At 47.3% G+C, this 71,213-nt stretch overlaps 1 protein-coding gene, 8 non-coding genes and 2 pseudogenes across 9 annotated transcripts; 10 read left to right on the top strand and 1 right to left on the bottom strand.

The window, feature by feature from the left end:
* Nucleotides 1-16,611: 16,611 nt before the first annotated feature.
* Nucleotides 16,612-23,633, bottom strand: LOC149349861 (Krueppel-like factor 1). The gene is made up of 2 exons (XM_089576831.1): nucleotides 23,321-23,633; nucleotides 16,612-16,847 (listed from the first exon to the last, which is right to left on the bottom strand). The coding sequence occupies exons 1-2, from the start codon at nucleotides 23,631-23,633 to the stop codon at nucleotides 16,612-16,614; spliced, it is 549 nt and encodes a 182-aa protein (XP_089432957.1).
* An 8,317-nt stretch (nucleotides 23,634-31,950) lies between these two features.
* Nucleotides 31,951-32,024, top strand: TRNAN-GUU (transfer RNA asparagine (anticodon GUU)). Its single transcript has one exon. It is a non-coding gene; the product is annotated as a tRNA-Asn (tRNA).
* A 1,554-nt stretch (nucleotides 32,025-33,578) lies between these two features.
* Nucleotides 33,579-33,652, top strand: TRNAN-GUU (transfer RNA asparagine (anticodon GUU)). The gene has a single exon. It is a non-coding gene; the product is annotated as a tRNA-Asn (tRNA).
* Nucleotides 33,653-33,912: 260 nt separating this feature from the next.
* On the top strand, nucleotides 33,913-33,986 carry TRNAN-GUU (transfer RNA asparagine (anticodon GUU)). Its single transcript has one exon. It is a non-coding gene; the product is annotated as a tRNA-Asn (tRNA).
* Nucleotides 33,987-39,877: 5,891 nt separating this feature from the next.
* TRNAN-GUU (transfer RNA asparagine (anticodon GUU)) lies at nucleotides 39,878-39,951 on the top strand. The gene has a single exon. It is a non-coding gene; the product is annotated as a tRNA-Asn (tRNA).
* Nucleotides 39,952-40,263: 312 nt separating this feature from the next.
* LOC149349856 (uncharacterized) lies at nucleotides 40,264-41,209 on the top strand (annotated as a pseudogene).
* Nucleotides 41,210-41,295: 86 nt separating this feature from the next.
* Nucleotides 41,296-41,369, top strand: TRNAN-GUU (transfer RNA asparagine (anticodon GUU)). The gene has a single exon. It is a non-coding gene; the product is annotated as a tRNA-Asn (tRNA).
* Nucleotides 41,370-43,049: 1,680 nt separating this feature from the next.
* TRNAN-GUU (transfer RNA asparagine (anticodon GUU)) lies at nucleotides 43,050-43,123 on the top strand. The gene has a single exon. It is a non-coding gene; the product is annotated as a tRNA-Asn (tRNA).
* A 12,918-nt stretch (nucleotides 43,124-56,041) lies between these two features.
* Nucleotides 56,042-56,115, top strand: TRNAN-GUU (transfer RNA asparagine (anticodon GUU)). The gene has a single exon. It is a non-coding gene; the product is annotated as a tRNA-Asn (tRNA).
* Nucleotides 56,116-66,401: 10,286 nt separating this feature from the next.
* LOC149349852 (uncharacterized) lies at nucleotides 66,402-67,256 on the top strand (annotated as a pseudogene).
* Nucleotides 67,257-70,228: 2,972 nt separating this feature from the next.
* Nucleotides 70,229-70,302, top strand: TRNAN-GUU (transfer RNA asparagine (anticodon GUU)). Its single transcript has one exon. It is a non-coding gene; the product is annotated as a tRNA-Asn (tRNA).
* Nucleotides 70,303-71,213: the final 911 nt, after the last annotated feature.

Raw genomic sequence — 71,213 nt, 5'->3', positions numbered from 1 at the left:
GGAAGCTCCGCCCACATTCAGGACTGCTGAACGGACGAAAGTGTCGGCCCAAGGATGTTGATGTATCTGGCTTGTTTGATGCAGCCAAACAATGAAAAGCTGATTTTATTCACAGCTGTAATTGGTAAGTTAAATAGCACAAGACGCCGCGGACTGTGGCCAGTGCTACTAACTGCTGTTTTTTTTTTAATTGTGTCCTTAAAGATCAGCGCGAAATAAACACACATACCGCATTTATGCGTGTAAGGGCCGCACTCATGTAGGCACCAAATATAGCTCAGACGGTCTGGGCCATTACAGTAGCTACTTCAGACAATAGCTTAAAACTTAACTGTAGAATTTCGCTTTCGGATTAGCGCCGAAAACAACCAAATTGCGAATAACAGTCGGGTCCTTACTCGCGTATAGATGGTAATCGCAGCACAGAAACGTGCCGAAAGAAGAAAAAAAAAGTGAGAGCGCGAAAAAATTAGTTCAAAGTGTTTGTCCCACTTTACTGTGCAGAGTTTGGTTCATGTGTCAACGCCGACGAAGTTTTTGCGGAACTTGCGAACTAGCAATTCCATGCTCATATGAAAATTTATTTCTAGCCTGTAATGCTCCCAAACACAAGCAGGAGCTTTTATTATTGTCTGAAAATGTCTTACGGCTGCTTACCTAGGCGCTAAACCTCGCACGAAAACGCCACAACGTCAAGAAGGCGCTTTGCTTCTACTATGCGCACGCCATGTCAGCGGCGCGATCACCGCCTCGTCCGCCATGTCGTACTGCCGCCGCGCCACCTATAGGAGCTGGAATGGTCGAATCCCGCGACCTCGGCGTCAGCAGCCGAACGTGGTAAGCACTGAGCCACCGCGGCTGGTCGGACTGTACCATGCGGCGGCAATTGAAACCCTTTCATGGAAGGGGTAGTTTCATACTAGAGGTGTGTTTTGAAACAAAGAAACAGCACGGACAGGACGAATGCAAGGACAAACAAAAAGCTTTGACTTAAAGATTTTGTTGCAAGTGACGTAATACTGCTTAGGGAAAGAAGGTACTGCACGGCTTTCCGTCCTTTCTTGCCGTATATTGCGTTCACTTCAACAAAGAATAGAAAAACAAATGCGTGTAATACATCATGCTGTGTCACGAAGTTAACATGGGCGTCATAAACAACTAAAACAACGAAAGCAAATTAACTGTGAGAGGTGGTATAGCGCAAAGTAAAGCCTTGGCGTAAGGGGTAAGACAGCGAAAGTTGTAGGGTCGCCACAGAAAGAGCCTGAACTCTACTTCCCTCCTCCGCTTTCCATCCCGCCTCAGGAAGGCGCCCGCACCAGTGTCCACCTGTATCGCGTTACCGCACAATACACATTTCCGTGAGCGCGCACCTCCCAGCCTCTCTCGACGACTTTCCATCTCATTAACAGGCAGTGTCACGGGCTAGTTTTGGACGATCGACGGAAGGTGGTGGTGGTGGAAGTGGTTTATTTTTAAAAATAAAAAGTTGAAGCAAAAGAGTGTTGCCGGCTGCGGCAATTGCTATCTAATATATTAAGCACTCGATGAGAGTATAGAGGGGAGCGATAGCAAGAAAGGATAGGGGAGAGCTTTATATACACTATTTACAAAATACAAAAGTAATCAAGTTCGCGCCACTCGCGCGCTCATGTCCAATCATTGTCCAATCGACGGAAGCGCTGCGGTTTGGGTCCGCAGTGCTTCCGTGGATTTATAGCGGTCGCTATAAATGGTGACAATATTCATGACAAACCTGCAAGTAAGCTATGAGTGCCATAATGAGGCCTTAATTACCTATATGCGCTCCACCATGCCATGTCTGAACCTTCGACGTACAGTCATGTCCTAAAGTGGCGTATATAATAGTCGCGGTTGCATGACTCGTTGTCCTTGCGGCGCCTTTCTGAGTTTACGTCAAGCTAGAGCCCCGCGCGTCGAAACGAGTGAAATGACGTGCCTCTGGGCGAAAACGGTCACCGCCTCGTCTGCCTGGACAGTAGGCGCCGCTGGAAAGCGGCGCGGCAGTCAAATATGACCGAAGCGTTAGTGTTATACATCACTTTTGCTCCCGACAGTGCGTTGCTACCGCGTTAATTCAAAATTTTCACGCCTGCATTACGCAATTACAGAAACAAAAATGATGAGGCGACCATCGAAGAAGATGCGCATTTTGAGCGCTAGCCGGTTGCTGAACCCGGCCTCCCTGAGATGCTTCTGATCAATGAGAAGTGGCGGCGCTGGTAGTGGTACGCACAGAGGACCCCATGCCGCTGAATGGACCCATTAACGCGATCGCGTCTTACTCTTAAGCTAAGGTAAGAGCTTAAGTGTCCCGTCAAGTTTTTTTTTTCCGTGTCCCTTTTTTTTCTGGACTAATAAAGACGTTTGCAACAACAACCGCTCAAAACGCCGAATTTGAAAGTTTGCGCACTACTCGTAATTTCTTCTTGCCTCTTCAGCTTATGCACCCTTCTGACAATACTCAAGTGGGGTCGGTCGAACTCGTGTAGATAATAACTACATTCTAGCAACAATGTCACCGCATACGCGCAAGAACTTGTCTTGTGAGTGTACGTTAACGATGGAGGCAAATATGGTGGCAGTTGCGTAAGACTCGCCACAAAATTGAGTCGTACTGCTAAAAATGCCCTGCAGGAACGGCAGCTTTCTGTTGTCATTGTCAGCGCACATGGGGTTTTAGACAGTGTTATAAAACTTTATGTAACCTCTTTGAGGCTCACGGAACACTCAGTACGCGCGAAAGCACCGCAGAACGCATAATGCGCGCGCTCGTAACGGTAACGTCGTAAATCACAAAGCTTCGGCGCCATCGCATTTGAAGGAGGCACGTCGGATGAGGAAGAAGCGCGGCATGCCTCGACGAGAGGAAGAGCGCGACACTTTATGTTTTCGAATGGAACTTGATTGTCCACGCAAGAGTTCAATGGCCGAAGCAGGGTCGGCACGCAGCGGGGTTTATAACAGCGGCTCCTCGGCTCGCGAACGCTGTCAAGCCGCCCGATTTCGTCGCTTCTCGGGACGCGTAAAAACGGCGCCCAGCGGGCAGTCACTTGCGGTTGCATCTCTCTATCTTGGGAGAATGAGTTTTGACGACCGCGGCTGTGAAAAAGAGCGGCGGACTGCGCCGCGTAGTCGATGTCCTTACGTTAGCCCGCTGCCCCGATGTGAGGCATACTCCAAGTGCGCTCTTGGGCGCCCATTGAAGGAAGGCAACTGCGCCGGTGCACGTTTATTGCCCTTCAATCGGACCGCCGCTTGGCGGGAGAGAGACGTCTCGCAGAGCCGGCGAAGGGGGCGGTCGCGAGGTGCCCACTGCGTCGGCGGCGACCTTCAAAGTGGTCCTCTGGGCGTAACCTCATGCATCACTCTGTCAGCGACGGCCGCTGCGCGACACCTCGGCCAGCGCAGCCGTAATCAAGAGCCGCCGCGGCAGTCCTTCGAGGGAGGCGGACTCACAGCGGGCTTCGCAATGGAAACAATGGCGCGCGATCTCAGCCCCCAACCAGCGACACCCTCAGAAGAGACGCGGCGCCTTTGTAGCTACGGGGGAGCTGGCAACTTTGTGCGCCCACTGCGGCGGCGGCGGCCAGGGTCCGTTTGTCCAAGCGCCCCGAAGGAGCGGAAGGCGCGCGCGCTCTCGCTCGCTGGGGCTCGTTGCGCCCGTATTGTTGCCGCTGAAGAAGTGCGTGCCGCCTTGTTGGGGGCGGGCGGAAACCTCATCTCTCTTTTCCTTGCAGTCTCCATTTCGCGCTCGGTTCGCGCGCACGTCGGATGCACGGATGCGAGAGAGAAAGAGCCGCCACGCAGAGTCCGTTCCCTTTCGCTGCGCACTGACTGGTCTGTCAGGGTATTCCTGACGCTGGATTCAGATTCACAGAGGGTAACTCAGTATGTAATGGCGACGTCTGTGTCAGCATTACAGCGCAAGCGAAAGTGAGCGATGTCCATAAACAGGGCTTCTTTCGGCGTCGTCAGCGCTGCCTCTGAACTAGCAAGGGAGCTCGGCAGAAAAACAGCTCACCTCATTGTATGCTGCAACTGCTTAGAATGAGGTTAATATCCCGATTATGGTCAATGACTTGTGCAGTTGTGCACAAAAAACACGATGAAAAAATTACCATTACCATCCACCTTGGCACAGGCAAAGGACTCCTGGTGCGGTCCAGCTGGACGCCTTTGTCTGCGTACAGCGCCGGCGTAAATCACGGCTTCGGGTTCTTGGGTGGGAGTCATCGCCTGAGGAAAGCCTAATGCTTGCTGATCTTTTTCACCGATGAGGCCTGTGAACGACGACACCTGAGGTGATGTTGACGATAGGAGGAGTCGGCGCAGTTCTTCGCGGACGACTTCACGTATAATCTCCCGCAAGTTCTCGCTGCTCGAAGGCGTCGTATACGCGTATGTTTCGCAAATAATTGTGCTTGGTGGTTGTGTTGGCTTGCTCGGGCATCAAGGGTCGTTTCTGTGGTAGACGTATCTTGGATGAATTCGAACACACTTTTTGGAAGGGTTGCATTCGAGGCCAGCAAAGAGTTGCTCCTTGACATCTCTCATCAGCAGCCTTACTTTCTTTTTCTCTGCCATCTCAGGGTCGGCGCGCAGGAAGATTTCTTCGCTGTGCATTTTGACGGACTCATTTGGTTGTTGAATGCGACAGTGGGCAGTAGCTACGCATCGAGTACGGCACTCCTCTAAGTCTTCGTAGCTCCCGCTTGGATGCGTCCCAGGTCGCAAGACAGTGCTCCCGATGTTCATACCACACCCTTGCAGATCCCTCCACAGAAATGGAGACGTACTGAAGTTTCATGGTGCCCTACCAGTTGGTGAAGGTGGCCACCCAGTCGAAATAATCGAACCATTCTCCTGCTTCGGAGCCAGTCGAAAGATGGAGGAACCCGAGGCTACTGCATGGATAATTACTGCGGCAGGCTGCGTCCTGGTTGACGCTTCCCTTTACAGTCGATACCATTAAACACGGGTTAATTACATCCTAGTCAAAATTAAGAAGAAGAAATTGGCTTGGGCAGGGCATGCAATGCGAAGGCAAGGTAACCGCTAGTCCTTAAGGGTAACGGAGTGGATTCCAAGAGAAGGCAAGCGTAGCAGGGTGCGGCACAAAGTTAAGTGGGTGATTTAGATTAAAACGTTATCAGGGATACGGTGGCAGCAGCTGGAAAAGAACAGGGTTAATTGGAGAGGCATGGGAGAGGCCTTTGCCCTGAAGTAGACGTAGTCAGGCTGGTGGTGATGATGATGATGCAGTCCGGTAGCAGTCCGTGCTCAGGGGTCAGTCCCAGGAGACGACGGGTGCTTCGAATTTGGTGTTCGGTTCGGTCGGCTTCACTAGCTTTGCCAGCACCTGTCCCTGGCATACCTCATACATCCACCAGATGTCACGTGGGGATGACAGCAGTCCGCCAGTCATTAATGCAGCGAAAGTATTCCCAGATCAAACCCTTTATTGGGGCTGACTAGTGTCCACGAACAAGTGATCAACTCGTCGGGAGCGGTAGCGACAACTGTGCTCGGTAGTCGTCGGAGAATGGAACCACAGCCGCTTTCGGCCGCTCTCACTTTGAAGCTGGAGAGAAACTTTCGATATAAGGCGCGAAAACTATCTAGGATCATCTCGAGCAACGTAGAAGCATGGCGCGTGGCTGCGATCCTTCGAGATAAATCTAGCCTCATCTTGTGTCACAAACGAGGTGATAAAGCAGCTTGCAGGCAGCTCAATGCAGTGTTAAGATCTTCGCGCCAGTGTTAAGATAAAAGTTTCATAATAATTTTCGGTACAGTGCAATAGATATTTCCCGCAATCACTGCTTTTAGTACCCGATGGTACTTTCTTTGTTTTCCATAATGACACTTCTCTGCAGTGCTTTCGTGTGAAAGGTGAAAGATGCCGCAAGAACCCAAGTGGGCTCGTAAAGCGAAGCAGTGTATTCTCATGCGGAAAAAAAAAAAAAAAAAAAACGTAGTTTAAGCTATTTCTGGCATCTACGCCCGTGTTAAACGTAGGATTATAGTCTGCAGTGATTGATTTGAGGATTATAATGCAAGCTCTAAGCCTCGAGTCACTATGCCTGTTCATACGAAAAACAGAACGGTCGGTTGGCGTAACAACCAAAGAAGCTGGACACCACGTTAGTAGGATAGAATGCTGTCCACGGGACCTGGACATTCGTGTGAATGATGAAACCTGAGGTGTTCTTGCTTTGAATAATATAGACACCATTCTCAAAATTCGTTCTGCTGCAACCCCCAAACCACAGAAAAAAAGATTTGTTTTTTCGAACTGCAGACATAAATCGCATCCTGACGCTTTGGCTGAAGTATTGCCCATATTACTAATATTTTGACGTATTTATGAGAAGCAAGTTACAAAGCGGTTTGTATAGGGTGTCTTGTAATGATCAGTAGCATTTCACGGTCGTTCATGTTCGCGAAACGGCTATCGTCGACAGTACCAATCCGTGGACATAGGTTTTGTCACAGCCACGGAGAGGTTAGAGGCTGACCAAAATTAAAAAGAAAGCCCTTATTCAGTAACTGTGTTTAGTTAAAAACAACCACAGCTTTTTCTCTCTCAAACCTCAATGATTAGTCTGCGATGAGTGTTGCGCAATGCATCCCGAGCCTTCTACTGCAGCACATATGACAACTTGTTTCAAAGCACCCTCAGCCTCACGCAGCTCCCGTTTCACTCTTGCCGGTTCTCGAAAGCCGTGACTTACACATTGTATGATGGTGCTTCAATGAATGCCGCGTTGTAGCTTTCTAGAACAGTTAAAGGAGTGACATATTATGCTCCTTAGAACAGGACAAAAGCGGCGCGGACGCTGAATATCCGACAACACGCAACAATTAAGTGAGGGCCCTTCCGAGTAAGGGCGTACGAACTTTCTTTCAGGTGTCCCTCAATTTGATACGCTCCCAAAAGCGCCAGATGGACTCGGTCTGGATAATTTGTTATGTGATGAATCGCAAAGCAGGCCCCGCGCGCATAATTTATGCAACCGCGCCGCAGCCGCCACTGGCTTTTTGTGCGGGAGCTCGAAGCACGCGGAGCGAGCGTCGAACGCGCGAACGGGCCGCTGGCTTCAATGGCGGCGGCCCACAAAGACGCACCCTACCTGCGTGTGTAGGCAGCGGCAACGCGCAGCGATGCGCGCCGCCTCTGGTCTCGTTCCCAAAAAATGAAGACGACCGCACCCCGGACTATGTGCGCCGATTGCAGTAAGAATCGGCGGCCTCGGGTCTTTGAGGGCCACAGAAGCGCGAGCGTATGTCGCCATGTTTTCGCTGGTTTCACAACATCATGGCACCGAGGTGAGAGAGAAATGAAAAGAGAGGAAAAAAAAGGGGGAATGGAAAGGGGGTGGGGGTTACAAGAAAGCCAAGCGGTAGCCGTCACAATCCCTGCTTCCCTTTTGCCCCGACTTTGGCTCAGCGCCTCCGAAACGCGCTCGCGCTTACAAATGAGCGAAGTCGCCCATTGTGTCCGGAAGCGTTTAGTGAAGTGGTTCCCGAGGCACGTCAGTCGGTCACGCCGGCGCTTCAGGCAGGCTCGTCGTCGCAGGCAACAACGCCTCGGCTAGAGGGAACGGAGCATGAAAAGAGAAGCCCTAGCGATGCCTTTTTAACAAAGTGCCGCTTTTTCTCGTCAAAGAACGGCGCCGGATCGCGCATGCGCACACACAAACACGCGCACAGAACTCATGTTGGACGCTGCCCCTGGGGGTCGGGTTTCCACGCGCGCTCTTGAAACCGTTTAAGAAGCGCGCGATGAAAGCGTGATGCTAAACGATTTGCGCTGGTCCTCTAGAAATTCTGCTCGTACCCCTCCCCTCTTCCCCTTTCCTCCTTTTATTTTTTTTCCTCACGCGACGAAGTTAGGCTTCTGTACAAACGGGGAACAACCGAACGTTGCGCACCAACGCGCTTCTCCCGTAGTAGCTAAGGTACGCTTTCCGTACTGTATGTTCGGATCGCGTTTAACCGTGAAGAACCACCGGCAGCTCCTAAAGAGGAATTCCTTTGCCGGCTTGTGAGGCACCGTCGCGGGAAGGCGCCTCAGTGCTCACGCTGCGGGCGGGCGGTTAGTCACGGCCGTCGCGGGCGCCAGGGCGCTCTCAATCTTGCCGGTCCCAGGCGGAAAACGCCCGGCCGTGGCCGATGGGCCCAACAACGGCCCCTCGTCGTCAGCCACGGCTGGAGAAGATCGGCACACATACGCTCGCATATCAATGCGCAGTTCGCTCGATGCTCAGTCCATCCAGTTCTCCATTCAGCGACTCTTTGGAAGAGAGATGGAAGAGCCGCGACCTTGACGTCTTATTTTCCCAAGACTGATTCGCCGCGGCTTGGTAGCAGGAAGCGACTGCGCACAGATGGTGCGGTGTGCGCTACGTTGGCGCTCTTTCCATGCACGAGGCGCGAACGCAGCGGACCGTGGTTGCCCGCGCCCGAGCGAGGAGGGTGCATCCCTCTTTTTAGGCTCGGGGAGGAGCGATGTAACCTAGACCTATCCGTGCTCGCGACTCATGTCTCCGAGCTGCGGCCTTTCTCGTTTCGAATAGTGGTTAGTAAAACCTTGCTTATGATCACTTGTAAGAGAACGTGTTAGGCGCGGTGTTGGCTAACTGGGACATGCGACGTCTTTCTTTTTCTTTTTCGTGAGTGGTATATTACGTTTTAGGGTGCATACCATGTGCAACGCACCCAACACATGACGTTAATCTATAGCTCGGCGTAAGTGATCCATTTGCAAATATTAAAAAAAAAAGAAATTTGCGTTCACTCATAGGTCGTTCTATCCTCTGTGGATGCGTAAGATTCACGCAGTTCTCTCTGGAAATTTTATCGTTGTTTGCCTGGCAACCATGCAAAAGCTCCGTGTCTCTTTCGTGCATGCCGAACGTTTGAGACATAAAAACGTTGATGACCCCCTTGAGTGACCTCTCTTGAGGCCGAAACAAAAGAACTCGTAGAATAAGACATTTATTTAAAATCGAAAGTGCTGTGTGGTTCGCTCGTTTCTAGCAGCACAAACTGCATGGTTCCAGAACACTAGTGATTTCATCTATGTCATCGGTTATTACACGTTCACTAACATTGCTACAATGCACGGGAAGATTGCGGGCGTTATGGTGCATTCGGCCTACGCATGCGTTTTACGCACGTATGAGAAAGTTGTGTGAATACACGTGGCATCTACAGGAATATTTGGGCAGCATGAGATTTGTTCGGTGCTCTGGTGCTGTGAAGTTGCGGACTTCCAACATTTTTCCCACCTATATTTTTGTTCTACGTACAGTAATCGTGTACTTCAGTTTACAGAACTTCGCTGTGAAGCCTGTCCAGTTCTTCCTCCCGTAAACTGCACAGTAGTGCCCCAATTCAATTTAACGGTTGGTAATTGGCACTCCTTTACCGATATGCACTTGAGCTGGCCAATAATGGTCACCTGGTATGTAAGGAGTCTGGAACACGAGTTTTCTTTTTTTGTTCAGTTGCACATATTGAGATACTATTCTATTGTATTTATTGTAGTCTTGTTTGCACCTTTGTATTTGTCAAACACCGCGCGCACTGTGCGCGCTCATGAAAGATGAGCAAAATCTTGAGTCGTGCATATGTCGTCCACATGCAGTGCCTATGGTCGTGCACATGGTTGAACACATTTTCTGAGTGCCGTTTTCGCGCCGTGGTCGACCGTTTAGCAGACCGTTCGACAATTTAGCACTGACCTTTCTCTCGTTTCAAAAGGCCGAGATTAGTGACTGCGGTGAAATCCAAAAGCGCAAGGCAATTTTGCAGTGACCGAAAGGCAGCCATAAAGCAGTTGCACCAGGCGAAAAGAAATGTCAGATAGCGAAGGACCATAGCTGTGAGCATGTTGTGTGCAGCCATTGGCAACAAAGAAGCTATCATTAACGCCGACGCCCGCTAAACGGAACCCGAATCTTATACCCCTGTAATAAAGAGTATCCCTATAAAAGCTTTTCAGAGTCCTTTTCAATTGGTTTTTCGTTAGCTTTAGATTTAGACTGCCCACTCTCCACAAGACTGCTTTCTACAATGCATCTGTCGTGCAGTGAAGTGCTCTAACTGCAGCGTGCTCGTGGGCCATGCAGGGAAGTCAACCAAAGTGATCTCGCGCTGAAACTGTCTCCGCGTGCCCTCTTTCGCAGCAGCCCGTATTGGATTCTTCGCCGAGAAAACTGGTCTAGATATCAGTAATGGGTCTCCCCCTGTCATCTGCGACATGATTCCTCGAAGGCCCCTTTTCTAAACGTTAAAGACAACGCGAACCACGGAAAAAATATTTTCGCATTGGCGAGGCTGCCTTATCGGTTGGTGCGTATTCAACTGGGTCGGAGGCGCTTGGTTCACGTATTGAAAGCTTCTTAACAAATATCGGCGGCGTATTGAATGCTAGATATGTTGTACTCGGTCTAGAGGGTGACTCCTGTTCGCATCCTAAAGTTGCGGCCAAGGTCAGCTGCGGCTGTAACGAAGCAATGGCTATAGAGAAGAGATCGCCCGACAGCTTTGACTTCGTTATAAGTTATAACGAAGTTCAACTGCCTTTGTAAACAGACTAATTCGGTCTCAGCTACCGCACATTTGTTTGCACGTGCAATGTGCGGAAAGGCAGCCTTTCAGGCAGCCTGTGGTAGCGTGACGCTTCATGTTTAAGTTGTTCTCTGATTCCTTTTATTCGCCTCTAAAACCTGAAAAACCAAACACACAAACGAATAACTTTTCAGCAATAGCTAAGGAAAGGAAAATAGAAATGCGAGAAAGGCAACGTGTCATTTTCTAGGGTCCCGGCTTCCTGAGCAAGCAGGACGCCGGCGCGCTTTCACTGCATATTCCTCGTTTAATGTTAAGTATGCGCCGTGCCAGTCTCGAACCAAACCAGTAAACATACGGGGTATACGGGGTGTTTCACCTAAGACTTTACACAGCTTTTAAAAATAGGCTTTTTGAGTTAGAAGAGCGCTCTTTTAGGCACAGCATTGTCATTGGTGCAGTACATCAGAATGCAGAGAAGGCGTGTTAACTAGCAAATATTGATTAGTTAGCTTCTTAACTACTACGTTAGGCTCCTAAATTATCGAGAGGCGTGTCGCCCCCCGCACATAATATCCATATCAGCTTTTAGAATTTCGAAAACCCAATTACCCTTCGCGCTGTGGCCCAACAAATTTTGGTTACGTTGCGCCAAACATGCATGCGCTTTCGAGAAGTTTGCAGGCTTCGTCGAATTAGCCAGAATTTGTTGGGCCACATCACCGAGGGTAACCGCGTTTTCGAAATTCTAAAAGCTGGTATGGACATTGCTTACGGCGGGCTACACGCATCTCTATAATTAAGCAGCCTAACGGTAATAGTTAAAAAGTTAACTGCTCAATACTGGTTAACCAGCCTACTAGTTAGCACGTCTTAGCTGTATTCGGGTGTACTACACCGCTGACAAGGCTACGCCAAAAAATGAGCTCATATAACCCCAAAAGCCTATTTTTTTTAATTATGAAAGTTTTAAGTGAAACACCCTATATACTTTCCGTCGCACGGAAGCATCTCACACTATTGGCGCGTCACACAGCGAAAATCAATGAACTATGCAGCTAAGAAACAATTGCCATCCTCAACAAAAAACACATCGAAGAACGCGCTCACTACGGGAAATGTGGACCAGCCTCCGAAAATTACCGTCCAGGAATCTTCAACATGGGCATACCGTCTGTCAGTTGGAACCAAGGACTGAAATGAGCCAACTAGCACGAGAAGTCTTACTGAAGCATATCCTGCGCTCTCCTGTGTGGTACACGTGTTCTTTCCTTCGTTCAGATAGTTCAAATCAGATGTCCAGTAGCCGCCTCCGTCTTGGGTGATGGTTCTGCGCTTTTCACTCTCTTACACCCAGTCTTCAAACCGGCAACGACGCCAGGTGTGCCCATAATGACCACACTAATGGATACAACTCACATACAACTCAAGAACTAAGCGAATTCTCCCAGTCAAAGGCTTTTCCCTTCCAGTCAATGGCGTCGGCCGATTCTCGTCAGCCTGCTAGCCTGACAATGCAGGAAGTGGCAGGTGAATGCGGATAGTCCCCTCTCTCCATGGTCCCTGCGTAGTCATACAAACAGGTTCATGGGAATCGCCGGACGCCATTGGCTGGAAGAGGGTTCCTTTGAAGGCGAAAAGCCGCTTTGTTCTTGAGTTGTATCTCACTACAGCGCATTAAAGCTCCCCCCCCCTCCCCCCCTTTTTCTCACTGCGCGGGTGTTTGAGATGCCCACGGAGAAGTGAGAAAGTCACTGCGCTTTTCCTTTCCTCAAAACCGAATTTCCATCTCACCTTCATCCCTTCCCTCACGGCGTAGTTGAGGTGTCCACCGAAAAGTGAGGCACTCGCAGCGAATTTCCTTTTAATTTGTTTTTCTCAGCTTCGTCTCTTCCCTCCCGGCGCCGTAGCGAGGTCACCGAGAAATGAGACTGCCTCTGCGCCTTTCCTTTCCTTCTCAGCTTTCACTCTCTGACCCCGAAGCTCCACACACCGACGACAGTCACTTTTTCCGGTGATAGCAATACTAATGCTTCCACAATAAAAATCTTAGGGTGAAGTGTAACGCCTATCTGTGGTACGCGCATGTGTTCGGCCATTTTCGACAAGCCGAACTCGATCTTTCTGACTTACTGCAGAAATGCATATCCACCTTAAAAGGAAAAACTCGTAGCAGCTAGTGCTTGCACATTATACCTCCTTTCCATTTAATGTTTCTTTTTATCACTCACCTACTTTTAAACGAAACTCATGGACGGAATGACTCACTACACAGTTCTGCAACCCACAATCTTTTACCAGCACTCATTCAGCTCTTGAATAATGTGTTGGGTGTGGTCTACTGCGAGATTCAAGGGCATCTGAGCTCCGGAGAATGGTGTCTCAATAAATATATCTTCCCTTAAACTAAATATTTTTTCGTACGGTCGCAGCCACACAATGTGCACGTGTCTGAGTAGCGCCTATACTGTTTTCAAACGTGTGTGCTAAGAAATCTTTGAAGATTATAAAAGAATCAATTTCTTTTTTTATGTACTTGAACTTATTTTGTGTTTTAAATATAGTTTTTGGCTGCATGCTGACCTGGCACACCTGGAACCGCAGATTTGCAGCCATGGGCCTTTAACATGAAATATTGGGCTTTCTTCAACGAATCAGTTCCGGCGATCGTTGTTAGTATTCAAGAAGTACACTACCTGCCTGTGTGGTGTGTTGAACCAGGAGTCCAGGATAGCGTTACTGGGCTCAACCAGGCGAATAATCAGGCAAATAAGGATTTGTTCTGAACTCTGATGTATCATTAGAGCCGCTCAGTGCGTGTTCTGCAGCTGGTCTATTTCCAGGTCACGCAGCAGGAACCAAAACCAAGCGTTTCGCTGTTCGCCCGTCACGGTGTCATGATAGCATGCATTCCACTGGACCTATGCGGTGAGATGAAATACGCGTGAGCGTTCGCTTCTGTTAGCAATATGAACGCAAGCAGCCTATATAGAATATCTTGAATACAAAAAAAAAAAAAGCCTTCCACAAGGATGCATCTTTACTATATCTTTTCGTTGATGCCCATATCTTTGATGCCGAAGCAGTGGCTTGAGTGTTACTATTGGAAATATATAAAAATTAATATGCATGCGTCTAAAGTTGCGTTCCTTACTGACATAAAGCAAGGCGCCTGAAACCATGACAACTTCTTCTAAAAGGAGTGCGCACAGAGTAAGAATTTTCAAAGAAATGACAGCGTGATCAGGCTACAATCATATACAACCTCGTTATCTGGCCATGCGCTTTCTTGATTTGCTCAACGTGTATTCAACCCTGAAATTCGGAGTATCGTTCACATATCTTAATGCATTCTGTTTTCCGAGTGCCAACTGGAAGAACGTACTGACTTGTCTTGTGGCACGAGTTTTAAAACACCTCTGTCTCCATACTAACTCACGTCCTTGGTTTTTCCGCCTTAGCTTCGAGTACGGATGGCATGGGTGACGATCCAGATATTGTACACCTGTATTCAATAGCCACATTTTTGCAATAAAGCTCCCCTCGTTGATAAGAACCCTTTTTGTATCACGACAAAAGATCAGAGTTCATTGTTCATAAATCATTTATTATGTCAATAAATATAAAAATATGGCAATATTTACAATCGAGTGAGACAGTCGCAGGCATGGTTCTTTCCACAATAATGACAACAGTGTCGCCAAGGGCTAAGAATGTTTTCACTTTGAGCATAGATTGTTCAGCTGACATGAAGTCCACTACTGAACATTATTCAGCGAGATGCTGATATGTATTACTCATTAAAAGCTTCGATTTTAAAGGCAACGTTTCGCTGTGCGCGAGTAAACGCGATAAGAACTGCACAAAAGCATGCGTATTTGCAGATACAGAAAGGCGAATGACTGCATTCTGATGGTCAAAGTGATAGCAAAACAAAACCAGATGCAATCCTTCATTAAATCACTGAAATTAGACAACCATATCACCATGCAGTGGTAACAATCAACAATGCTCCTTCAAAAAAAAAAAAAGAAAACCTATAACATGTGATCACCTTCCTTCAATTTGCCTCGGTAACTCGTAATTTGCATTCTTTAGCTGGGCACAAGCAAAACAAGCTTATTGATATCTACAAGTTTTACCTTATGAGTACTCCAGTATACTGGACTGCACCATAAGATTTTGCGCTAGTCGCAAAAGATGACCAGAAGAAAAGATGACAAGGTTATGAAGTGTAAAGTGGGCAGTGTTTGGAGGGAATATCACGATGTGAAATTTTTAATACCATGACATGATGGCTGTTACTGCATGCCGACAATACGACAGATATTATATAAGTATTTTGAACACTTACAGGTGTGCCTACAGATCGAAGCAAAATTTAAACGGAATGCCACCTTGTCATCAAAAACTGCTCTGGAGAGCAGCAGAGTGTCAGTTATCCGGCGTAGTATGTTGGCATACTAGCGCAACAGTATACCATTCACATATGAGCACAGTTCACGGGGTTAAACTCCGCAAGGTTGTACATTAATGCACTCTTGTCTCCAAACCCTTTTGCGTTTACTTCTGCCACGTGCTAACGGGTTCGCACGCGCTGAAAATTAATCATTTTTTTAGGATGACTAAGCATGAAACCAAAGGCAAAATATGACATGGAGGCAATCAAAGAAGCATCCGGTCACTTTCACTTTTCGTGCGGTAATAACTTGTCGTTCACTCTGTGTATTTGTACAAAACTATGATATTCTATTTACAAGTTTTGTTCTGTATGTACAAAAGCGCCATATAAATATGCTATTATAAATTATCAGTTGGCCCGCAGGTAACCCATGCAATTATAGCATCTTTCCTTGTAAACTGCAGCAGGCAGTCCTGCAGGCGATGATTCAAGAAAAGTTACATATATAAAATAGTAGCAATGGCTTCGAATATCGCAGCCTTCCAGGGATTGTTAAAAGGGATAAGAAATCTTTGAAGTGGCGTGCTAGATTGGTCCCTCTTCACCCGCTTTTTTTTTCTTCTGTTCCCATGGAAGTAAGCGCTTGGTATCCAAACATATGAAGTGAAATACTCGTGGTGGCTTCACCAGTTTGCATTAACGAAATGCAGTCCTTCCAAACCCTCTACGTTGGGCCAAGATATCTGGCCCTCGTCACATGGGTTTCTTACTGCGTAAGCACAGAAAAAAAAAATCTGCTTAAAAGCAAACTGTTACCCCATGGTTGAGGTCTGGCAGCCGGATCGCTTCCACTCAACATTTTCCATGGTACCACCTACGGTGCCTGGTCCCTTTACTTTCGTTTAAGTAGCACTTTGGATGTCTGCGTTGAAATGTAGCCACTGTTTCACTCCAAAGCGGAACCAACAAGCTGTGCTCCTGTAACGCATATTCAGTGTTGTGGTGTGCGGCTATGATATTGTTATTAGCCTGCACGCGTGCGTTTTTGCAGATATGACAGTGAAGGCGATATGTGAGAGAAACAGCGACATCACATCATTTTTCTTTCAAGAGAAAATTTCTCGTTCGGATTCAGCCCATTTCCACGCCTACTCTAAGAGATCAATGCGATCGAAGAGATCACACATCAGGGCTTGTAACATTAGAAAAAAAAAAGAAGTCCCTTGCTTCAACCTATTCTTTGTCAAAGTGTATGTTACAGCTGTGAAGTCAAGTACTGCGGCAATCATTCTAAAACATGTTAGAACTGTGAAGTCAAGTACTGTGGCAATCAACTTTTCGGTCCGTTCCAAAGCAAGTGACAGGGACTGAGGACCGCCGTACCCGATGACCTTTCTTCGCATGGCTATCGAAACAGCGCAGAAGCCTGCTCCGAGGCGCGTCCCGAGTGGCGGGAAATAGTTCTTGTCCAGCGCACCACACGCGGACCCCGCGCAAAGTTTTCGACGAAGGAGAGATGATCCAGTCAGCTCTTCTGACTACGCTGTCCTTGTGGATCCTCAGGCGTCCGGTCTGGACGATGGGGCGGTTGATCGGCGCATCCCGACTCACATGAAGAAGAAGTCCGGCGCGGCGCCGAAGAAGTAGGGTAGGCCTGGCAGCAGGGCTCTCTCGTGCGTCTTGACGTGCTTCTTAAGGTGGTCTTTGCGACCGAACGGTTTTTGGCACAAAGGACACGGGAAGGGCCTTAGCCCTGTGTGAATGCGACGGTGTCGCGTCAGCTCCTCGTTGCGGGTGAAGGTCTTGCCGCAGCCCTCGTGCTCACAGGCGAAGGGCCGCTCTCCTGCGTTAAAATAAAGGAAACCCTGCTTGTGCATGTCCTCGTCATTTGTGGCGCAGGTAATACCCTCCCCGAGATGTCCACTGATACCTCCGCAGTCAGCACTACTACTACTACTACTACTACTACTACTACTACTACTACTACTACTACTACTACTACTACTACTACTACTACTACTACTACTACTACTACTACTACTACTACTACTACTACTGCTACTACTACTACTATTTATAATACTGCTACTAATAACAATAATACCAATGATGAAGAGAAGTAGTTGCCATCATGAACGGACTCATCACAAAACAAAAGCACACGCAGACCAACGACCACGAATTTCTCACCGTAATTTGCGGCTTATCAGCTGTCTCTCTCCGCAGCTCCCAAAAAATTCCGCAAACGCACAATCTTTTATTGATGCTATTTTGAATGCTATGCCACCTTTTGTACTGCATTCGTAAACAGTGGTCGTTAGTCGTAAACAGTGGTCGTCACCTAGATGTGTATAAGTCGAGCCCACTTGCGCCGTTCTAACGAACGCTCGCTTATTACGAACGAGGGTGGTGCGACCGCCAATAGAGCAATGGCACTGCGTCTCAAATACAGCGAACAACCGTGACAGCACGACTCGGTTAGAGCGAACGAGGAGGCGCCGTAAATTCGGCCCCTTTGTAAAAACAAAGCGCGTGTTTCCTGACAACACAGCCCCCTTCGAAATCAGCGCAGCCCCCCCCCCCCCCCCAAAAAAAAAAAAAAGAAATATTAAAGAGTTCGCATTGAAACCACCGGCCAAGAGAGCATCCTTAAAACTTTGTCGAGGATCGGAGATACGGAGACCGACCTACCAGTTGAGTCCATGAACTCTCACATTGAGTCCCTAAAGCAGCTCGTTGGTAGAAATGATTTAGGCGGGAAGCACATGACCACTCTGGATAGCTCGGAAAGCGCGGTTATTGGGCCTACACGAAGAAGCAGACGTCCAAAACGAACCTTTTCAAGAAATAACCGCCACCTTGGCCTTACTTCGCATTTTTAGCTGTTGCAGGGTAAATCCGTTTCTTACGAATCTAGGATACAAAGAACGCGATCCCACTGAGCATGAAGTTCGTTGTAAGTGGTCTCGACCACATTGGGACTCTATGAAACCACCGCTTGGATAAGACTCCTCCCGAAGCCAGCGTGGATGATCTAATTTTGTATGCGGAGACGAGTGGAACAACCATTGGTACAGCGCCCTTTATAGGATGTGCAGTCATTGTCGGTCCACTTCTTTCACGTCCCTTTAACAGCGCAGAAAAGAAAAACCTGTCTGAATCTTTAGGCTCAGACTCGTTCAGATATTTTTTTCACCTGAATACGGGCCATATATATGAGAGGGTTTCTTAAGCCGCTTAGCTCCTCACAGAGAGTCGAAATGGCCCATTGTGCAGAAGTTTCCCACGCGTTAAATACTGATCGTCTTCTATCTTTTCTATTGGTAGTCGTGCGTTTGAGCGGCCGTTGCCGTTTTTGTTCCTACGTCATGACAGATCTTACTTTGAAACGCCCCCTTTTTTGAGGCGCACACGCATATTTCTTCGTTTGGTCCATATGGAAGAGCATTTCTTATGGGAGAGAATATCGGTAGTCTATTCTAAGCAACCGTTCTCGATGGACGACATGATCGAGAGTATAATCCATGCCTCTTTTATCTAGAGAATAGCCGATACGCAGCTATAGGCTGCGGCCTGTAGTCATCAAATGAACTGAACTGCACGCAGGGTGCTTGAAAGTGCTACTGACGGTGCGAGAAATCAACCTGACGAAAATGATGACTGTACCGCAAGCATTGGCAGACAAATCGACAGCGACATCAACATCTCAGTACTTCAGAGCCACTTGAAGCTGCAGACATTTCCTTCCCACGTCTCGGCGACGTTTTCAACCGACCTTACAGCAAGAGTAAGCTCAGTGGTCGTTAGACTCGTTACTATTTTCTGATTCTCCGGTAATCTCAGGCTTGTGTCAAGTATCTATGTCACGTTACCTTAACGTAGAAACCGAGGCCCCGATACTGCACACGAATGACAAGCACTCCCTCGCAAGGACAAGATTTGGTACCACGCCATGAGGTATATAGGTAGCCACTTCCTTCCGTACGACTAGAATACATAACACTTGCCCCTCGGTCCCCAGCGGCGGCGAAATCTGACCAAGACGGTGATGAGATCTGTGACTTAGCATAGGGGGCTATAAGAATATTCTGACCTGGACAGACCGCCAATAGAAAATTAACCTTACAGCGTTTAAGGCTAAAACCTTGTCGAGAGATTAGAACCTAGCAGGGCCGCTCGAAGAAGTGTATAGAGAATTATATATGGCATCTCAGTGAAGTTTGCGTGGTTAGGAAGACTGGCGAGAGGCATGCAATGTTGAACAGTGGGAACGTCCTCTTCTTTATTGGTGACTGAAAAAAGACGGAATAGGATTCTTACACTATGAAGAAATAGCTGAAAACATAAACGAATTATCCATAATTAACAAAAGGGCAGCAGTCTTTCTAACAGAACTGAATAAAAGAGATCACTGATGCGTCCCGTCAAATCGCGAAGACTAATTGATCGAAGGGTTCTATAACGGCGTCGAAACGACAACGAAAGAGTAGACGGGCAGCTCACTCAGTAATTTAGGCTCAAAATTAGAAAAAAAGAACCCCGGAGACGAAAAGGTTCTCGGTATCTATGGAGTAGGCTCCATAATTGGTCGAAGAAAACTTGTAGAATATGCAAAGGCACACTCTAAGGGTCATGAATAATTTCTTTCGTAACCGTATGTAGAGAAAGTGGGCGCATAAAAGCCGAATGGACTGGCGAGAAATGATATAGACAATAATGTTCACGAATACCAGGACTGTACAGAATAATGACCGGTTAGGTAAAATAAAGGGTAGCGAGCGCAAACTTGGGATGCCTACAGTTAGCCTAGATTCGCAAAGATAGCGAGCAAAAGTTGATACCAAGTAAATGAATGAGTTAGCATTACACGAAAATGTTCAGCGGCTCAAGATTATCCAACGTTCCGCTTGAGCCAAGACGAGTATAACGTCGAGGCAGTGAACGCAAACATTACCAATCACCATCACAAAAGAACTAAACAGGACATTGAAAAACTGTCGCAGAAATAAATGGATCTCATTCAAAAATAGCATAAAATGAAATCTTATAACGCCAAGGACAAATCAGTAGTAGCAGAATGGTAAAAAAATTTAACACCAAGACGAATGTAAGCGATATACGGAAATATAACACGAATAGGATTGAGGAAACACTACTGGAAGGAGGAAAACCGCAATTAGTAAGCCGGAAACTACGCTCTGGCATAAGTCAAGTGTACGAGGTAAAATAGGAACATGGCAATGTTATTAAGAATTACGAAAATATAGGGCACCAGAAAAGTTAATTGCGGATTTGAACAACAGCCAAGCAAGTAGGCACCAGTATTTTAAAATATTAGCACCGAGCGTAGAAAATGTCTTCAGAACCAAAGCACTAAAGAAAGCCTTAATAATTGCGAAGGAGAAAGTGGTGAGTGAGGATTAAATAACTGCAGGAATATTCGGTAGCATAGGTGTAGCGCTCTAAAAGCTTGCAGCTTCTAATACACGGCATCATGTGACCTTAGGGGGTATACCAGGGACATAGCAGGACGTTAACACTATACCAGTTCACAAGAAGAGAAATATCAGAGACGTGTGTAAAACTACAGATTCATTGCCTTATTGTTCGATGTTTACAAGTCATTTACCAAGGCAACAGCTATTAGAATGAGGGTAATGCTATATTTCATAAAGCTTAGAACAGAGGCGGGTTTTAAGTGACATCACCGACCATAAGATCGCACTGATGCATTCATTAAAGCTGCAGACAAAGTCGCAAAATACAACGCTCCTTCTTTGGATGTTCTTCAAAGAGTACGAAAGCCAATTTTTAGAGTGGAAGCAGAAGCGGCCATGCAGGCGTTGCGACAACAAGGCTTCAACAAATTTATGTGTTTCTAACACCTTTATCTATGTTGGGAAATATCTACGGGGACTGCGTAGCATCACATAAGACAAGCGAAAAAACACCGGAAAGGAGTGTCATCACTCGCGAGTAGGCGAAATGTCTTCGTCGTCATTCGCTGCACATCTGGAAGAAGTAAGCCCAACAGTGTGACAATTGACGAATACCTAAGCAACCTTCGATATGCTTGCGATGTTGTCATGACTTGCACTGAAGGGATGAATACAGGGATATGTTGAAGGCCTAAGCACTCGAAGTTCATTAGTATAGGCTTAAAAAGCAGAATGAGCGCGGCCAAATTATTTTTGCCCAGTCCAGTTCGGCAAAGGATCAACAATTAGCGAAATGCAATAAAGAACCTGAAGTAGTTAAGGAATACGTCCACCTCGGCCAAGTAATCATGGTAGATCCCCATTATAACTAAGAAATCAGAAAGCAAATAAGAATAATGTGGAGTGAATACGCAAGATGGATTGACAAGCTTGGAAAGTTCACTGCGACAGTGGAGTTGATGCTGGTGCAAAACAGGAAAAAATGGGGTTCATTGGAACTATATAGGGGCGTGCGAACTGTAAATTTTCAAATCCGAACGAAATACAAATACTGTAGCCTTTCTGTAGAATAGAATGTGAAAAGCGTATTTAAAGCTGAACTAAATTCGAATCGAATACTGATAGAACCGAATCACAGACGAATCGAATATTCGTACAAAACGAACAACCGTGCTAAGCAGCGAAGCGCTAGCAGCGGCGCTACGGCACGGCGCTCTAACTCTTGGAGTTTTAGCTACAGCAGTGAAAACATGCAAAACTGATTTCCATTAGGGGGAACACAACACTAAGTCACTGTATTAACTATATGACCTTCAACTCTATGACCATACTTATAGGAAAGTTATAATTTGATAATTGGCTACACATTTCAGTCGATGAGAGGGGCGACAGCTATCTATGAGCCATGGCCTCCGAGGTCGCGCATCAAGGCATGGTTTACTGTACCTTCCTGAGCACTGCCGTGTTGTACAGTCTTGGAGGCCATGTATCAACATTATGAACGCCGCCGCACTAATGCACCGCGTCGTGTAGATGGACCCTCCATCCTGCGCAAGCCGACTGCGGCAGCATGCTGTGCAGCGTCGGAGAGGACCCTGTTTCTAAAACAACCCCTGATGGAGGCTACGGCCAGTCTAACTGAGCTTCTCTTCTGTTATTCGAAAACGATCGGAGAACATTTGATTTGTTTAGAAAAAATTTGAACCTCCACTATTCGATTCATTAAGCAAATCGAAGGGTATTGAATTCGCTATTCAAAAATTTCGAATATTCGCATGCCCCTGATTGCGAGAAATCTTTTTCATGCGGTGGATTCAACCCAGCTGATCAAGATAATGATCATAGGAAGAAATAGATGAACACGAATAACCCGGGGCAGTTCGGGGGCCCTAGTGTTGTTCCATTATTGCCTTGTTAGTTTTACGCGTTATTAATGCGCACATGCCCTAAATGAACTTGTTTCTCTCCTATATCGATTCATATTTCATACAACCGGATGCAAGACCTCTGCGAACGACTGTTGTAAATGAACAAATCCATACTTCACAAACGCCTTTCTTATGCTAATGCAAACATGCTTTGACATGAATTGAACTCGGAAAAGAACATTTCTTTGTATGTTCCGTCTAGCACCAAAGTGTGATGCAGTGTTTGTTTTGGACGCTACAGTCAGACTTCATTTCCCCTGAGACAAACTACGCGACTTGGTTATCATAAAGCAAACTTTGCATCCAGGTCCTAATACCTGCTTATCCAGAACAGGATTCGTTTACTTGAAATGCAGGCTGATATTTCTAGTGACGCCAGTTTCAAGCACCACCCGGCGGCAGTCTACAGGCTGCTCCACTGACAACGTACACGCACGAGAAATTTGTGCGGTTGTAAATTGCCTAAATGATAAAAGACAAATGAAACAGAACGGGGCCTTTGCACAGTATATGATAGTTCATATTATCAGGGTAAGAAGATAGCTGTTTGCGGAGAGTGCGAAAGTACAGCGTTGTGCGATGTGCATAGCAAATATCCTGCATGAAAACAGTACATGAGGCACGGTCATTTAAACCTACAGATTACTACGCTTTCCTTTGCCTGGTTTTTACAGATTAGATCAAAGCCACATTTCCTCGAAAGGTCTGGGCTTTCTATTCATTGGTCAATGATGAGTGACATGGAGAGACAACGTGGCGCGTATATTTAAGGACGCCGTCAAGACGCTATAGACGACCCACAGTGGTCACTACAGGAACCGCAGCTCGTCAGCAAAGTGCATTCGAGTGGCCGAGTCAGTGGCCAATAACTCCCCGAGGAGGAGCGCTGTGCCACAACGCGAGGCATGTTGTGTCACCGCGCTCTCGCCCAAGTGGACAGCTGAGCGTACCGGTATGGATTCGAACGTGTCCCTTGAGCTGCCCATTGTTGCTGAAGGAAACCTTGCAGTGCGGGCACTGGAAGCGCTTGGGCCTCTGCTTCTTGGCCTTCCATCGGGCTGCCAGCTCCTGCTGGAGGAGCACGGGCGCGTGGTGGTGCTGCGCGGCGGCCACTTCCCACGCGGTCAGCTGGGACGGGAAGGCCGGCTGCAGCGCCGATACGGCGGGCGGCAGCAGGTACACCGGCTCGGGCTGCACGATCCTGGCCTCGCTCTGCTGGGCCCAGGGCCGGAAGATGGGCGACGCGCGCTCCTTGCCGGTCATGGCTCGCTCTGCGCCCGCGGGGCGGCCTCGGCTGTGGCCACCACCGCCGGCCTGGGGATTGGCCCCCGGCGGGACAATGCGCCGGGGACGGGCGTGAAGCAGGCGGAGACTCGGGAGAGAGGGGGGCCCGCCCCTCTTTAGTCGGGGGCTCGGGCTGACGTCATGGACCCCGGCGGGGGCTCGCGCCGGGGGGGCACCGCCGCCGAGTGTTTAGGGAGAGCCGCGCGCGTCGCTTTGATGGCAGTCATCATGGGAGGATGCTGCTCCCCCGCTCCTAATTCAATAAGGCAGCGCCAATCCAGGGCCCGCCGGCGGGGCGCGCCCTTCCACCCGCGGCTGCTCACCCCTCGAGGCGGGGGTGAGGGCACGCATCTGGGCACACGGCTCCCACTGGTGGACCGCGTTTGTGACGCCGGCCGTCCAGCGCGGCACCGTCTGCTCGGTGATAACGACGCAGGCCACGGGTCGCCGGGACGCTGCCGCAGCGAGGGCACATGAAGTCGGCCGGATATATCACGCGCAGGCCGCGATTTCGGTCGGGAAAAGCTTCATTTATTCGCTCTCGGTCTCACTTTCCTTAGTTATATATATATATATATATATATATATATATATATATATATATAAACATACTTATACAAAAATAATAAAAAGGAAGTTCCATCTATATATATATATATATATATATATATATATATATATATATATATATATATATATATATATATATACACGAGGTCTGTTAGAAAAGTATCCAACTTTATTTTTTTTTGCGAACACCTGACGGATATGAAACAAGCGTTTTGCATCACATGACCTTGAACCTTCGTGCGCATGCACGAATTTTTTCCCGCCTGCCGATAGCGTCAGTCGCTGGGATGCAGCATTTGAGTGAGTCGGTGCGCAGTGCTCTCGTCGGTTTTTTATTGCAGGGAAAATGGCGGAGTGACAGGAGCAGCGCTACTGCATCAAATTTTTCCATAAACTGGGCGACAGCCAAGTGGAAACCATTCGGAATAATCAGACGGCTTTCGGTGACGATGCTATGAGCAGCACACAGATTAAGCAGTGGTACAATTGATTTAAAGATGGCCGCACATCGGTGGGAGCGAGCCACGCTCCAATCGGCCATCAACATGCCGAAATGACCAGGTCATTGCCGAACTGAACGCTGTGGTGATGCGGGACTATCGCGTGACTATCCGAGAAATTGAGGAAGAGGTGGACATGAGCAATTTTTCCGCACATTCCATTATCACCGAAGATTTGGCCATGGAGAGAGTTGCGGCGAAATTCGTGCCGAAGCTGCTCACGGTGGAGCAAAAACAGCTTCGTGTTGAAGTCTCACAGGACATGCTGGATTCCGGAAACAGTGACCCCGACTTCATAAACATCATAATCATTGGTGACGAGTCTTGGGTGTACAGGTACGACCCGGAAACCAGATCCCAGTAGTCACAGTGGAAGCATTCCACGTCACCAAGACTTCAGAAGGCCCGCCAAGTGCGCAGCGATGTGAAAGTGATGCTGACTGCTTTCTTTGACACCCTCTGTGTGGCAGACCATGAGTGCGCACTCCACAGGGTCAAACTATGACCAAAGAGTGCTACAGGGATGTCCTTTGTTGCCTACGTGATGCTGTGCGGCGCAAGAACCCGGAGTTGAGGTCAACAGGAAAGTGGCGCATCCATCACGACAATGCTCCTGCACATGCCTCGCACTTGATTCAGTCTTTTTTGGCGAAAAACCAGACTCCTGTAGTTCAACAGACTCCTTACTCCCCTGATATGGCCCCTGCAATTTCTGGCTGGTTCCCAAGATCAAAAGGCCATTGAAAGGAGCGCGATTTCAGACAAGGAAGAACATTAGGGCAGCAACGACAGCTGAGCTAAACTCCATTCCGAAAGGGGCCTTTTCGGAATACTTCCCAAAATGGCAGCACCGCTGGAAGAAGTGTGTGGAGTCCCAAGTAGACTACTTTGAAGGTGACTAGGTTTGGAACGCTCCAGTTGTGCAAGTTTTTTTTCTACGGCCAAAGGTCGGATACTTTTCTAACAGACCTCGTATATATACTATACAGGGTGTCCCAGCTAAATGTAACCAAGCTTTTAAAAAACACGGGATGTTCTAGCCGTGTGAAACCAAATGAGGGTTGTTTAGAGTCGCGTGACCTAGTCTGCAGTATTTTTTTCGTTCTTCAAGGTTGAATAATTAGTGAAGATTAATTAACTAACTTTTTAATTATTGACTTGAGGAACAAAGTGTCAATCGAAAAGTTGTAGATCGCTTCGAAAAACAGCTTACCGAGACATTTGCAGCAAAGTAATACTTACGTATAGTAGTTTTTTTACCGGCCTTTAACCATAACCCGCACAATAAGAAAAAGCTTCCACATGACAACTGTGCCACTTCAACGTCCCAAGACGCGCCTTAAAGAATAAAATCCATTTTTTCTGAAGTCCTCTCCTCGATGAGACTTTGGGTGCACATCGGGGCAGAGAAGTGAGCGAGCAGCTGGTCACGTGACCACTTTCTTCTAAGGCCAATAAATGAAGCTACGTAAATCGTAACTTGACGGAAATAGCACTAATAGCGGTTTTTTGAGGTGATCTAAAACTTTTGCATTGACACTTTCTTCCTGAAGTGAATAATTAAAAAGTTAGCTAATTAAACATAACTAATTAACTTTGAAGAGCGAAAAAAATACTCAAGACTAGGCCACGCGACTATGAACAACTCTGCGTTGGTTTTACTGGACTAGGACACTTCACATTTTTAAAAAGTTTGGTTACATTTAGCTGTTACATTTAGCTGGTTACCCTGTATATAGGGTGTCCCAGCTAACTTGGACCAAGACTTATAAAAAAACTAAGCGTTATTCAGAGCTGAAATGGATGTTGCTAGGGTTTTTCTAAAGTTACAGTACCATTTTTTTCGCTCCTCCTATTTTAATAATTAGTCGAGGTGAATAAATTAACTTCTCAAATATAGCTTGAAACGTTCAGGCGTCAATAGGAATGTCGTGGAGCGCTCTCATCCGTGCTTTGTAAAAAACATCACCCGCTTCGCACCTTTCGTGCTGCCCAAGACAGGGCTTCGCGTTGTGCTTGGTTCCAAGATAAGCGCTAGTCGGTTCGGGCGGCAATCGAAAGAAAGCGCGGCTCTTGTTTTTCAGCGTAATTCACACGACGTTATCAGGCTTGTTACATGCGTCTTTGCTTGTTGGGATCTTGCTCCCAAATTCAAACTCAATAGATTGTGATCGTTACTCGGCATGCATTCTGCTAACGTGAGAGCGCAATTATCGCCGCAGAAACGGGAGCAGCTCTTTCCAAGTGCAGCCCGTACCCACTAGCGCTTATCTTGGAACCAAGCACAACGCGAAGCCCTGTCTTCGGCAGCACGAAAGTCGCGAAGCGGGTGATGTTTTTTACAAAGCACGGATGAGAGCGCTGTAATTGCGGAGCATCCGGGCGCACGGAGCGCGCTGTCACGTGGTATTTTTTAAACTCCGCGGGCTTTCGTTTTTCCCGAATAAAAACGGCCACGCTAACTCAATCTCGTTTGAAGTGCCTGGGTTGGACAATATTTGCGGAGCTCCACAACTTTCCTATTGACGCCTGAACGTTTCAAGCTATATTTAAAAAGTTAATTTATTTATCTCGACTAATTATTCAAATAGGAGGAGCGAAAAAATGGTACTGTAACTTTAGATCAACCCTAACAACATCCACTCGATTTCAGTTCTGAGAAATGCTTAATTTTTTATAAACCTTGGTCCAAGTTAGCTGGCACACCCTGTATATATATTCATACAGAGTTGCGTTGGCTTTTGCAGAATTGCAGTTGAAGACGACAAGTTCGTGCCTTTGATGCATGCTCTCAAATAGCTTACTATTATTTTAAAAAATGAAAAAGTAATGAATAAAGACGGATAATAGAATACAAAAAGGCGACCTTATCGCTGCAGCGCGAGAGTCAGCAGTGAGCAGGAGGACGGGAAAACAAAGACGGTATCGGAAAGACAATCAAATGAGTGCAGCAGGCTAAAATCCCGCGTACTGGTAAGCAGGATAGGAAGCAGTGGGCTAAAAGCTAAACGAAACAGGACTGTGTGCGTTTGTACACTGTTAGCAGGGTTCCACATGCAGTAGGGAGAAAAATATATGGTATTTCAGCAAACCTTTGATTTGAGCTAGTTGGTTGTAGCTTGACATGTTTACGCAAAAGGCGTACTGGCGCTAAAAAACGAAGACAACACACACAACAGGACAGGACTGGCGCCAACTTCCAACTAGTTTTGAGAACACCAAATTCATTGCAAGATCAAAAGACAGATTAGAGCGTGAAATAATAGAAGCCTATTACATCAAACAGAGAGGCGATATCTGCATAAGCAAGCCATCTGTGTCATTGTCAGAAGAAGAGATTAGGTTTCTGAGTGGGTCTCTTGCAGCGTTATAATCATTCCTTTGGTCCGTTTGGCACGTGCATCTTTGTTAAGTCACCCCTTGTTTCTGGTTTGTCTGTATTTTTTTGCATGCAGTGTGGTTCTTAAGTGGTTTTTTTGTGAATAAACTAGTTGGAAGTTGGCGCCAGTCCTGTCCTGTTGTGTGTGTTGTCTTCGTTTTTTAGCGCCAGTACGCCTTTTGCGTAAACATGTCAATGGTATTTCAGTTCTTCGAATTTAACTATTTAATTACGTGCACAAACATTTGCACACGACTTTGTACACGACAATTTCAGACTTTTTACACACTAGCAACGAATGATTACCATCATATGAAGCGACAATTTCCTGCCACAGCAAATTTATTGAAAAACTGCTTTCTGCGCTGAATGAAAGTATCGGCTATTATATGTTTTTTATTACAAAATGTGCAACAATTTCCAGAGCACCTTTTCAGAATAACCTAATGCGTCATTACTTCACACGCAAGCCATTTCCGTCGATCACTGCTGGACTCCGCCCAAGCATGGAGTCCAGGAAGCTGTCAGTGAACGTCTAGTCCATGTTTCCCCATTTTTGCAGAAGGTTGTCGACTTTCTCCAGTGCTGCTCGCTATTTTGTCTCTCGGACGATGCGCGATACTTATCCAAAAATATTCAATTTAAATAATCTGAGCAGAGTGGCTTTGTCGCTTCATACGGTACACCGTACTCTTCATAATTTTTAGCAAGCGTAGAAAGTGTTTCGGGTAGTAATTCTGTTGAGACACGTATCCAAACCCCAGATTCTTGCGTGGCTGTGGAAGCGTACCCTTTTCAAGAATGTCCTGATCAACCTCGTCGCCCATGGTAACTTCCATTCAGTCAAGGAGACAAACTCCACGAGCGGGGAATCAGCCCCGGGCCATTACGTTCCCGTCTTTGTGATTTAACGTAAGATGCTTATAACGAGATCCGTATAAATTACGTTTAAGGGAACGTATGCAACGAATTCCATCAGTCTCAAGCAAGAAGAACTTAGATTCATTTAATGAAATCTCTCTTTCCCCTTCGTAACCCATGTCACCAGATGTCCCTTTACCTACATCATCCTAGAAACCCAATTATTTTCACAGATGTGCGGGGTTTTAACTGGGCTCCCGTCGTTCAGCTCATCCACTACGGGACGCCTCGCAGTACATGGAGTTACTTAACAACCTGGCAACAGGGTCAATTCTTCGTAAATGTCGATAACAGGCTAGAGGTTTTAGGTTCACCCGAATAACGCATCTCTCGACAACATGGAAGATCGAAAAACCAAATCTTCTCTTAAAGGGACTATGAAACAAATTAATTGAGATTACGTAAAGATAGGCAATCCATCACTCGTCACCCCAACGAAAGAATTTTCGAGCTAGCATGAATAACAACGAAGTTATAGACGATTAAAAATCACGCTCCTCCTCTCCCCCCTCAACTCATACACGCGGAGCACCAAGAAAAAATAAAGAAAACAGCTCCGGGACTGGGCTCCGCCCATGAATACGTCATTCGCTGACGTTCGGTTTACGGCTTCCGGTTGTCGCACTCCCGAGGAGCAGCGTGCGTCGGCAGCGTCTCTCCGGTCTCTGCGCTTTCTTGGCTCCCGAACTCGCGACAGAAAGAGGCGGCAGAAGTAAACTGAAAACACATGCGCGAAGGCAATGCCCTGGCCCGCGCTTGCCCGAGGTGGTCGCGCGGTGGCTCGAGCAGACGATTTTCACCGCTACCGGAAGTGTGCCCGTGACGTCGTAGCTGCCGCGGCTCGAGCGAATGACAGCGTGTGGTGGCCTGCCGACGTCATGGGACTAGTGACGTCTGTTTTCCCGATTTTGGTTCCAAAATTGCTCCCTACGAAGACACCGAACGGCCCGCGAATTTTAAAAAACGCGATTTTTAAAAAGCCATAATAAATTGCCGGCTCAGTTCCGAAGACTCATACTTGGTGTCAGTGCTTCTGAACATAACTTCTAACATTTACAAGCGTCTTTTAATTCTTTTCATGGTCCCTTTAACCAATATCTCTTCAAACCTTTTGAAGGTGTTGACTTCGCGACTCTGAAATCGAATTAAAGCTAGTGGTGTTTCATCCCATACTCGTATACCCGCGGATAAATGCCATTTCAGCAGACTTGATGACGTTATGCTAACCTCACACTCCATCCACTGCTTATAAAAATATGCAGAATTACATGTAACCGCACAATATGTCTCCTGAAAATGACAGAAAGTTAATACCATAGAATACACGGAAAATTAACGCAATTTGAAGCGCCCATGAAAGGACAAAACTGAAAAACGAACTGAAGGCAAACAGTTACGCTCTCACCAACTCCTTGAAGAAGAAGAGGGCATTAATGCTTCATAATACAGGGTGATTTTTTTTAACCTTTATACATTTTTATTTAAAAAACTGTGAGATACGTCGGTACGACCCTTTCAGCTGGGTTGCACAGCAATGAGAACGTTATGTACTTCATATAGATAAATAATTATACGAATAATTAACATAAATTAACTATTCACCTTTTCTATTTTTAATTAAGATGGCAAGGTTAAATTTCGAAGTTGATAGCCATCAGCATCGAAGGCGAGCCATCTTTTTCAATTTTCTGAACCGCCAATGTGCTTCGAAATATATATAGTTTCGAAATGCGCACTTGAAAGCATGTTGAGTTGGATTTCTAGCATTACTTAAAAGTGCGAGAGACGCCAATTCATAGATATGCAATGCGAAAAAGTCTACCCAACAAGATTTCAAGTTCTTATTTTTGATGTTCGATATCTCGAAGCACGTCGCCAATTAAGAAAATTTTAAAACAGGGCTCACCTTTGATGTTGACGACCATCAATTTCGCAACATAATCTTGCCCTCTAAAATAAAAATAAAAGTTTATAAGCTAATATCATCTCATCTCATTCTTGATCCACATGAGATACACGATGTCCGCCTCGCTGTACAATCCAGTTCAACAGACCTCATCGACGTATCTCTCACAGTTATTAAAATAAAAATCTATAAACGTTAAAAAAATCACACCCTATATGCACAAACAGCAAACAGGTCTTTTATACCCGTGATATTTCGAGTTTATAAGAAACAATTTAAAATATCATATCTCTTTGTTCCTTACCGCAGGTTCCACCAAGCAAGTGGGAATTAGTGAAAAAATCCACTCATTCCAGATATACTGATTAATATAATAAGTGCAGCTAAGTTCAAGGTAAATTCAGAAAGTTTAATGCGGTACGGCGCTCCACTGCCCCAGAATAGGGAATATGTGGAACAGTTTCACATACTTGCATCTGGAGGACAACTCTGTGTATGAAGAGCTGCTTTTACATTGTTGATGGTACCTTGGGCAAAATACTGTTAGCAAACGCAGCGTTCGAACCCGGTGTTATCTTCAGACCCAGAACTAGTGTGTGCCTGACGATACATTGGGTTGATACGCTATGCGAGAAGTCATAACACATACAACATCCACTTAGAATCCAGGAAGCACACTGGTACCGCTCATAACCTACTGTAATTGACGCTTTTGCGACAACCGCTGCAAAGAAGCACAAAATAATTACGTGAAAAACAAAAAAGCCACCACTGAGCCACCGTGGCGGCCAATGAGCCAGTTAGACTTGCTACCCAGAAGCTTCACACACATACCCAGACAAACACCGCTGAAACACGGGGAATGCGGCTGGAACTGCTTCCGCACTCAAAATGAAGCTCTCGCCCTGTGCTTCCTTTGCCATTATTTGCTTCCCCATTCCTTTCATTCAAGAATGGACGGCACCAAACATGCCCAGTGTGCTCCATTTCATCAGCCGAGTTCTTCGCATCAGACGCTCAGCCTCCGTGGCGCAATCGGCTAGCGCGTTCGGCTGTTAACCGAAAGGTTGGAGGTTCGAGCCCTCCCGGGGGCGAGCGCATCACTTTTGCACTTCTCTTATTCCCTACCAGTCTTTTTCTGTTTTAACGGATGAGCGCTTGTTCTCTGCTCACCTTATTCGTAGTACTAGTCTTTTCTGCGCTGCCTTCAACGTTTTTAGATCCCTTTCAGTTTGCAAGCTCCCCCGCGCCGCGCCCGAGAAAGCGGCCCCCGTCCGCTTCCACTCACCACGCGGCGCTGCTGTCGCTGTCGGCCCGGAGGCGCCGGAGCGCTCGCACTTGGCAGTTGCTGTGACAGCCTGTTCTCATCCGCGATAACATTGGGAGCGAACACGTCGAACTCAAATTTGCTGTACTTTTGGAGCTGTCACGTTGAAACTTCAGCCTCATGGTTAAAGAAATGTTTCACCTGGCTAGTAAGGGTGAGATAAAGAGCAGGCTGATGCCAGTTCGCAAAAAACCAATCGTTTGCATTGCGCTTTATCGCATCACGTTTGCGACGTTTAGCGCTGATGATATGCGTATGTTGGAGTAGAGCTATCAATATTTCTTCGGGAGAATGCACGAAACATTAATGAAAGGATAAAACTAGCGATGTTCCGCTTCTAGATCAGTCACGAAATTCCGCGCTATATTATCAACGAAGCACCGCACATGCGAGCAGCATTTTGCACGTTCTTTAGAATTCCAATTTCAGAGAACACAAGTATAAATGCAGACACACTTAGCTGGATGCAGGGAGGGAATAACTATAGAAGAGCTTTTTATTTGCAATGATAGTACAGACAGGAGCAGCGTACTGCACTTTCATTTTTAGAATGTTAATTTCATTGAACACAGACAAGCATTAAATGCAGACACACTAAGTCGGAAGCACGGAGGGAATGGCTACTTGAAGGCGAGCTTTTTTATTTGCAATGACAATATTTCTCTGTTCTCTAGCCGACGGTTCACGTCTCTCGCCTAGAAGTGGATGCGTGCCACTATGACAAAATGCAGCACTTGGCATGTAAAAGGGGCCATATGCTCTGCACATCCAAGCCGAACAAGGTTTTGCAATTCAAGCTCGTCTAGCAGCTCCCAAAAAACGTCCCTTTCAAAAACGGGACCTTCCTTCAAAGAAATCGGGATTGCTTTGTTTACAATGTTGGTAAACTCTAGCATCTTTTTGGTGGGATGCTTTAAGCACCCTTGCTTGAAGCATTTGTATACTGTAAGATAAGCGTCACTGCCAACAACTGGCACAGGACAGCTGATATCTTCCATGCTGATATCTGCTGGCTGCTCCAAATCAGGCGGCGGCGACCATGGCGTAGACGCGAAGGGCCACGCTGGTCGGGCAAACAGCGTGGCGAGCGCCACCGCACGGAAGGAAACGGAAAGGCGACAATCCGCGCACCGCAGCTTTCAAACTGAAAGGGATCTAAAAACGTTGGCTGCCTTGACACCCTCTTCAAAACAGAGGAAGCTCCTCTGCTTCTTTCTCCGTTTTTTTTTCCTTCCCCATTCCTTTCATTCAAGAATGGACGGCACCAAACATGCCCAGTGTGCTCCATTTCATCAGCCGAGTTCTCCTCGGCAGACGCTCAGCCTCCGTGGCGCAATCGGATAGCGCGTTCGGCTGTTAACCGAAAGGTTGGAGGTTCGAGCCCTCCCGGGGGCTAGCGCATCACTTTTGCACTTCTTTTATTCCCTACCAGTCTTTTTCTGTTTTGACGGATGAGCGCTTGTTCTCTGCTCACCTTATTCGTAGTACAAGTCTTTTCTGCGCTGCCTTGACACCCTGTTCAAAACAAAGGAAGCTCCTCTGCTTCTTTCTCCGTTTTTTTTTGCTTCCCCATTCCTTTCATTCAAGAATGGACGGCACCAAACATGCCCAGTGTGCTCCATTTCATCAGCCGAGTTCTCCTCAGCAGACGCTCAGCCTCCGTGACGCAATCGGATAGCGCGTTCGGCTGTTAACCGAAAGGTTGGAGGTTCGAGCCCTCCCGGGGGCGAGCGCATCACTTTTGCACTTCTTTTATTCCCTACCAGTCTTTTTCTGTTTTAACGGATGAGCGCTTGTTCTCTGCTCACCTTATTCGTAGTACAAGTCTTTTCTGCGCTGCCTTGACACCCTGTTCAAAACAAAGGAAGCTCCTCTGCTTCTTTCTCCGTTTTTTTTTGCTTCCCCATTCCTTTCATTCAAGAATGGACGGCACCAAACATGCCCAGTGTGCTCCATTTCATCAGCCGAGTTCTCCTCAGCAGACGCTCAGCCTCCGTAGCGCATTCCACTTCCGGCTTCCGTGGGAGACGGTCGTGTGATGGGAAGCTCTGAGCGCGCTTCGTTATCGGTCATGTCTGGCCGAGGTTTCGGTGAGCGACGCCCACCAGTGGGCTATCGCTTAGTTTTGCCTACGCTGCCTTCGGGAGACGCAATGAAGACAGCGGTTTTCCTTCACTGCGATATTGGCCGCATTTGTTTTTCCAGTCCCGGACTACTTGCTGGCAGGTCTCGGCTTCCGCTCGGACAGGAAAAGCGTCATGGTCACATGACCTACTTGCCATAGGCTGCTTTCGAACACGGCGCCAGAGTCGGGGTTACCGTACAAGGACGCTGTCATCTGCTAGCAGACGATGCAAGCCACGGCCACTACGACGCCGAAGCAACGCCGTGCGCTCGATCATGATACTGAGTCGATTTAAAGACTGTACTGTCAGCTTAGCGTAGGTGCATTACAGAACTCAGCTTCGGAGGTATGCTCGCCGCTACTGCTTGCGGCGAAGTTCGCACAAAGTAGCCCAACTCGTTGCGGAAAGGCGGATAGACGAAAGCCTCCGCAGAAATGTTGACAACAAGCTCTATAGCTGCTCCAGTATACGAGTGGTTCACCTGCGATGCTTTCAGGTAAGCGTACAGACAGCATGTGGCAAAACAAGCGAACAAGAACCTCTTGACGACACGAGCAAACAATACGCGCTCGCAGCTCCGAACACGCGTCCGTGTGCGGTGGATTTCAAGAAAATAAACGAAGATGCAAGAACAAAAAGTCTTGCGATGGCTCAGAGAGGAGCTACGGAGCTCATGTGAAGGTTTAACGCATGATATCGACCTCCAGGGACACGAAAAGCACTCAAAATGCACACGGAGTCTAACTTAATATGGCTGCCAGCGCGGCGCGCAGCTATCGTCTGCTGCCTTCTCAGCAGCCCCAAGCAGCCCGCGGACTGCCATAGGCTAAAAACGAACGCGTTGCTATGGCGATGCAAGCAGGTGGGCGGAGCTTTCGGGCTGCCCGAGAAAAACAAATACCGGACTCGAGTCCGCAAGTAGTCCCGGACAGTCCGGGACTGATAAACAAATGCGCCCATTGCCGGGCGGCCTTATCGCATACAGGATTTTCGTGAGCCTTTGGAAACTGCCGGTGTTCTACCTTTCGTGGCTGGCATTGGGGCCTTTCAAATGTCGCATGTGTGGATGTTGAAGCTGAAAACTGCGGAAGCGAAGGAACGACTGCTGAAAGAAGGAGCACTTGAAGTGAAAAAACGCTATTGTGCGGTCATAGACCCCAACAAACGTGAGTTGGCCTTCAGGGTGCACTGGGTGCCCTTCTACGTGTCGAATGATTCTGTGCAGAAGGCTTTTGAAGAATTTGGAGAGGTGACAGACGTCAACCGCGAGCAGTGGAACAGTCCCGGTTTCGAAGACGTCGAATCGACAACCCGTCTGGTGCGTATGGTTCTGAAGGAGGAGCTCTCTATCGATGATTTGCCCCACATGCTCAAGTTCTACGGAGGACAAGTGTTAGTGGTGGTGCCTGGACGTCCACCAATATGCCTACGGTGCAAAAGGACGGGACATATTCGACGCGACTGCCGCACGCCAAGATGCAGTTTGTGTCACGCCTTCGGACACGAACGGGAAGGATGCGTCCGCACGTATGCGCGTGTGGCCACGGGTACTGCTCCGCCGCAAGCCGACGGCAGCGAGCTGCTCATGGACCAGGAGGAACTGGAGAACGCCGGAGCCCCGCCCCCTTCAGGACTCAGCGACGTCCCTGCTTCCCAGCAGCCGGAGCTGCCCGCTGGCGACGAGAAGTCACAAGGTGACCCCGCTGCAGAAACGACTGGCAAGAAGGCGGATGCTGCTGCGGCGCCAGAAGAGCCAACGAGGGAGAGCACTTCAGGCGACCACGACTCCGAGGCGCCGATGGATGCGACAGTCGCTTCCATTAAGCGACCTCGTGACTACGAAAAGGCACCGGCTACGAAACGAGAACTACGTCGGTTAGAAAGGCATTGGAGAGGGGAGGGAGCCAAGAAAGGCAAGTTAGCCTTGTCGCGGTCCTCGTCGCTAACTCGCGACGAGAGGCCGAAGCAGTGAGCTTTAGTCACTGTTGTTTATTTGCTGTGTGCACGCTATGGCTTATTTGAAGAAACCGCTAAAAGTTGGCACTCTGAACGTACGAGGGCTTGCCTCGAAGCGTAAGCAAGTGCAGTTGAATCGACTGTTCGGGGAGTTAGATCTAGATATCGCGGCTATTCAAGAAACAAAAGTTGAGGATAAACAGCAAACAGATAACATGGTGTCTGGTTTTCGTTCGCATTTCAATGTTTGTGTAAGCCATGCGGCTGGTTTGTCGGCGGGATGCTGTCTTTTCCTCAGGAAAAACATAGCCATAGTAGAGGAACAAATAATAATAACTTGTGCAAGGGGGCGGTTCATCGTTTGTGACTTCACATATGAAACATTCGCGGTGAGGGTTGTTATCCTGTATGCTCCCACGATACAAAAGGAACGGCGCGGTTTTTTTTTTTAACAGTTAGCCTCGTTCCTTGATTGCAGTCGAGTGCTCATATTATTGGGAGACTTCAATTGCGTTTTGGACCCTTAAGATCGTTCAAATGTAAAAGATGTAAAAGACCCGAGTGTTGATTTCTTGAAGAGTGTCCTCAACGAGTGCAGCTTGGAGGATGTAATAGGTCTGGCGAACAGTCAGAATCACGTGCATATTTTACGCATTTTCAAGGTAGCAGCCACGCACGACTGGACAGAATATGTGTCGCCGGAGTTTTCACCTTCCTGTGAGCAGTATGAAGTGAAGCAAGTGTCATTTAGTGACCACTGCCTAGTTACGGTAACTTTGGGAGGAAGGAAGCAGCGTAAAGCAAAAATGAACTGGGATATGTGGAAACTAAACTCAAGGCTTATAGAAGACGACATATTTTTAAGAAAAGTTAAGGAAATCATGGATATGTTTAATAATAGTGGAACAAGATGTATTGAATCTTGGGAACGCTTTAAGCAGGAGGTGAAAATCTATGCCATTGAGCGTTCAACCATAAGAAAATATGAGGAAAGAAAAGAAGAAAAGCAACTGCGTGGACTTTTGACGAATTTAGGGCGCGAAGAGGAAAAAACGCCGGGCATGTTCATGCATGACCTAAAAGGCGTCAAAGTTAGGCTAGAAGCTTTAGATGCTCACAAGTACAAATGGGCAGCGATAAGAGCACGCACGGAAAAATTGCCTACTGGTGAAATGCCCACAAAACGCGCGCTTTCAGATGAAAAGCGATACGCGCGGTCAAATGAGATATCAGTTATCGAATACAAAGAACAAATCCTCAGTGAACAAAGTGGAATTTTAAGTGCATTCGTGGAACAGTACCGTGAGCTGTTTGCACGCAAAGCACCAAGTGAAGAAAGGTTCCGGGAAAACTTTTTGCCACTTATGCCAATATTAGGCAATGAGATTACTGAAGAACTAGAGAACGAAATAAGTATTAAGGAAATAGAGACAGCGATTGATGAATTGAATGCCGGAAAGTCGCCGGGACCTGACGGTTTGACTGCGGCCTTTTATAAGAGCTTTAAATGTGACCTTGCCACTATGCTCTATAAGCTTTTCAAAGAGTGTTTTGAAGTTGGCAGGCTGCCACCTTCGTTTAGCAATGCTCATACGGTCTTAATTCCTAAGACAGATGACCCTGCCAAGCTGGTAAAAGTAACAAGCTATAGACCGATCACGTTAGCAAACGTTGATTATAAAATTCTGATGAAAGTGTTCGCCAAGAGATTGCAATACGTCATAAAGGATATTGTAGGACCTCACCAAACGTGTGGAATAAAAACAAGAAGCATATTTAAAAATATTCATGTTGCACGCAGCGTGCTCGAGTGCTGCGATGCTTTAAATAAGAAAGTCGCTATGGTTCAAATTGACTTTGAAAAAGCATTTGATCGGGTGTCTCATGAAATACTCTATTGTTTGTTGGAACATATTGGTATTGGCTCGGTTGTTCTCAAAGGGGTAAAAATGGCTTATGCATGTTGCTCGACACGTCTTATGGTCAACAAAATGTTATCTGAAAGAATTGATGTGAGGGAATCTATGCGACAAGGATGTCCACTGTCCCCTTTACTTTTTGCAATTTATTTGGAGCCTTTTTGTAGGATGATAACTGCGAGCGAGCGCATCTGAGGGTTTAGGTTGGGAGCGTGTGAGGTGAGAATACTGGCGTATGCAGATGATGTGGCCCTCTTTTGTGAAGACCGCAAAAGTATTGTAGAAGCGTTACAAGTAACCGAAAGGTTTTGCAGGCAAACTGGTAGCGCTGTTAATATAGATAAATGTCTCGGACTCTGGCATGGGCAATGGGACTTGGAACCAGAATCGTTCTGCGGGGTCCGATGGGCTACAACTCCCGGAGTTTATTTGGGAGTCCCGCTGGACAAATATGGGGAGAATACCAATTACTGGAATGCGAAAGCGGAAGAAATGCGGTACCGGACCAAAGGATGGATGGGCCGTAATCTTTCTATTTTCGCGCGTGCAACTGTATGTAACACCTTTCTTGTGGCAAGAATCATGTATTTACTCCAAGTATTATATTGTGCACGAACCAATATCCAAAGGTTCCATAGGGTTTTTGCGGTTTTCATTTGGGCGTCTAATTGGGAACGAATTCGCAGAGATAATCTCTTCCGGAGAGTGAAGGTCGGGGGACTGTCTCTAATGTATCTCTATGTGCGGCAGGTTGTTTTAAGGTTTTGTTTCCTGCGTGACCAAAATGACGCCTTCCTGCGAACATTCACACAAATCATGTTATCCAGTGCACTTCCAGAATTCATTGTCTCTTCGTGCAATGCTCGGCGGTACACAGTGTCTCTCGCTTCCTGCGAGAGGTTGTCTGGTCGTTCAGGTTTTTGCAAGTGCGGTTCTCTCTAGAGTATTTAGCGAATGTAACGCCCAAGCGATTATACAAGGATCTTATTGAACAGTTGTTTCCAGCGCCACTGTACAGAACCTTATACTGTGAAGGCCCTGGGAAAGACGTTCTCAGGCGAGTTAAAAAGATGACTGTTGCACCTGCCGTCAAAACATTCTTTTTCAAATTGCACACCGGAACCCTACCAGTAAAAACATGGCTAGAGGAAAAGGGCCTTTTTGTTCCTTGGGGCTCGAACTGTCTCCTGTGTAGAAAACCGGAGACAGTAGAACATGTGTTCCTGGATTTTTGGGATGCAGTGTTCTACTGGGACGTTTTGCAAAGAACCCTAAAAAAGGACTTGCCATTGACACCGCGCGGAATTCGGTACCTGACCACTGAAAGTGATGTTTTACAGTACGACCAGATTATGTTATTGGGCCTCAACAGCATTTGGAGGAGTAGAATGGCTGTTAGACATTGTGACTTGGATGCACGATCGGTATGTGATTATTTTGTGGAACATGTGTACAAATTGAGAGAAGTCTTGAAGCAACAAGATTACGCGGAGGATGTATTGAGTCTGATAGACCAACTTGTGTTAATGAAAGTCCATTAGACACGGTTGTCTGCCAAGGGGCATGACAACTACGATATTTTACTGATGTATTCATTCATGCAATAAAGAAAAAAAAAAGCTTCCGTGGCGCAATCGGATAACGCGTTCGGTTGTTAACCGAAAGGTTGGAGGTTCGAGCCCTCCCGGGGGCGAGCGCATCACTTTTGCACTTCTCTTATTCCCTACCAGTCTTTTTCTGTTTTAACGGATGAGCGCTTGTTCTCTGCTCACCTTATTCGTAGTACTAGTCTTTTCTGCGCTGCCTTGACACCCTCTTCAAAACAGAGGAAGCTCCTCTGCTTCTTTCTTCGTTTTTTTTTTTGCTTCCCCATTCGTTTCATTCAAAGTTTAGCAGAGTGGTTTGTTAGGCGAGTTGGTTTTCCATATTGAAATATACCTGCGCTTATCAGCCGAGTTCTCCTCAGCAGACGCTCAGCCTCCGTGGCGCAAGCGTGCTGCAGGCGATGTTTATGACAAGAATGTGTGTTCAGAAGCTGCACAGAGTGTTAGCTGTGTTTGTGTGGGGATCAACCTGGGAGCGCACGAGCCGCACAAACTTGTTTCGCTCAGTGCAGAACGGTGGGTTGGGTCTTGTGCATTTGTTCTTAAGGCAAGTTGTCTCGAGATTCATGTTCCTGCGTGAACAAAATGATCCCTTTTCGAGGACAGTGATGCAGGTGCGGCTGCAAAACTTTTTACCCGAATTTCTGGTGTGTGCGCGCGGGTTTCATCCTGGAGGTGTGCATGGGTATTTGCGTGAAGTCGTTGGAGCTTTTCAAATACTGAAAGCGCGTTTCTCGATGCAGTACCTTAGTGGGGTAAAACGTAGGCGGCTGTATATGGACCTCTCAGATATGATGTTACCAGTGCCAATTTATCGCATAATGAATGGTGACGGTCAGGGTGGGGATGTTCTTAAAAGGGTTAAGTTGATGGCCGTGCGACCATCGGTGAAAACTTTCTTTTTCCACTTATATAGTGGCACACTCCCCCTGAAACCATGGTTGGAAGAGAAAGGGATATACATATGTCCCATGGTCCACAAACTGTATGATATGCCGCAAGCCTGAAACTGTAGACCATATCTTCTTGGACTGTTGGGGTGCGGTCTTTCTGTGGGACATCCTGCAAAGGACGTTATAGAAAGACCTTCCAGTAACGCCGTATGGCATCCGTTTTTTGCCAGTTGTCAATGAAGATGGTATACCGTATGATCTGTTCATGCTGTTAGTACTGCATGGTGTATGGAAGACAGGGATGGGTGTCCATCACGCAGATGAAAATGTGCGACCTGCTAGGGAGTATTTTGTTGAGAGTATTGCTTACCTTAGAGATATGTATAAGAAACAAGCCGACAAACCCGAATGGTATACTATTCTGAATGAACTTGTTGCCCTGAAATGGTTTTAACCTATGAGTGCTGTCGTTGTTCAGATAGCCCCTTTTAATGTTTTGTATTTGATTTTCCTGTCTAGTCGGCAATAAAGAAAGAAAAAGCTTCCGTGGCGCAATCGGCTAGCGCGTTCGGCTGTTAACCGAAAGGTTGGAGGTTCGAGCCCTCCCGGGGGCGCGCGCATCACTTTTGCACTTCTTTTATTCCCTACCAGTCTTTCTGTTTTAACGGATGAGCGCTTGTTCTCTGTTCACCTTATTCGTAGTCCTAGTCTTTTCTGCGCTGCCTTGACACCCTCTTCAAAACAGAGGAAGCTCCTCTGCTTCTTTCTCCGTTTTTTTTTGCTTCCCCATTCCTTTCATTCATGAATGCACGATACCAAACTTGCCCAGTGTGCTCCATTTCATCAGCCGAGTTCTCCTCTGCAGACGCTCAGCCTCCATGGCGCAAACCTATGCAGATGATATAGCAGTGTTCTGCAGAGACCAGGAAAGCGTGCAAGAAGTGGTGAGCGAAGCAGTAAATTTTTGTGATGCAAGTGGCTGTGCGATAAACTGGCAGAAATGTTTTGGGTTTTGGCATGGAAAGTGGCCTGCCACGCCAGAAGTATTCTGTCGAATCAAGTGGGTAGACACGCCAGGAAAGTACCTCGGCGTGCCGCTAACCAACTAAAGTGAAAGCAAAGATTACTGGGCCCATGAATCCGAACGAGTCAGAGCTCAGACAAGCAAATGGGGCGGTCACAACTTTTCCATGTTTGCAAGAGCTACGGTGTGCAACATGTTTTTAATAGCGAGGATTTTTTATGTTCTGCAAGCGTTAACTTTGCCAAGGACTTCAGTGCAAAGGTTGCACAGAGTGTTTGCAACGTTTGTTTGGTCGTCAACATGGGAACGTACCAGCAGATGCAATCTGTTCCACAAGGTGCGGAACGGGGGGCTGGGATTATCAAATTTATTTCTGAGACATATAGTGACTAGATTTTTTTTCTTGCGTCAAGATAATGATTTTCTGCGAACTGTTATACAAGTGCGATTGTCAGAATCACTGCCTGATTATGTTGTGTCATCCATGTCTGCAGGTCGGAGTGGGTTAAGTGCTTTCTTGCAAGAAGTTGTTGCAGCAGTCCGTATTCTTCGGTCAAAATTTTCCGATCAGTATCTAGCCATTCTAACAAGGAAAAAGATGTACAAGGACCTGCTCGATGTATTTCTGCCAGTGCCTGTTTATCGCAGTGCATATCTTTTGGGTCCCGAAAGCGATGTGCTAAAAAGAGTCAAAAGAATGCCGGTGAAGCCTTCAGTGCGTTCTTTCTTTTTTCAATTGCATACTGGAACCCTCCCAGTGAAGCCATGGTTGCAAAGCAAAGGCCTTTTTGTACTTTGGTCAGTAGAATGTCTTATTTGCAAAAAAGTGGAAACTATAGAGCATATCTTTCTCGACTGTCATGACGCTGTTTTTCTTTGGGATGTCTTCAAACGCACCCTGAAAAAAGAGTTACCCCTGACGCCTTTTGGAATACGCTTCCTACCATGTGCAGAACCAGGTGAAGTGCCTTGCGACCTGGTAATGTTGCTCGGCATGCACAGCCTATGGCGCACGCGAATGGATGTCAGGCATGAACATGTTTTGGTGCATCCTTCTCATCAGTATTTCATTGAAAGCATCATGTATACTCAGGAAGTTTTCGGACAGCAAGCTCCTCAGCCTGAGTGGCTGCCTGTCCTCGACCAACTAAAATCATTTAACCCATTTTATCATCGTGGACTAGCTAGAAACTTACCTGTGCTTTTATTGTCATGTCATTGTATTTTTGTTTTGTTTGTCCGGCCAAGTCGGTAATAAAGAAAAAAAAAAGCCTCCGTGGCGCAATCGGCTTGCGCGTTCGGCTGTTAACCGGAAGGTTGGAGGTTCGAGCCCTCCCGGGGGCGAGCGGATCACTTTTACACTTCTTTTATTCCCTACCTGTCTTTTTCTGTTTTAACGGATGAGCGCTTGTTCTCTGCTCACCTTTCGTAGTCCTAGTCTTTTCTGCGCTGCCTTCTCACCCTCTTCAAAAAAGAGGAAGCTCTTCTGCTTCTTTCGCCGTTTTTTTTTGCTTCCCCATTCCTTTCATTCAAGAATGGGCGGAACCAAACATGCCCAGTTTGCTTCATTTCATCAGCCGAGTTCTCCTCAGCAGACGCTCAGCCTCCGAGGCGCAATTGCCGCACTATCGCGACGAATGTGCACGTGGCTCGAAGCGTGCTCGAGTGTTGCGATGCACTGGGCGATCACGTCGCGATGATGCAGCTTGACCTGACAAAAGCCTTCGACTGCTTCTCGCACAAGGCATTGCTCTGCATACTTGAACACACGAATGTGGGCAGTGTCATTACGGAAGGCGTCGCGATGGCGTACAAAAAATGTACAACGCGTATTATTATTAACGGTGAGCTCACAGATAGCTTGTGCGTGCCCTCGTCGGTGAGTCAGGGATGCCCGCTGTCACCACTTCTGTTTGCGGCTTTTTTTGAGCCACTCTGGCGATTGAACATAATGCGCGGGTAACAGGTTACAGACTGAAGGCAGCCGAAGTTAAAATTCTGGCGTACGCGGATGACATCGCGGTTTTCTGCGCAAGCACAGCTAGCATTAGAGAGACAACTAATGTGGTCGAAAAGTTTTGTGATGCGACTGGAGCCGAGATAGACTGGGATAAAAGTCATGGCTTTTGGCATGACGATTGGGTAGACACACCAGAAGCCTTCTGTCGGCTGACCTGGTCAATGGTGCCAACGCAGTACCTTGGTGTGCCTCTCGGAAATTATCGTGACCCTGAACCATACTGGGCAGATCAAGCCTTGAGGGCTAAAGAAAAGGCGAACGGGTGGCAAGGCAAGCAACTGTCGATGTTTTCTAGAGCCACTGTCTGCAACCTTTTTCTGATATCTAAAATCTGGTACGTCATGAATGTGTTGTGTGCGGCGAGGATGAGCATTCAAAAAATGCACCGGGTTTTTGCTATTTTTATTTGGGCCTCGACTTGGGAGCGGTCCAGTCGAACGAATTTGTTTTTGCCGGTCAAGAAAGGGGGTCTAGTTCTGGCTCACTTGTTTCTGCGACAAATCGTGGCACGCTTTGTTTTTTTTACGTGATCAGAACGACATCTTTCTGCGCACAGTTATACAAGTAAGGTTGTTTAGACTTCTCCTTGGATTCGTCGTTTCGTCTGTTCAAAATATGTGCGAAGTGTGACTGGATACCTGCGTGAGAGAGAGAGAGAAAAGGACGGAAAGGCAGGGAGGTTAACCAGGTGATGCCCAGTTGGCTACCCTACACTTGGGGAGGCGTGAAGTTGTCTTGTCGTATAGGCTTTTGAATGTACATTTTTCCCAGCAGTACCTGTCAACTGTAACAAAGAAAAACTCTACAGAGACCTTGTAGATGTCATGCTCCCTGTACCTTTGTACCGTTCTGCACATCGCGGCGGCCCAGGACAGGACGTCCTAAAAAGAGTGAAGAAAATGCCTATACTACCCTCAGCCAAATTGTTCTTTTTCAAGTTACATACAAACACCTGGAGCAAAACCGTGATTTGAGCTAGTTAGTACATCTTCACAACTTCACCAGCGCTGCGACGAGGAACAAAGACAGAGAAGGAAGGACAGGGACAAGCGCTACTAACAACTGAAAGTTTATTTGAAAAAACACAGATTATATGCTCACAACTGACAACCCAAAGCGCCTGCGCTTCCCGCAAAAAGCACGCAAAAGAAAGTTACGAATCCAGATACGAAATTTCACACTCATGTATACTTACAGAAAGTGTGCTAACGCACATGTCGCTGTTCTTGTGAATATGATAGGCTTCACACAACTCCCTAGTCAGCTGATCTTGATGTCTAAACTTAATCTTAGCCCTGTTTAGCAGTGGAAAACATGCTTTTTTATTAGACACCTTGGACACACTGGGTTTGTTCAGATGACAATCTCTGTAATGAAGCGACAGATTTGATGAAGGAGCACCATTCAAAGATGATTTATGCTGGCGTAAGCGTGTATTTATAAATTTCCCGGTTTGCCCAATGTAATTCTTTCCGCATTTAAAAGGTATGTCATAAACCACTCCCTCTGCACATGGCATAAAAGGTGATTCATGATCCACTTGGCATGCATTTTTTCTTTTGCCTCTTTTTTGCTTCTGTTCGCGGGCTCTTTTGTCAACAATAGCACAAACCTTGCCTAGCTTATTAGGGACCGAAAATAGCACTTTAACCCCCTATCTAGTGCCAACCTGTTTAAGCCTATGGGATAACTGATGAATGTAGGGTATTACCGCATACTTTGTTCTATCATTACCGGAATTTTCCTGTGGTTCTTGTCTACCAAACGACTTCATTTTCTTCAGGATCTTGTTGCTAGCAAGCGCTATCACATCATTGTGATATCACATCAATGATGTGATAGCGCTTGCTAGCAACAAGATCCTGAAGATGAAGTCGTTTGGTAGACAAGAACCACAGGAAAATTCCGGTAATGATAGAACAACGTATGCGGTAATACCCTACATTCATCAGTTATCCCGTAGGCTTAAACAGGTTGGCACTACATATGGGGTTAAAGTGCTTTTTTCGGTCCCTAATAAGCCAGGCAAGGTTTGTGCTATTGTTGACAAAAGAGCCCGTGAACAGAAGCAAAAAAGAGGCAAAAGAAAAAATGCATGCCAAGTGGATCATGAATCACCTTTTGTGCCATGTGCAGAGGGAGTGGTTTATGACATACCTTTTAAATGCGGAAAGAATTACATTGGGCAAACCGGGAAATGCATAAATACACGCTTACGCCATTTTTTGGCAGCAGCGGCAGCACCCTGCGAGCATCATCACTTACACTGCTATCGAAACTGTGCAGATACGACGGAGAACAGTCTTTTTCCCGGATCGTCTAACGCTGTTCGGCCCCATCGGACGCGGCGGGCTGCCTAGATTTTCCTGCCACTCGTCACCTTGCCCTACCGCACTACCGGCATCGCACGAAATCACTGCTGCTATCACCGCTGCAAGCAACAAGTGCGCCTGCGCGCCTAACGGAGCCATCGACCCGATATAAATCAGAAGCACCTGGCGAAGCGGTCATTTGGCAGCGGCGGCAGCACCCTGCGAGCATCATCACTTACACTGCTATCGAAACTGTGCAGGTTAGCTTGCACTCATATTCTTCTACTTGATGGTGCTTGTGCTGCGGTCGCTGCCAAAGACCTGTAGTGTTTTTTCCTGTGTTGGTTCTGGCGACATCTTGTCGCAGGGAAAACAATGTCTGACGTCTGCTGCACTTGTAATGTGGTCCTTTTTGAGAGCGAGGGACGCGTGGCTTGTTCAGAGTGCGCACGGGAGTACCATTTCGGAAAATGTGCTGGAACAGCGGAGAAGTCTTTCAAGGGAAAATCTGACGCTGCCAAGAAAGCGTGGCGATGCCAAGATTGTCGGAGTTCGGCGTCACATGGTAGCTGCAGTGATAAAGTAAGGCCGATGGAGATATAAGGGCTATCCTTACATCTAATAATGTGAAGCTTGAAAGCCTACCAGCCCTCGTAACTCGAGTGGAAGCCATAGAGGAATTTGTCACGCACATGTCTGCCATTTTTGAAGATTTGAAAAAAAAAAAAATCGGTGTGCAAGACAATGAGATAAAAGTGCTCAGAAAGAAGGTGCAAGAACTGGAGGAAAGGGATGAAAACAACCTATCAGCTCAGGTTCAGCTTCAACGAGAAGTAAATGAGCTTGAGTTTAGAAATAGGCAACTTAATCTTGAAGTTCATGGTGTTCCTTATCGGAAAGATGAAAACTTGCTCACGATATTGAATGAGGTTGCAAATAAGCTCGACACGCCTCATCTCGTCGAACAAGACATTGTCTCGGCACACAGGCTGCCCGCTCAGAAAGACAAGACACCCGGCATAATCGTGCGCTTCACACGGCAGGCGATCAGGGAATCGTGGTTGAGTAAGAAGAACAACCTAAAAGACAGTAAGCCAAAAATCTTCATCCAAGAAAACCTAACCAGGCACAACCGAGAACTGCTTCTAGAAACAAAAAATTGGGCGAAAGAGGCTGAGTTCAAATATGTTTGGTACACCCGTGGAAAGGTTCTTGTGCTGATGATGGATGGGGCAAACGCAATTCATATTAAATGCCTCAAGGATCTTGATCGCCTTAAGCCAGAATGAAGTATGCACTGAGTGCTATACTTAAGTGAAGAGGGCAAAGATGTATGAGCACACCTTTTACTCGGCAGATGAGCTGAACATTACGGTTTCTAATTTTAGGTCTTCCACACTAAAATGTGTACACCTAAACGCAAGATCTGTCCGCAACAAAACTTTTTCTTTAGACGAATTCTTCAGTAAATTTTCTTTTATATTTTCTGTTATTATGTTCAGCGAAACATGGAGCACGAACGAGAGTGACGTTTTCAGAATGAAGGGCTACAATACGTACTATGTCAACCGCCCTTGTGGTCGCGGAGGTGGAATTGCAATCCTCACTTTGGAACAAATGGACTGTGAACTGCTTGATTCATTTAGCATAGTGACTCCAGACTAGGAAGTGTTAACTTTAATTGCAGATAAGGTAATATATTCGGTCTGTTATCGACCACCAAACGGTCATTTTTCAACATTTCTTGATTTTTATGAAGGCTTTCTTTCATTTGTTGTAGAGAACAAGTATAAGCTGATCGCCGCGGGTGATTATAATATTGATATGGGCGTTAACACTCCTATTAGTACAAATTTTAGCAACCTTCTCATCTCATATGGGTTTGACAACGTTATTAATGTACCCACCAGAATAACAGCTGAATTCGAGTCAGTGCTAGACATATTTATAACAAACCTTTCATCGCAAGATATAAAAGCTGGTGCCCTATCGTGTCTCATCAGTGATCATCTTCCCGTGTTCCTTTGTTTACAAGTTGCCCGCACTCTAAACTGTTCGTCGGCTGACAGTCTTTACCAGCCAGTAACTGATACGGCTCTCAATGCGTTTAGAAGTGAACTGCTTCAAATAGACTGGCGCGTAGTTCTGAATATACACGATGCTAACAACGCCTACAATGTTTTTTAGATACCTTCAAAAGATTGTACAATGCACATTTTCCTGTTAAACGACGCAAAAAGAGTAGAAAAATTCGAAAGCCATGGGTTACTCATGAACTGTACCAAGAAATGAGAGCAAAAGATAAGCTCTACAGACAGTTTTTAAACACCCGCAACGCTGATGATTTGACCGTCTTTAAAAGGTATCGGAACCAGCTAACGAAAAAGCTGCGCACTGCACGTAAAGAGTACTTCTCGCGTTTTTTGGACGACAAAAATGTGCCGAGTGAGTTGCTCTGGGACAAATTAAACACGCTACTGCGTCGCGATAACCAACGTAGCTGCATTTCTAAACTAACGATTGATGGCAAAGTTTTGCATGAGGCGGAACTGGCTGATGCTTTCAATAAATTTCTTACAAGTATGAGTACTCCACGCAGTTCCTCAAATGCATGTCGGTATATCAGCACGCGGAATGAAAAATCAATATTTTTACAGCCAGTGAATGAACATGGAGTAATTTAAAAAACAGCACCAGTAGGGATATTGACGAAATTCAAATAAAACCAGTAAAGTATGTCGCAGATGTCATAGCACCAGTTCTAACGCATATCTTTAATAAATGTCTATCGACATCGACATTTCCGGTGAAAATGCAAACTGCAAAAGTAGTAATGCTTTTTAAAAAGGGAAGCCGAAATGAATTGGGCAATTACCGTCCGGTGTCTATCTTACCTATATTTTCTAAGCCTCTTGAAAAAATAATTCACTGTAGGCTTGTAAGTTTTGCTGACCACTGCGCAATCATAACGAAACACCAGCAAGGCCATAGTAGTCGGCCTATTTGTCGATTTTTCCAAGGCATTCGACTTGGTGAGTCATGATGTTCTGCTGCAAAAGTTGGACCTTTACGGTATACGAGGGTGTGGATTACAGTTATTACAATCATATTTGTCCCATCGATGTCAAGTAGTCCAAATAAACAACTCGCGATCACGAGTCCGGCCACTGCTTTGTGGTGTCCCACAGGGTAGCATATTGGGCCCCTTGCTATTTAACCTGTATATTAATGGCATTGTTAACATTAACCAGAACGCCAAATTTATTATATATGCAGATGACACTAGCATATTTTTTTCTGGTAATCACATCGATAAACTCATCACTGATTGTAACGACACCATAGTCCAACTGCAGCAATGGTCCTCATCCAATTACATGAAGATTAACGAAAATAAAACAAAAGCAGTTGTCTTCCGGCCGAAAAATAAACCTGTTCCTCCTCATGCTGATATTTTTTAAACTCTCACCTGTTGACATTGTTGACCATTTCAAATGTCTTGGTGTGATATTCACTGTCAATATGTCCTGGGAATCTCATGTGAATTTTGTATTAGTGAAACGCCGCCGCGGTGGCTCAGTGGCTATGGTGCTCGGCTGCTGGCCCGAAAGACGCGGGTTCGATCCCGGCCGCGGCGGCTGAATTTCTTTGGAGGAGAAATTCGAGGCCCGTGTACTGTGCGATGTCAGTGCACGTTAAAGAACCCCAGGTGGTCGAAATTTCCGGAGCCCTCCACTACGGCGTCTCTCATAGCCTTAGTCGCTTTGGGACGTTAAACCCCATAAACCAGACCTGTATTAGTGAAACTTGCTCGAATAACCGGTGTAGTTGGTCGTCTCAAATATATGCTTTCTGCTAAAACAAAAATATTGGTCTATAATTCTCTTTTCTGTTCACACGTCAACTACTGCCAGCTTGTGGGAGGCACAACTACATTCTCTACCACACAAAAAATATTCCATATGCAAAAACGGTATCTACGTCACGTGTACAATGCTGGCTACAATGCAACCACTGCAGAATTTTTTCGCAGTGCTGGTGTTATCACAGCCCACAAGCTATACCGTTACCGTTTGAGTTCTCGGTTTAAATATGAAGTGAAAAAATTATTCATAGCCTGGATGCCTTGGCACATTTAGAAAGAAATGCTAAATGTTATCAGACTAGACAGGGAGAAAACTGGAAGGTTGCTGTACCACGCTTGAATTCTGGTATGGATCGATTGTGTTATTCTCTGCCATCTCTGTTAAACTACTATCAGTCACTGAATTTTGATTTATTTAGTTGTTCCACGGTTAAACTAAGAGACATGTTTGCCGATTGACTAACCTGATTTCATCTATTCTGATGTTTGTTTCACCTAGCTCAGGACTTTTTTCCTTTATTTTGCACTGATGCAGTATCTTGATTTGTTTATCGTTTTTCATTATCTGGTGCTGTCTACACGCTGCCTTCTATATGGGGCTGCGGACTCGTCAAGTTGCCAAGTGGCAGCTTTTTTTCCGTAGCCCTCCATCTGTAGCACCGATGGAAATAAAGATTTGATTTGATTTGATAAATCATCTTTGAATCGTGCTCCTTCATCAAATCTGTCCCTTCATTACAGAGATTGTCATCTGAACAAACCCGGTGTGTCCAAGGTGTCTAATAAAAAAAAAAGCATGTTTTCCACTTCATGGATATCTGTACTTGATGGATTAATGTCGTTCAAAAAATTTTAAAGTTGTTGTGTCCCCATATTGTTTTTGTGTGTGTGCGCCCCCGCGTCCTCCTCCTAACGACCACTCGATCCTCCTCCTAACGACCACTCAATCCTCCTCCTAACGACACTTGCCCCTCGTCGCACGCTGTCACCAGATGCCCCCCCCCCCCCCCCCCCCCCACGGTGCGCCCCCGCACCCTCCTCCTGTTCTGGGAAGCCACTCCCTCCCGTGGACGATTCTCCGCTCCCCCCTTTCTTCGGGCGGCCAGTTCGGCTCCTGCCTCGGTCGACGCTGGTCGCACCCTCATCGGCTTTAAATAAACGAAGTCTAAAAGTACCGTGTGCGTCTTTCGCTGCATTCAACACAGCGACCGGACACGACAGTGGCGACGAGAAAGTGGATTCGACCCGCGCTACGCAACGCTATTGACAAGCCATGGCTACGCGAGGGTTTCCCAATCAGATACCAGAGTTCAACGGCTCATCGTGGTCATCGTGGGTTGGACGCCTTCAGTTCTACTTTGAAGCTAACAAGATCACAGACCCAGCCTTGAAGAGGGCCAACCTGCTGACGCTGTGCGGGGAGCAGACCTACGATACTGTCTGCGCCCTTATTCAGCCAAGCACACCAGCGGCAGTGTCTTACGACGACATCGTAAAAGCGCTGCAAAAGCACTACGACCCAAGGCCATCCGAGGTCTACAGCCGGGCTCGCTTCCAACGACGAGATCAACTGGGAGAAGAAACTGTGAGCGCCTACGTAGCCGCGCTCAAGAAGCTCGCTGCCGACTGCAATTTTGGAACGCTGTCGACAACAGCTACCGGGCAGGAGGGAGACGCAGCTTCTTCTGCTAACACCACCATGCTTCCCTTGGACGTGATGTTACGCGACAGATTTGTGTGCGGACTGAGTGACGAGTCACTGCAGCAGCGCCTGTTCGCTGAGAAGGACCTCACATTCAGCAAAGCTTACGACATCGCCGTTCGAGCGGAGAGCGCCGGTCACCAGCAGAGAGGGATTCGCCGGAACACCGAGCCGGTACACCAGACAAGCAACCAGGTGCGCAAGCCTTCTGTTGTTGTTAAATCGGTCAAAAAGGCACAACGCTGCTGGCGGTGTGACGACCAACACAACCCCCAGGGATGTCGATTCCAGTCAGCCACGTGTAATTTTTGCCACAAGCGAGGGCATATCGAAAGAGCATGCATTACGAAACGGAGACTTGCCAAGATAAAGTCACCTTCCCAGCCTAATCACAGCGTCAACGCCTCAGAGAATACGCCGCTATCTGATCTCCATGGAACAACATCAGCAACACCATCTGTGTTGTACGACCTGAACACCATGAATCTCGGCACGCGACCGAAGATTTTTACAGAAGTAAGCGTACATCACCAGCTGATTAAGTTCGAGGTGGACTCCGGCGCAGCCTGTACTCTGATCAGTGAGGACACGTTCCGAACTTCATGGCCATCTGACGCACCCGCCCTGCAACAAGACGACACGCACCTGCGAACGTGGTCAGGACAGAATCTGCCACTATTGGGCTCTGCCAACGTGCAGGTTAACTACAACGGCCAGACCCATACGCTACCTCTGCTTGTTGTGAAGGGCACAGGATCAAGCCTTCTAGGGAGAAACTGGTTTTCTCCACTAGGCGTGATGATATGCGGCATACACCAGACGCCGAGCCAGAACATGGTTGAGCAACTGCAAGAGAAATACGAAAGAGTATTCTCGGAAGAGATTCCAGGAAACGAAGGGCCCCCGGTCACACTGGAGTTGTTGGACAACGCGCAACCCAAATTTCTGAAGGCCAGGCCGGTGCCGTTTGCTCTCCGAGATTCAGTTGAAAAAGAGTTGGACAAACTGGAGCAGCAAGGTGTCATCGAGCCGACGCAGCATTCAGAATGGGCCACACCACTTGTCGTAGTTCGCAAGAAGAACGGAACCATACGCCTCTGCGGAGACTACCGGAGCACCGTCAATCTTGCGACTAAAGCGTCCTCTTACCCGCTACCGACACCTGAAGAAGTATTCAGTGTACTACGTGGCGCAAGAGTCTTCAGCACATTGGACCTCACCCAGGCGTATCAGCAGCTGAAGGTGAGCGAGTCAACTGCTGAATTATTGGCAATTAACACACTGAAAGGCTTGTACAAAGTCAAGCGACTGCCTTTTGGCGTAGCTGCAGCCCCGGCCATATTTCAAAAATTCATGGAGACAGTGCTTCAGGGCATCCCAGGAGTTTGTGTCTACCTTGACGATGTCATCATCAGTGGCACTTCCACTGAAGAGCATGCAGTGCGCCTAGAGCTCGTTCTCGAAAGGCTAGCAAACGCTAATTTGTGCATAAGCAAATCGAAGTGCTGTTTTGCGGTGCCAGAGGTGCAATTTCTGGGACACCGAATTGATGCGGAAGGCATTCACCCTACCGAGGACAAAGTGCGAGCGATCACAGAAGCACGAGCTCCAACAAACAAGCAGGAGCTACAGGCTTTTCTCGGACTCTTGACGTTCTACGACCGGTTCTTGGAACAAAGAGCTACCGTGGCCAACGACTTATACCAACTCCTTCGGAAAGATGTGACATGGACATGGTCGCCACGCCATCAGCAGTCATTCGATGCCCTAAAAGACCTGATTCGAAGATGTACAGTCCTCCGCCACTACGACGAAAGGAAGCCTCTGCTTTTGGCTTGCGACGCATCACCGTACGGAGTCGGCGCGGTTCTATCGCAAACTGACGAGCAAGGAAGGGAAGCTCCCATCGCCTTCGCCTCACGTACGTTGTCGCAAGCAGAACGCAACTACGCGCAACTTGACAAAGAAGGGCTAGCCATCGTCTACGCGGCGACACATTTTCACCAGTACATTGCCGGCCGGAAGGTGACCTTTATAACCGATCACCGACCGCTATTGGGCATTCTGGGACCACAAAGGCCTATGCCACCAACTTTGTCTCCGCGAATGACACGTTGGTGCATCAAACTCTCAGCGTACGACTACGCTCTGGTCTACCGCAATGGGAGTAAACATCAAAACGCCGATGCGCTAAGCCGTCTGCCACTAGACGCAACTGTTGACGAACCATTTCCACCAGGAGACGTTCTGATGTTCGAAGCACTGCCAGAACCTCCGCTTACAGCAGGCACAGTTGCAGCATCTACGCAGAAGTGCGCAGCTCTCCGGCTAGTTTACACAGCTGTTCAACAAGGCAACGTGCATAAACTCAAAGGGGACAACTTCGACGCTTACCGCAGGCGAGCTACAGAGTTGAGCACCCATCGCGGCTGTATCATATTTGGGTCCCGAGTTGTGATTCCGAGAGAACTACGCGCACAAGCTATGTCTCTCATCCACGCCGGACATCGGGGCATCGTTGCAATGAAAAAGTGTGCCAGAAGCTACATGTGGTGGCCTGGCATTGACAACGACATCGAAACAGTGGTGCGAGAATGCAAGCCTTGCCAGAGCAGCCGGAGCGCCCCGCCGAAAGCTCCTGTCCCAGAATGGGAAAAGCCAGACACACCATGGCACACACTGCACATTGATTTTGCAGGACCAATTGAGGGCTGCACTTTCCTTGTGGTCGTAGATGCCTACACAAAGTGGCTGGAGATAAGGCAAATGGGACAGACGACTTCGGCAGCAGTCATTGACAACCTCCGATCACTATTTGCAACGTTCGGCCTGCCGCGCAAGGTAGTGTCGGACAACGGAACACCGTTTGTGTCTGCGGAGATCCTCAAGTTTTATCGCGACAACGGGATCTCATCAGTTACATCGGCCCCCTACCACCCAGCGACAAACGGACAAGCCGAGCGCTACGTAGCCGAGCTAAAACGCGCCCTTGAAAGAGATCAGACAGGCTCGCTGCAGCGCCGCCTTGCGCGCTTTCTCTTCAAGCAGCACACGACGGTTCAGAGCACAACAGGCGAGACCCCCTCGAAAATGATGTTCGAGCGTGAAATGCGAACCCAGCTCACAGCCATCCTCCCCGAGCCAAAGGCAGAGACGTTCCGGGAAGAAAAAGCAATTCCGCGCTGCGGCACGCTTAATGAGGGGCAGCGCGTCCTCGCCCGACAGTTTCTGAAAAAGCCACGCTGGGAGGAAGCTACAATTGTCAGACGCATAGGCCTGCGCTCTTGGCTCGTCAACATACATGGCACAGTAGCACGCCGACATCTCAACCAGCTGCGTAGATTTACGACGCCGTCTGAGAGCTGTCCGCCAGCGGAGAGAACACGTGCACCATCTTCCCACATAGCCTGGCACCCCTTCCCGGAAGAAGAGACTTCGCCCAGGACAGACCTGGGAGACGCAGCGAACAACAGCCAGCCTACAAGTGTTTCTCCCCCGAGCGCACAAAGCCAGCGCGCCTCCACGCGTGAGCGCCGACCCCCTGCACGATACCAGGCAACTTTCTAAGGGGGAAGGAAGTGTTGTGTCCCCATATTGTTTTTGTGTGTGTGCGCCCCCGCGTCCTCCTCCTAACGACCACTCGATCCTCCTCCTAACGACCACTCAATCCTCCTCCTAACGACACTTGCCCCTCGTCGCACGCTGTCACCAGATGCCCCCCCCCCCCCCCCCCCCCACGGTGCGCCCCCGCACCCTCCTCCTGTTCTGGGAAGCCACTCCCTCCCGTGGACGATTCTCCGCTCCCCCCTTTCTTCGGGCGGCCAGTTCGGCTCCTGCCTCGGTCGACGCTGGTCGCACCCTCATCGGCTTTAAATAAACGAAGTCTAAAAGTACCGTGTGCGTCTTTCGCTGCATTCAACACAGCGACCGGACACGACAAAAGTCGTGTTGGCAAAAGTGTGGCCGCCACGTTTTATTTCTTGTAACCTCTTGATTTGAACGTGAAAACTGGCAGTAAAGCAAAAAAAAAAAAGCATCAGTGGCCCAATCGGCTAGTGCGTTTGGCTGTTAACCTGAAGGTTGGAGGTTCGAGCTCTCCCGGGGGCGAGCGCATCTTTTTACTGATTTTATTCCCTACCTGTCTTTTTCTTTTTTGACGGATGAGCGCTTGTTCTCTGCTCAGCTTTCGTAGTCCTAGTCTTTTCTACGTTGCCTTGTCACTCTCTTCAAAAAAGGGGAAGCTCCTCTGCTTCTTTCGCCGTTTTCTTTTTGCTTCCCCATTCCTTTCATTCAAGAATGGGCGGAACCAAACATACCTAGTTTGCTCCATTTCATCAGCCGAGTTCTCCTCAGCAGACGCTCTGCCTCCGTGGCGCAATCGGCTAGCGCGTTCGGCTGTTAACCGAAAGGTTGGAGGTTCGAGCCCTCCCGGCGGCGAGCTCATCACTTTTACACTTCTTTTATTGCCTACCTGTCTTTTTCTGTTTTGACGAATGAGCGCTTGTTCTCTGATCAGCTTTCGTAGTCCTAGTCTTTTCTACGCTGCCTTGTCACACACTTCAAAAAAGAGGAAGCTCCTCTACTTCTTTCGCCGTTTTTTTTTGCTTTCCCATTCCTTTCGTTCAAGAATGCACGATACCAAGCTTGTCCAGCTTGCTCCATTTGATCAGCCGAATTCTCCTCTGCAGACGCTCAGCCTCCGTGGCGTAATCGGACACTCTACTTCCAGCCACCGGTATGAACGGTCGCAGAATCATGTGCTCCTGCGGAGCGGCGATAGCGGCCTTTCCAGCCGCGGAAACAGGCTTGAGGACAGCGAAGATAGCGAGTACCAGATTATTCTGTCAACTTTGCCCACCGGACGCGTTGTTTTTAACACGCTTTCTTTGCACGGCGATGTGTGGTTTGGGTCATACAGGGTCGAGGATTTCCGTGACGCCCTTGCCAACGCTGTTGCGCTCCTCGACGTTTTGGCGTTGGGGGCGTATCAGATCAACCATGTGTGGGCTGTCACGTTAACCAGCACAGAAGTAACAAAGAAGCTGGCGGCGTTCAAGGAACTGGAAGCTAAAGGTCGCCGCTGCCTCATCATTAGGGCCCGGAAAGTTAGGCACTAAAGAACCGCGAAATAGGCGGGCATGTAGGCTCTAAAAGATATTGAAATAGGCGCTATAAAGCAAAAAAATAGGCGCTTTGAATAATACTCTTTATTTATTACCAGAAGATTTGTCAGTCAAGCACGGAGCGTACACGAAGCACTCCACAATAAAGCACATTCTCAGGTTTTCGAACTTGAAGCTCCTTCGGTTTTCGCTGAGCATAGCTTTGTACTTTGAAAAGCTTCTTTCGACGTCACATGAAGTTAGTGGCGTGGACCTCAAACATGAGAGTTCATAGAGGCTCGCACCTTCAGGTGGTGTGGCCGTATCGTCTCCGCGTAGAAGGTCTGTGATTTGTGAAATTGCTTCTGGGCCTCTATCTTTTTCTACCAATTTTTACACCTTCGTAGAAGCAGTAGCGCCCTTTTCTTCCAGTCACCGAAGCGCTGCTTGTACTTCGACTGCCTTCAATGATTCATCTGTTGATAGTCCAGCCTTTTCCTGCTTTTCCATCCTTTCCGTCAGTGTTGAGAAGTTTGCACTGATGTATGTCAGGTCTGTTTCCAAACTCGCCTTTGCGAACATAGCTCATGCTTTGATCGCGCACACAGCGTCATCCTTGATTTCATCAAAGACGGATTTGAGCACTTCAAAGTGCCATGCATAATATACTGCTGCGTTTATCCATATTCCCCATCGAGTCAAAACAGGCTTTGGAGTCACAGGAATGTCATGTGCTGTGGCTCGGAAAACAGAAGTTATTGTCGGAGCTTTAAGAAACACTTGTTTTGTGCTAGATACTAACACGTGCACTTGGGGAAAAGAGATCCGGATACATTCGGTGACACGATGCATTGCATGAACAACGCAGGTCAGATGAACCATCTTGTTGTATAAAAGCGTCAGTCCCTTTCCTGCCTTGCACATCTATAGGATGCCCCAACCGCGACGAACAAAAGTACCTTCTCATATTGAATATTTTCTGGCCATACAAGCTGCAGAGATGAAGTGAAAAACGCTCTATCGTCGAATGGCTCACCTTTTTAATAACCTCTGCGTTGAGCAGGATTGCTCAAGTAACACTTGTCGCTGGGCTATTCGGTGCATAGTACATAGGATTGCTCGTCCGGATTTCTTTGGGCTCAGCGTTCCGACGATGAAGTTGGCCACACACCGTCCGCTTGCGTCCATGGTTTCGTCGATTGACACCCAAATGTAGTTGTCCCCAATTTCATGTCTTCTTTTGGCGAGAGTATCCTCGTAGCACTCTTTCACGTATCTCTTACGAAGCGTTGATTCATGTGGAAAATGCTGCTTGGTGTACTTTTCCAGAGAGCTCCGAAGAATACTGTTGCTTAGTTTACACTACGGGATAACTGCCGCCGAAGATGCTTGACCCAGCTGATTGGCAAATGACGATTCCTTTGCTGTCGAACTACCGCTGAAAGCCTTTGCCAGTAGGAACTGCAATGTCCCCTTTTTCGTTCGCTTCAGATTTGCAATATGTTTGTTGGTAGCAACCCAGTAAACCATAAAACGTACCATAGACATCAGCAAGATATTTACGCTGGACATTAGACACCTCCATTAGACATCCATATTAGTACCGTTTACGAAAAATCTACGTACCTACAACATGAAAATTGGGGTCCAGTTCACGTTGTAGGTACGTACTGCAGACATCACGCTCTACATTTATGAGATATTTGCGAACATGTAAGTACGCCCAGTCTACGTAGCCTAGACGTCTATATAAAGAGAATATGACTATACATAGATCAATATCCAGGTGAAAATTTCTAACTGGTTCCAGTCCTACTGTTTTAAGAGACACATTTCCAGACTGGAACCAGCTGCAATACGAGATGCAGCTGACACCTGTTACAATTCCAGATGGAACGGAGACCTACTGCATCCCAGCCACAGACTTCCCTATGGAGTCGTCGGGACGTCCAAGCACTCCAGCTAGCTCAAATACAGTTGAGTAAGCGAGTACATGGCCATCATGGGAGCCCAAAACACTGCAGATGACTTCCTAGTGCGTCAGTATTTTATTGCGCTCGGCGCTTTCACTGAATCTTCTCGTTGAGCATAATCGTCAGGTTAACAGCTGCGGTTGCATCAATACTCTTCTGCCGAGCCCAATAGGCCAGGGTTGCTGCAAAAGAAAGCATAATTGTTCACTTTTACAGGTGACAAGAGAATGGCACAGCAACCACAACAAACAAACCCAGTAATTTACGCCACTTTTACCGACGCAAGTCTATGAAGCGTGAAAGGTTGCCCTTGCAGCACTAAAAGGCAGTCGTGCTGAGCGGAGTGTGCTTGCACACGCACTTCGGCACACCATCCGAACGCATGCCCACATTTCGGTAGTAGAGGCCAGTTGCATACATCACCAGCCTTTGTTTCAATACACAGCGAGTTTGGCAAAACAGCCAAACGAGTGAGCGTAAAAATATAACGTGCCGATAAATGCGTTAGAATTTTTTCATTACGAACGCAAAAATAGCATAAAATACACTTCAATGAGTAAACTGAGACTGAGTACGCACCAAGAAAGGTCACGATCCCAGCCGGTGAAGATTTGTAGTCCTAATTCGTACTGACGGGTCCACTTCGCCGAGTAGTAAAAGCAAGCAAACTGTCTTCCTTCAGCTCCATCAAGGAAAGAACGGTTGAACAATCTCGCCAGCAATAATAAGGGAATAATTAATTCTGTGTCGAGGTTCTTCAAACACAATGTTCCCACGGAACACGATTGAAATCGCACACGCCCTGCGCTCTACCACTGCCGCCATGGCTGACCCTAGCCTCGTGCGGATGTGCGAAACTGTCACATATTTTGTATCGTCTCTTTTTTGTACTTAGTAGCAGGCTTGGTGTGGCATGAAAAATAAGTTAATTATTTTTAAATTGTAGCATATTACTTTTTTCACAGCTGCAATCGCCATGCGCAGTTTGCGCTATTATTGATAAAATACGATACGAACTACAACGCGATGGCGGCTTAAACAATTCACCGCACTTTCCCCGCCGCCGCCTGTCCGCAGCATAGAACAGGCATATGGGCAGCGCATGTAGCATGAAGGCAAGATGACCAATTATCATTAGGGTAACGGGCTGGATTCAGAGAGAATGCAAGCACAGCAGAGAGGATCAGGGCAGGTGGGCAGATGAGGTTCGGAAGTTTGCTGGGATAAGGGGGCCGCCGCTGGCACAGGGTTAACTGGAGAAATTTTTGGCCTGCACTGGACATGATTACAGTGTTGGCATGATGATAAAAAGCGGGACTCAAGAAGTTTATTCTCAAGAAATATGAGGTCACACATTCAGCAACACAAATGCCTAAGCTTTCCTCAGCTCAACATTCCAATAGTTATCATTGCTAGCGCGATTAGCAGATTTAAGACATTTTTGAAAAAAAAATAACTCCCAAAAATTGAACTGAACCAATTCTTGTATTTTAAATAGTTGGATAAGCTGAATAAAACATGCTTAATCAGAAAAAATGGTTATTATATAGTCCTGGCTGCTAAATAACAAACAAGTTTTTTAGTGTGTCCTCCCTTTTCAGTGTGGTTGAGATAGCTTGCAGGCTGTAGCACAAGGTATAAATTGAATGTAAGAATAGTAATGAAATAACAATGCGAATTCTGACCAAAGTGACTGGCATTTCAAACCAACTGCGTACAGTTGAGTCAGAAACCTGATGCGTGTGCATTCAGATTTGTCTTTACTACTTCCCGTATTTTTCTTCTTTCTAGGCAGGATAATGTTGCCGTGAAGCGAGCACGAAAAAACACAGGCAGCGCTGGTCATGCCTCCAATTTGTAGTCAACAGCGATTTCAAACTTTAAATGCAGTAAGGCAACACGAAATATCGAATGATTGAAAAATATGGAATTCTTAAATTATATATCTCGCTTACATACCCAGGACGTGACAAGTAATATCTACGAGAAGTCTAGGTTAAGGCAGATATGATGTCGTGGGTACGTCTGCAACTTTTCCACGAAAAAAGGTTGGTAGATAAGACGTCTGAGAGACTTTGGTTTGTTACATAGACGTTCAGACTTAATATGGACATCTATGGGAGGTTTGTGGTTTGCTGGGAATGTGTTGCGCTACATGGCATCGCTTCTCTCTTGATACTGAAGTGTCGCACGCTTTGCAGAAAAGCACAGTTTCATCAGTTGAAAAAACATCTCCAAACTGCGAAATCCATTGCTTGCAACGAGCGCCTCTCGATGCCTTTTCTTTCGGCATGTCAATACGAAATGAAATGGAGAGCGCTGACGAAGCAAAGGTTGTCAGCCCGCTCAAGTCAGTGATCGCGTGTTCTGGAAGTGGCAGGCAACAGGGTTGCCGTTGGGAACATTTTGAAAGGAGCCAAAAGTTGAGCTGAATGTAGTAAAAGTAGCCATAACATTCAATCTTGGCCCCATATTTGTATCCAAATAGAACAGAAGTCATATTATGATAATGAAATGAAATGACTGTTATCAAAGAACAATAAATTTTAGCACTTGAAATCAGTGCAAGAAACATAATAAAGAGCACAAAATTTTAGACGTTTTTCATGGTCATCAAGGAAGAGGTGCATCGCAAATTGATTAATTATTTAATGCTCAGTGCGGATAGACAGTGTGCGAGAATGATTTTGTCACGTTCAAGCCAACAACCCAGTAGGACATTGAAGCTGTTTTAGCCTTGAAGCCGTAGATGAAACTTGATTCGTGTAATAACCATTCGGCAGCCGGGCTTCATTTTGTTGCGCATATTTTTTTATTACCAAGTTAACACAGGAAAACGCACTCAGCATCAGAGTTGGAAACTGAAAGTGAGAAAATTTTGTGCCTTATTATGCCAGGTTTGGAAAAGGACATTCGCTGCAAGTGTCTTTGTACAATCCGGCCACTCTGTGCCATAAACTCAAACATGATACTTGATCAAGTTCACACTTATTATTTGCAGTTACCGCAGTTCTGACTCCAGCTCGATGGAGGAACATCTGAAAAAATGCAGCGGTATGCCTTTATGACTCTTCGGGCTTTCTTCGTAATCAGGATTGACGGCATACAGCCTTCGAAGTGCAAGACATTTGGAGCCGCTGAGTTATCGCCATTTGCCTCAAGAACTGTAAGCAGCGCTCTATCACGACTCCTTGGCCTAGTGAAATCTTTCCACTGGAGATGTCACCGTCTTGCGCACCGCGCCGCGCGCACATGCAAGCTCCCTACCTACCGTAACTGTGCATAGGGGTGCCTCGATACGCGCCGGCCTGCCGGCGAGGATGTTGCGAGTTTAAAAAAAATGGCTAGTAAATGCGCCAAAATATAAGTTCAAAGTAGCCAGAAAGTAGCAAGGCAGCCAACCTGAAATTTTCATCACCAGACTCAGTTGAAAAGTAGCCAATTGGCGTAAAATAGCCACCAACGGCAACCCTGGCAGGCAAAGAAGTGGCCTTTCTCTGCTGAGGGCTAGGTGGCCGATAGTCGACCGAGCGACGAGCGAGCAGTGAGCGCGCGTGTGTGCAAGTCTTGCGCGCGTTGAGGCGGCGTTCCCTGGCTCGACTGAGCGCGTTGAGGCGACGGTCACCGGCTGGACGGCGCTAGCTCGGGTGTCGGGTTACTGTATAACCTCCTTGGTTGCGACAGTTGCACTCCGAGAAAAACTTTTGGCGAGACCCGAGCCTTTTGTGCGTGCATCAGCGAGCGCCTTTCACCATCTTTATACCCCCAAAAAGGCACGCACGAAGTGAGGATCATTATAATTTTAACTTACCCGCCGTTTACAACACATACAGCAAGCGATTAATAACATATACTGGTACAAAAATCTTGAACGCTCTTCCAGTAATGGTTAAAAGAAGTCCAAATTTCTCTCGCTTGGTAAAGGACATTATCTATAAAAATAACTTTCAGTCTCTAGCAGAAATGTAGTCTACTAAAAAGTGTATTACTTGGTTTGTATAGAATGAGCTAATACTCTTTAATATGTATTTATGTATTACTGAATGTTTGTAACGAACGTCCTCTGTTGTGTTTTCTTTCATTCATTGGTTGCATATGCTTGCTTTAGTTGATTGTAGTTTTGTGTAACATCTTCTATTCATATAAAATGTACACTTTTTTTGTGTTGACGGCTGGGTACGCTATTTTGTGCACTTATTGCATGGGCCCGAACTAGCAGCTTGCTAAGGGCTCAGATGCTTTTATCACCCTGTTTGTATAACCTTCATCCAAAGTGAATAAACTGAAACTGAAACTGATACAGACAGATGTCCAAAAATTAAAAAACGACACCGAGGACCGAAATGCCGGGTTTAGGCATTTATAGGCTGTTAAATAGGTAGTATTTCCTAAAAAACGGCAAAAAGGCAGGCAAATGCAAATATCCCCCGTTAGGCATTTATAAGCATGTTTAGGCAAGTGCCTAAAGTTCCGGGCCCTAGTTATAAAGCAGCTTTTTCCATGCTGCCTTCCTCCGCCTGTAATCTGTCGTACAGTCCGCATTCCACCAATGGACGCACCAGGAACTGCGACTTACGGCATTCCTCTATAGCCAGGCATATGCTTGTCGACTGGTAGTCCTCGGCGATGTTAGAAACTGACTCAAGGGCAGAGCACAATATCATCTGAAATTTGTCATAATTTACATGCGACCTACGGACAAGACGCAGGAGTTAGACGACATATGATATCAAAACGAATAGGTAGACGGTCACTCGTGGTGCCGCAATCAACAGTCGACTAATTCGTTACGTCAGTTCCAGGACTGGTGAATGTAGGATCTAAAACCGATATAGACTGAGCGCGAAGGTTAGTGGCCAATTCTGAATTTGAACACATAAAGCTGTTATCAGAAACCCAGTCCCAAAGGCGCTTTCTACATAGATTTATCCGATAGTCCCCCGACACATGGTGTGAATTGAAATCGCCAGCCATGATGACTCACTTTCTACAGTTAGCGAGAAGCAAGTCCAGCGGTCTAGTATCCTATACTCCATAGGAGAAATAAACATTTATTAAGGAAAATGGAGAGCACCCAGGAAGAACAAAGTCTAATGCCAATATCTCACAGTCAAGGGACATTTGCTGAAAAGATACCTTAGCCCTGTGGCAAAATTTTGAAGAGACTAAAGTTAGCAAACCCCTTCCTCGTGGCTGCCGATCTATGCGAAATGAACGATAATTTTTAAAATGAAAAGGTTTGTCAGTTGAAAGCCACGTTTCTTGAAGAATTATAACATCCGGATTATGCTGGGAAGAAATGCAATGTAAATTTGTTTGACCTCTAAGAACAGAGCGACAGTTCCACTGTGAAACTTGCAACGGCGCTGTGGTTGCGAAAGCCTAGCAGTAGCATCTCCCTGCTCTAAAATGGTGTTCTTAAGCTTAGTGCCAAGCTGCTGCTTCTTTTCTTTGGCCTGCGGACGTGGAGAAATAGACGAATGAGACATCGGGGACCCGCTGCGCTTCAGAACCCGGGAATTACTGTCGAGAGAGAGGCCTATCCGGCCTGCACGGCAGTGGTAAGCTGAGTAGCGAGAACGTTAGTAAGGCATTCCGAAACACAACAATCCTCTCAACCATTTTAGTCATGGAGGCCTCCACAGCAGACGCTATTGCCTGAGACAGCGTCGAGTCTAATATGACTCCTTGAAGAGCGGTCACACCTGCATAACCGTAGACCCGTTCCTTCACCTCTAATATAGTGTCACGTTGTAGTGACGGCAGTCCAGCGGTCAGGAAGACACCAACCAGTCTTAAAAACGAAGCTCTTTATTTGGGCTGGCTTGCGCCCACAAAAGAACTGAATCACTCGGCGGCGGCGTAAGCAACAAACGTGCTCGTCGGTCGTATAACTACGAATGTCCGCCGCTCGCGGCATCGCTCAATTTAAAGCCGTCAAGGAAACTTCCAGATAACAGGTCAAGATCATCTACGGTAATCTGGAAAAACCTAGATGCAGCCTTTCATGGCTGCGAACAATCGAGATTAGTCTGGTCGCTTCTCGCGCCACGAACAAAAGTGATAACGACCCTTTCCTGCTGCCTTGAGCGTGAACGAACACACACTGCAATGATACGTGGCAATAGCGTCTCGACGCGAACAGCGTTTCCTGTCGACAATTTCAGGAATATGAATCTCCTGCGCTCCAGAGGGACAGTTGGAGGAGTTTGCAGCGTGGGCACCACCGCAAAGGCAGCACTTCTCGTTCTTCTCAGAGCAGGTGCTCGTTGCATGACCATCTCCACAGTTACAACAGCGCAAGGTGGATTTGCAATGGCCTTAGCGCCAGCAGTTTTTGCACTGCAGAGTCCTACACGATAGTTGGTCTGCCCAAAAAATTAGAGGCCATGCCTTGATTTCAGTGGGGCAGGAAGTGCCGGAAAAGGTGGCAATCACAGATTCTGTGCCAACATCCCGGCTACAGCGGTGCACAGCAACGACACCTGTGGCGCACAGAAGATCAAGAGTCTCTGCTGGAGTCAGGGAACAGTCGACGCCTCGAACAACGCCTTTCGTACAAGCCAAATGTGGAGGGATAAAGGGATAAGGTGACGCAAATGATGGGGAAGCTAGATCTCCGACACAGGCGAGGTCTGACGATCTGCACAGAATCCCGCCGCTTTCAAACTGGCGGACCTCAGAGATGGTCTCACAATGAGCAGTGGCTGACTGGAGCGCAGCCCGAACAACTCCAGGATTGGTCATCTTCATAGCGCCTCCATCCTTAGGCACCAACGCAACATGAATATTACCGACGCCGGCCGCCGCGGTGGCTCAGTGGCTATGGTGCTCGGCTGCTGGCCCGAAAGACGCGGGTTCGATCCCGGCCGCGGCGGCTGAATTTCTTTGGAGGAGAAATTCGAGGCCCGTGTACTGTGCGATGTCAGTGCACGTTAAAGAACCCCAGGTGGTCGAAATTTCTGGAGCCCTCCACTACGGCGTCTCTCATAGCCTTAGTCGCTTTGGGACGTTAAACCCCATAAACCAAACCAATATTACCGACGCCACTGCGCAAGAAAGCCTCCAAGGGTAGGACATCAGGGGATAGGGAAGCCGGCCAGGAGGAGCTCCCCTGGCCTCTCTTCAAAAAAGAGGAAGCTCCTCTGCTTCTTTTGCCGTTTTTTTTTGCTTCCCCATTTCCTTCATTCCAAAATGGACGGTACCAAACTTGCCCAGTTTGCTCCATTTCATCAGCCGAGTTCTCCTCTGCAGACGCTCAGCCTCCGTGGCGCAATCGGCTAGCGCGTTCGGCTCTTAACCGAAAGGTTGGAGGTTCGAGCCTTCCCAGGGGCGAACGCATCCATTTTGCACTACTTTTATTCCCTACCTTTCTTTTTCTGTTTTGACGGCTGAACGCTTGTCCTCTGCTCACCTTTCGTCGTCCTTGTCTTTTCTGCGCTGCCTTGTCCCTCTCTTCAAAAAAAAAAAAAAGTAAGCTCCTCTGCTTCTTTTGCCGTTTTTTTGCTTCCCTATTTCCTTCAATCAAAAATGGACGGTACCAAATTTGCCCATTTTGCTCCATTTCATCAGCCGAGTTCTCCTCAGCAGACGCTCAGCCTCCGTAGCGCAAGACTTCCGGCCGCGATAGCGAACGGACGCGTGTGAAATGGGCTCCGTTGGAGCGGTATCAGCGGCCGCTGCTGGTCGCGGAAACAGGTTTTTTTGCTGCTTCAGATGAAGATTACCAGGTCATCTTGCCAACGCTACCAACAGGAAAGATTGTTTTGAATACGTTCTTTACGCACGTTGATCTGAAGAACAGGCCTTACCGTGTCGAAGATTTCCGGGATGCGTTGGTTCGTCTAGGTTTGCTCCCCGAAGTGCTGGCTTTGGGAGCGTACCAGATGAACCATGTGTGGGCTGTCACAATGAAGAGCGCCGACGCGACGAAGAAGCTTTTGGCTGCCAGAGATGTTAAAAGTAAAAAACAGCCCGTGTATCCTCGTGGATCTGAACAACCAAGACCTGCAGATAAAGATTCACTGGGTGTTGTACGGCTCGCTGACGAGGATGTGCACGAGGCCCTGTCCCCGTACGGAAAGGTGACGAACGTGACGAAGGAAAGGTGGCGGGCTCAAGGCGTGGTGGACAAAGGAACCACAACGCGTACCGTCACCTTGAAACTGAAAGCAGGAGTCAAGACTGACGACATTCAACACCAGCTGAGAATTTCAGGTGAGCTCGCATTAATTGTTGTGCCGGGAAGGCCGCCGCTCTACTTGCGGTGCAAGTCGACCGGGAATATTCGACGGGATTGCAAGGTTCCGCGCTGTAGCCTGTGCCGCCGCTTCGGACATAACGAGGGGCAGTGTTTGAAAACGTACGCAAGTGCGGCGGAGTCTGGAAAGGTGACGGTTTTGTAGAACATTTAATGGACGAAGCAGAGGCCGAAGAGACGTCAGGGGCCCAACAGGGTCTCACAGAAGCGGTTTGCGGCGGCCAGCACGTCTCTTTCTTCTGAGCACGTGCCGGAAGACCATGAGAACAGTGTTCAGGCACCACCCTTCGTGCAGCATGAACATGCTCCGGCACTGGAAACTAGCGCGTGAGAGAATTCTTTGGGCGATGGTTTGGAGGTCGTTTCCAAGGAAGACACAGCCCCCATAGACGCGAGTGAGGATGTGTGCAAGGGCGGTGCGTCGAAGAGTACTCGTGAGGACGACGACAACTTGACAGGCACTTCAGAGAGCACCGAAAATGAGGAAACGCCCGCAAAGACGGTCCTAACTCGGCGCCCAAGCTTCAAGCCAAAGCCTACCATCCCACCGGAACGGAGACCGGGAACTACGCCCCCGTCATGACGGGGGAAAGTGTTTTCGTTACCAGCGTGGAACTAAGAGGTGTCAGTAAAGTTTCAGGTTCTTTACCCCCTATTCTTCCTTTGCACCAGAGGTGCCCCGTCGGAGACGGCTTTTGATGTCTTGAAGGTTGAAGGTCTATAGGAGACGATACTCGGCAACAACTGAGAAACTTTGCAGGGGATATATACTGGAACTTTATGTACAATAGCTTACATATGTACATGCAAGTTGAGCAGTGAGCACAACAACAACATGGAACTGGCTAACATTTAGGGGAGGCCCCTACTCGGCATAGCCGAAGATGCGTTACATCTATCTCCGTAATTGCCTCCAAGACGAAAGCAAACTGCCTCCCTCCCCATTTAGGTCTCACACAATACGCCGGGTGCCGGCGATCGTCGCAAACGCCTTCTTGGGATCGGCAGAAGCCTACTGATCCCTTACAGTGTCTGTGACGTCGGTGACGGGGGCGAGACACCTAAGCAGTTGCCGAGGCGCCAACCACTAGACCTTCGGAGCGGTGTTGCGGCACATGGGACGTCTCTATTCGCCGACGAGCTCAAGGTGAGACCATGCGGTTCGTTTCACTCGTTGCGAACATGGCAGCAAATTCCATTACAGCACTGCGTGTAGCCACTTTGAACGTGCGAGGGCTGTGTGCACGGCGTAAGCAGTATCAAGTGAGACGTGCTTTTTAAGAAAATAACTGATTTAATCTTATCGGCCGATAAGCCTCACCAACGTAGATTACAAAATCCTTATGAAAGTTTTAGCGAGAAGGACACAGAGCGTCATTGAAGACCTAGTGGGACCACACCAAACTTGTGGAATACAAGGACGAAGTATTACGACCAATATACACGTGGCGAGCAGTGTTTTGGAGTGTTGCGATACTTTTGATGGACGAGTTGCGATGATGCAGCTCGACCTAGCAAAAGCTTTTGATCGAGTGTGCCATGAAGTGCTTTTTAATCTCCTAGAATTTGTGAACATAGGAAGTGTTATTACTGAGGGAGTCAAAATGGCTTACTCTGATTGTGCAGTGCGAATTATTGTAAATAAGAATCTCACCTAAAGAGTGCCAGTGAAATCGTCTGTGAGGCAGGGCTGTCCATTATCCCCGTTGCTTTTTGCTTTATACCTAGAGTCGTTATGCTTGAGTATGATACAGAACGAAAGGATACGCGGTTTCGTGCTGGAAGCAACGGAGGTAAAAATGCTTGCGTACGCAGATGATGTCGCTATTTTTTGTAGAGGCAAAGAAAGCGTTCAAGAAACTGTTAGAGTGGCGGCTGATTTTTGCGCTAAAACGGGCTGCCGTGTCAACTGGGAGAAATCATCTGGATTCTGGCACGGGGAGTGGGATCAAAGGCCTGAAGTGTTTGCCAATGTGCGATGGACAGCGCTGCCCTCAAAGTACTTGGCTGTACCACTTGATCCATACAATGACACTGAGGAATACTGGAATAGGGAAATACAGAATCTCAGAAGGAACACGCAAGCATGGAACAGCCGGAACCTATCTATGTTCACACGAGCAACTGTTTGCAACCTTTTCTTGGTTGCAAAAGTGTGGTATGTCTTGCTGGTATTGTTCATGTCGCGCGTAACCATACAAAAAATACATCGAATCTTTGCTGTTTTCGCGTGGGGAAGCACATGGGAACGTACGAGTCGGACAAATCTGTTTCTTTCGGTTCGAAAAGGGGGAGTGGGGCTTGTGCATTTGTTTATCAGACAGAATGTGTCGCGTTTTATTTTTCTGCGAGACCAGAATGATCCTTTTTTGTGTACCTTTGTGTAAGTGCGCCTGCGCAATGCTTTGCCTGAGTTTTTGGTGTCCTGTTCTGATAAAAGAACGACAGCCGTAAGAGTATTTTGGCGCGAAGTTGTCACGGCTTTTAACATGCTGAAAGTGCGCTTTTCTTTAGATTATTTAGGTTATGTGTCGAGAAAGAAACTGTGTAAAGATTTGTTGGATGTCATGCTGCCTGCACCAGTGCATCGACAGCTTGGTTGCGGAAGCCCAGGGCAAGATGTTCTGAAGAGGATGAAACGTATGCCAGTAAATCCTAACGTGAAGTTTTTTCTTCAAACTCCATACTAACACTCTGCCAGTTAAAACCTGGCTAGAACAAAAGGGCATTTTTGTGCCATGGATGGTTAACTGTATGCTCTGCAAAAAGCCTGAGAAAATCGAGCATGTGTTTATAGAATGTTGGGATCCGGTATTCCACTGGGACATTCTACAAAGAACAATAAAGAAAGACCTGCCAATCACGCCGTATGGAATCCGGTTCTTAGCGGTAGAAGATGACCGAGATGTTCCTTATGATCTCATCATGCTACTGGGCCTCCACAGCATATGGAAAACCAGGATGTCAGTGAGAAATGCCGGTGTAAACATTCGACCTGTAAGAGAAAATTTCATTGAATGTGTTGTGCGTGTGCGGGAATGTTACCGAGCCCAATCGGAGCTACCCGAATGGCTTGGCGTGCTGGATGAACTTGCAGCCCTCAAGAAGTTTTGAACAACCACGTTGACCGTAGGCCGGTTCACGTGATTTAGCGGTTTGTTTGTGTGTTTGTTTGTTAACGTTGTCAAAACAGGCAATATAGAAAACACAAAAAAGCCTCCGTGGCGCAATCGGATAGCGTGTTCGGCTGTTAACCGAAAGGTTGGAGGTTCGAACCCTCCCGGGGGCGAGCGCATCACTTTTGTACATCTTTTATACCGCACCTTACTTTTCCGTTTTGACGGTTCAGTGCTTGTCCTGTGCTCATCTTTTGCCGCCCTTGTCTTTTCTGCGCTGCCTTATCCCCCTCTTCAGAAAAGAGGAAGCTCTCGTCGGCACCTTCTTTCGCCGTTTTTTTTTTTTTTGCAACCATTACCTTGATTAAAATGTCAACTTTGCCCAGCTTGCTCCATTTCACCAGCCGAGTTCTCCGCTGAAGATGCTCAGCCTCCGTGGCGCAATCGGCTGTTAACCGAAAGGTTGGAGGTTCGAGCCCTCCCGGGGGCGAGCGCATCACTTTTGTACATCTTTTATACCCCACCTTACTTTTTCCGTTTTGACGGTTCAGTGCTTGTCCTGTGCTCATCTTTCGCCGCCCTTATCTTTTCTTCGCTGCCTTATCCCCCTCTTCAGAAAAGAGGAAGCTCTCGTCGTCACCTTCTTTCGCCGTTTTTTTTTTGTAACCATTACCTTGATTAAAAAGTCAACTTTGCCCAGCTTGCTCCATTTCACCAGCCGAGTTCTCTGCTTGCCCTAGTGGGCGGCTTATTGTTGTAGATTTTTGTTTTTCCAATTTATGTTGGCGCATTATATGTGTGTATGCTCCAAATGTTGAATCTGAGCGTTTTGATCTCTTTACCCGTTTGGAGCCCTACCCTGTTTGCGACCGAGTGTTGTTGCTGTTGGGAGATTTTAATTGTGTGTGTGCCGCTAATGATCGAGTGAAGGGTACGCCTGTGCATGATAAGAGTGCTCAATTGCATCAATCTCTGGCTTATGATGATAGTTTAGAGGATATTGGCAGTATATTTACCGAAGGAAATCGACCTCAGTTCACTCATTTTCAACGTAATAGTCATGCCAGGTTGGACAGAATTTATG

This window comes from Amblyomma mixtum, chromosome 3 (assembly GCF_055824585.1).
Source record: "Amblyomma mixtum isolate Tamu chromosome 3, ASM5582458v1, whole genome shotgun sequence".
Classification (NCBI taxonomy): domain Eukaryota; kingdom Metazoa; phylum Arthropoda; class Arachnida; order Ixodida; family Ixodidae; genus Amblyomma; species Amblyomma mixtum.
Note: the sequence above shows the minus strand (reverse complement) of the source record. Positions and strands in the feature narration are given on the sequence as shown.

Excerpts from the sequence above, each read along its gene's own strand:
- LOC149349861 (XM_089576831.1), bottom strand. The coding sequence starts at position 23,633 with ATGACCGGCAAGGAGCGCGCGTCGCCCATCTTCCGGCCCTGGGCCCAG. Across the intron at positions 16,848-23,320 it reads ACACGTTCGAATCCATACCG|GAGAGCGGCCCTTCGCCTGT; the intron begins GTACGCTCAGCT and ends ATTTTAACGCAG.